The following is a 72,089-nucleotide window of genomic DNA, read 5'->3' on the forward strand; positions in this document are numbered from 1 at the left end:
TCCAAATCTTATAACCTTTTAAACGATCCTTATACCCAATAAAGATGCACTTTTCAGATTTACTATCCAACTTGGTTCGTTTCTCCTTTGGAACATGTACATATGCATCACATCCAAATACCCTCAGATGTGAAAGAGAGGGTTTCTTACCAGTCCATACTTCTTGTGGAGTCTTATCCTCCAACGCTGATGAAGGTGACCTGTTGATCAAGCAACATGCAGTATCCACCGCCTCTGCCCAGAATTCCTGTCCTAACCCGGCACCACTGAGCATGCTTCTTGCCCTTTCCATCAACGTCTTGTTCATTCTTTCTGCGACTCCATTTTGCTGAGGTGTATATGGAGTAGTCTTTTGTCGTGCTATACCACACTTCTTACAGAATTCTTCAAATTCCTTGCTACAAAACTCTCCACCATTATCTATCCTCAACACCTTTATCTTCTTCTCTGTCTGATTTTCCACCAGAGCCTTAAATTCTTTAAACCTGTCAAAGACTTCAGATTTCTTCTTAAGGAAATATATCCATGTATTCCTTGAGAAGTAATCTATAAATGATACATAGTACACAGACTTACCCAGTGATGGAACCTTCATAGGTCCAAACACATCACTGTGCACAAGCTCTAATATCTGTTTCGCCCTCTTAGCACCAGAGGGGAAACTCACTCGATTCTGCTTCCCATATACACAATTTTCACAGAAATCAAAATCCAGAGAGCTATTACTCATACCTTCTACCATACCTTTACCATGAAGTATTCGAAGGCCCTTCTCTCCAATATGTCCAAGCCTTTGATGCCACAGCATGGTCTTCTCTCCAGAGACCACTAGATTTTCAGCTCCACTTTCAGGAACCACAGAACTGTTGCACGCATCAACAACAGTGCTACCTTGCAGCTTGTACAGAGTTCCAGTCCGAACTCCCTGCATCAATACCAGTGCTCCCCGAACCATCTTGCAGGTATCCTTCTCGAACACTGTTTTTACACCTGCATCATCCAACTTGCTTACATAAATTAGATTTCTGGCCAATGCAGGAATATGCAGAACACCCGGAAGTGTTCTAACCCTTCCACCTTGCAACTTCAACTTTACTTTTCTGCGACCAATGATTCTAGCCTTCCTATCATCTCCTAAGAAGACATCACCACCATCATATTTCTCATACTCATAGAACCATTCTCTATGGGGAGTGAAGTGAAAGGATGCACTTGAGTCAATCAACCATGCCTCATGATCTACATGGGTACTTGAAGAAGCCAAGTACACATCCCCACCTTCATCTGAGGTGGTTTTTGCCTCTGCAGAAGGAGCATCATCAGATCCCTTTCCTTTATCAGGAGCTTTAGATTTACAGTCCCTTTTGAAGTGCCCTTCCTTTCCGCATTTCCAACACACCACCTTTACAGGTTTTCCTGGAGATTTAGATCTCCCTCTAGATTTAGATCTCCCACTCGATGACTTATTTTTGTTTCTATTCTGGGACCATCCCCGTACAGACAAGGAATCACCATTCTGGCTCTCCATATTTTTCCGTCTCATCTCCTCCGTCAGCAAGGCTGAGACTATTTCATCAAACTGCAAAGCAGTTGCATTGCTACCTATTGCAATAACCAGACTATCCCATGAATCTGGTAGAGAACACAACAAACTGATGCACTTATCTTCATCTGAAATTTTAATATCAACAGACGCTAACTGACTTACCACAGTATTAAATGCGTTCAGGTGCTCTGTCACCGAGTCTCCATCTTTCATCCTCAGGTTATACAGATTTTTCCGCAGGAACAGTTTATTCACCAGAGACTTAGATTGGTACAAAGTCCCTAACTTGTCCCACAAAGCCTTCGCTATAGCTTCCCCTTATACATTCAACAATACTGAATCTGAGACGCACAATCGTATTGTGCTCTTTGCCTTCCGATCCAACTTCTTCCATTTTTCATCGGTCACTCCCGTTGGTTTAGTACCTGGATCTACCGCGACCCACTGATCTTTATCCACCAACAGATCCTCCATCTTGAGTTTCCACAACTCAAAACTCTGACCATTGAACTTCTCGATCTCTATCTTTCCGCTGCTCGCTATCTTCTTTCACCACTAGAATCGATCTCACAGATCTCCCACTGAACAGGGTCTACCACAGGCCCGAGCAAAACCCCTCAACAACAAAGGCATCCCCTTGAAGCCAAAACAGCTCTGATACCAAATGTAGGTTTTAACCCCGTACAGAAATTACCTGCATACGAATTCTAAGTCACAGAAAAATAAACAATGCGAGAGCATAACACATATACACAGAGATTTTCCCCTAGATCCAAAAACTGGGACTACCAGCTTGATTTTTCATTATATTCCTTTCAATGTTACACTACATATTTATACATGCCGAAGCATCCAATACCATGGACCAAAAACCATTGTGTCCAAAACCATGGACCGAAAACCATAGGTAAGTTCGCCCAACCTAATATAGGGTCCAAAAAAAAAAATTTCCCGGGGCGCTGCCTTAGACCCCATAGAGGGGGGCTACCCGCCCCCCTCAAACCCCCCGGACATTGGTGAGATCGGAAATTGGTTCATCTTTGACCTCGATTCCAGAAGTAGAAATTGGTTCATATTTGACATTAGTTCGAGAAGTGAGAAGTAGAAATTGGTTCATCTTTGACATCAGTTCCAGAAGTGAGACGTGGCCACATTCAGAAAGGCTAATTGCACTGAGAGGTTCACGAGTTTTCCGCTGGTTTTAACTTTTTCTTCTAGGAAGTCAAACCATTATTTTATTTCCATCCAAATCTCTGGTAGGCTAGAAGGGTAGAAGTTTTGTAAGGGTTAGAGTCCTTTGGGCGTGTTTTCCAATTTTTGGACTCTTCCTAAATTATAAATTTATTGTGTTTTGATTTTTACTACTTTCATGGTTATAATAAGAATCAATTCATTCATTGGGATTATAGATTTCTTTCCTATATAAGTAATGTAATCTTAAATCCAGAAAATTCCCTCAGAAAGGCTAATTCTCACTAATAGAGTAATTGTAGTTTTTTTAATTGAATTATAAAATTTAGTTAACTGAATGATTTTAAATCAATTTATATTTATTAAGTACTGAGAAAGATCAAATGTTTTGAGCTAAAAGTGATTATCTATAAATGAGATTTTTTGAAAAGTTTTTTTTTATTGATTTTCTGATCTAATTTGTTCTACCAAGTACCTAGAGGGATCAAATGTTTTGAGCTAAAAGTGATTGTCTATATTGAAAAGTTTTCTGGTTGATTTTTTGATCTAATTTGTTTAGAATCTGGTAGGATTCATTGACATCACAAGTTTGACGGGTGAACTCTTCACAATCAAAGTGCCCTGATAGTTTTTGAGGGTGCCAAATCCATATATGTAGTCAAAAAACCAGTTTAAACAACACAAATCAAAATTTCACCACAATTTTTTTTCCAAAACTCCAAAAAAATCTCACATATAGACAACTCATACCTAAAAGAGATTTGATGTCTCTCAACCCTTAATAGATATTAAAGTAAGATGAATCTAACTTAATATAATAAAAATCTTATAATACATGTATCCTAAAATAAAACTAAAACAACAATAAAAATGGTAATACTATTATTACTTTTTAATATTTCTATAATTTTATATTAATATAAATATTAATACTATAAATATAAATATTATATTATATTTAATATTAATATTATATTATATACCATTATAGTTTATTAAATTGCTAATAAAATAATTAGTTGAGAAAAAATACACTAGATAGCAATATAAAGCTATATTATAATATTATAATTATTTAATATAAATATAAATATTATTAATATAACATATATTAATATCAATATTATATAATTTTAAAAATCTTAAAATATCAAAATCAAAATAGGCATACAGTATTGAAATTATAAATATATTTTTATATATTTTAGAAAAGTATTTTTAAGAAATAATTTAAAAATACCTCAAATATTTAATATTCTAAAATTTATGCATCAGTTTGAAATTATAAATATATCTTTTAAATATTTTTTAAAAAGTAATTAGTAATTATCAAAATCAAAACAATCGTACTTTACAAGTAATCAAGATCATAGTGTAAGATACCATATTGTACATCGAATTAAAAGCGGGAAAGATATGTTGAATTTAGTAATGTGGATGAGAAATGGAGCCATTTAATAGGTTGGACATCTCATAGGGAAGGTATCCTGAGAAATGGAGCCATTTAATAGGTTGGACATCTCATAGGAAAGGCATGAGAGGAGTAAATTAGTATATATTTAATATTCATATGTTATATAGAATTGTAAAATATTTTTATTGGTTTCACAGGTTATTTGACAGAATTTTTAATTGGAGTCGTTTATCCAGGTGGAGGAATTGCCTGAATAGTCAAAAGTGGATGGAATCTCGACAAAGAAAATTCAAAAAATCTTGCAGAGGCAGTGTTTGAATCATGTTTTTGATGATGGAAATAAAATCAGCACCATCAAAAACTTCTATGACACCTAAAATTATGAAATTTGACAGATTTTACTTGGATTTACAAAAATCCCTGTCGGGTTTTTTAAAAATATGACCTGAATTTCCATAACTTTCGAAACAAAAAAGCATAATCGTTAGACTACGACAGGTTTCTATTTATGATGAGAGACTTTTTAATTTAATAGGTTTCTATTTCTGGCATGGATGTCTTGTTTAATGAGAATTTTAGAAAAGTGCATCAATGTGGAGTTAGTGTAATTGAAGTTGAATATTGAAAATATTGCTATGTTTCTAGACATAATTCCATATAACCATACATGCATAATTCCATATAACTCATACATGTATATGTATTTATTAGTAAAGGTTATTTTCTTTTCTTAATTGTGTTTTTATATGTATTTAAAGTGGAAAAGAGTTTGATGTTAAGATTTATTAATTTAATTTATGCTTTACAAAATTCAATTATAAGTCTCTATATATAACAACAAACAAAAAATTAATTAGCAAAGTGTGTGGGGATGCATTATTGAGATTGAAATTAAATAATTAGGAGTGTGTGGGGGTGTAGGCTGCGAAGAAAATCCTCAACTTGGAGATTCTAGCAAATTCTAGGAGGGACATTCCAAAGATTAGAGCAATGAAATGGAAAACTAAGTAAAATTTTTAGATTTTGAAGAATCTAGCACCTAAGTGAAAATCTCAAAATTTTGATGGTGTGGGAAAATGATGGAAATCCTCCAAAGCATATGCTTCAAAATATAATAGCAAAAATAAATAAAGCTCAAATGTGATTCATACTAAAACAAACTAATAAAACATATTTATCCAAACGACATTGACTTTCAAAGGTTTGCACTTACCTCAATTTGTTTGTGTACATAATATTGAGGTCCTGCCACTGTTTTTTACCTACTTACACTTATTCATGTGCACAGATAAATTCAATGATTATGTGATTAAGAGATTGATTGCATATTTTATATTTATACATTTACTTTTGATGTTGAGGTCGACATTAAATTGGGCTTTTATTACTATTATTATTAGTTATAATATAGCTAACATTAAAAAATGTTGACATACAATCTTTCTTACATTACATCTAACACATACACATCTCCCCCATACTGGGTTGTAGAGCGCCCCTCGATTGCAATGATTAAAATCACACACACACATATATAATCTCAAGGGTTAGCTCAAGTGGTCTAGAGTCATACATGAAGTTATTTGATATTTTTGCTAGTTATTGTTGATCACAGGTTCGACTCTCTTTGATTCCCTTAGGGCGAGGCCTCATAATCAAGGTCGATAATTTACCTGGTTTACCATCCACGAAATGTGGGGAAGTACTCTGAGGTTTCTTGTGTTTTCATTCCAAGTAATATATATATATATATATACACACACATATACTTTGGATCAGATGAGGTGGGATGAGTTAGGGGTGTCATCATCTCGCAAAATCAATGTTATTGAGATGCCCCCTTCAATTCTTAATTGTTAAGCATGTAGTCAACTCCAAACATTTATGATATTAGGTGGAAGGTGTTAATACTCATGCTAGATGTTTTGATGTTGAGGTTACCTGTAAAAGGGCTTGTCTGAATCACGTTTGAATGGCGATGGTCATTACTCCTACTTCGTCATTTTCAAAGCAAGCTAGGCTCTATGCACACATTACCCTCTAGCTTTGATGCAATTTCTAGGTATTTTTGTTCTGGAAAATGAAGAACGTATGGTTTCCTCCTCCTTGCAAATATTTCACTATATCCTTTCTCTTATTCTCATTCTCTATCACAAGCTCTCTCCATAAGTGAAGGGGAGCATCCTCCAAGGCAGTTGTTTCCCTATGATTTCCTTATTTGAAAGACTTATCTTGTTGGATGCCTCAGCTCTAGTGCTTTGTATATTCTAGAATCGTGAGACAACTGGCTTTTGTTCGTCATGGAAATGATAGTTGAGAGGAGAAAAGGGGTTCTTGTGCTCATTTAAGGGTCAAAACCTCAATTCGGGCATTTGCGAAACAAATTCCTAAGATGGTGCATGAAGAGATTTAGGAGTTGGCCTTAACTATATTAGTGAATCATGCCTGCACGTTAGACTCTATAGATATCTCAAATTGGGTTCCATATTAGGCACACTTGAGGAATAAAAAATCCCTTCCTCCTTACCTTGAGCTATATTGGAAAGTAAATTTGTTGTTGGGGAAGGTCATGATGGACTCGAATGAATCTAAAGAGGAGATCTTGCTAATGCTAGATAAAGTAGTGTTGAACTAGAAGGAGATGAGGCTTCACCTTAGGCATATTAAAGACCAACTTCCTCATATCCCAAGTCCTAGTGGTTACAACAAGGAGCACCCTAGCCCAATTGAGGTGGATGTTTCAAATTCTCCTTAGTTTATATGGCTTTATTCTATCAATTTTCTTGGCTCATCATCCATACAAAATATCTTTATGGTGGAACAACCAATCCATGTCACAACTAGAGCGCACAACTATGAGAATCCTAAGAGTGTTACTTCCATATCAGAACTTGTTATCCCTACTCAACATGATGGTCTTCTTCATTTTGATAACCCATCGTTGAGCAATGTGTGACATCCTCCTAAAGGCGCACTTCATAAGGCTACGGATAATCCCAATGCAAGGGCCACTCATAACTACAACATTGTGGAGGATATGGCACAACCATTTTTTGTTATATCTACACTCGAAACTTTGCAAAGTTTCCCCACACAACACAAAGCACTTCTAACTTCCATTGGTGGAGTATATCCCTCATATTTAAATATGATCACCTTCGATCCATCCTCATCGAAACATCGCCTTCCACATCATATGGCCTTCCATATCATAGTCCACATCTTTGGACAACACATTCATTGGATAGCCTTGGAAGAAGGGGCATCTACTTGTATTTTGTCATCAAAGTGTTGGAAAGCTCTTGGATCACCGACTTTTTCACCACCTAAATTTGCATTAAAGGCCTTTAATGGGAATACCTTGCAACCTTAAGGGGTTTTTCCTACTTAGAATATAACCTCCTATCTATGGGTGAAGTTGTTTTTATGCCATGACTACTATTGTTCATCTGTATTTTGTCATGATGTTCCCCCACTAGGGAAAAATAGTCGCTATCGACCAACTAACCTTTTGCAAGTCTGATTTTTTTATCATGATAATCAGTTGATTCCATTTATAGGATATTCCCCTTCTACTATTAAAAGCATTGGAGAATGGATGTTCAAAGGCTCTTCGTTAATGGGAACTTTCCCCTTGCTTCCCCTTGAAATGTCACAGACATCCAATATTATTTACATGCTCACTTCTCTCACTTATGACTCCAATAGATTTGACGTTCCATGGATAATCCCTTCTCTTTCAAGCATTGACATGTATAATAGTCAAATTCGTTTGAGCCTCATCGAGTTGGTTTATCAAGATATCAAAATGGTGAATATTAACCTTAAGCCAAGTCTCTCGCATGTTGTGGAGCTTGATGCTTATTCCTCACCCGCATGGGTTGTCAATAATTTAAGTCCCCATGACTGCGTCGATACTATGATGCCATCTAATGAATCCATCTTGGAAGCCATGGAGATATTTGATACACCTTGGGAAGAATCTCACAATCAATAACATTTCATCCCTTGTTTGAAACACATGCAAAATGATGACTTACACCACATCGTTTCATCGTGAAGTGTCAATTGGGTGCAAGATCCTTTCATGACACATAATGTGTTCTCTGAAGGGAAATTAGAAAACATTTCTCCAATCATTCCCATCGATATTTTTGTGAAACCTGAAGTCGTGCAAAACATTATTATTAGAGTGGATTGCACTCTAGACAAGATCATTACCCATACGGCTCTTTTCAAAGAATTATGTGACGTTTTCACTTGGTCCTATGAAAAAAATTCTAGCATCAATCCTCAGATTGTAGAGCATCAAATCATCACTTATGAAGGATCTAAGACAGTTAAAAAAAGGCTTTGGTCATTCAATCATTGCAAAGCTTCTACCATCAATGTGAAAGTAAAAAAAATGCTCAAAGTTCAGTTCATCTATCTGGTTCCCTTGATGAAATGGGTTTCTAACACCGTTCTTATCACCAAAAAAAAAAAGGTACCATTAGTGTTTATGTCGACTATAACGATATTAATTAGGCATGTCCAATTGATAACTACCCAACCCCATTCATTGACTAGATCGTCCATGAATGCACCAATAGTGAGATTGTTTCCTTCATGGATTGTTTCTCTGCTATAACCAAATACATATTAAATTGGAAGATCAACACAAAATGGCTTTCATTTTTCCTTGGGGTATGTTCACTTATAGGAAACTACCTTTTGGTCTTAAAAATGTTGGGGCCACTTTCCAGCAGACCATGTCTTATGTTTTTAATGACATCAAGTGAATTGTGGTGGCATACTTGGATGACCTTGCTACTCACTCTCCTCGATAGGCTTATCATCCTATGCATCTATGATCCATCTTTATGCATTATATCTGCCATAATATTCATTTGAATCCCCGAAAATGCATCTTTTATGTCATTTTTTTACAATTGTTAGGCTTCATCGTGTCCATGTACAATATCATGGTTAATCCTATCAAGGTCGAGGTGATCATCAATCTGCCTCCTCCTTTCCCTATTAGTTAATCTCGTGGTTTGCATGGAAAACTATAACAACTTGTGGATGAATTTTCATGTAAATAAAATAAAAACCAAGGTCATGGGACACATATTCCAAGTTGAATGGTGCGTAAACATTGTAGTGGGCATAACTTGTGGCTTATTAATGGCTATGGAAATTGGCAAAGACATGGGCAAAGGAAAAGAGGAAATAATTGGAATTTAATTAAGGAAATACAGGAAAATATGAGAAAAGGAAGATGAAGAGACGCAAATATGCATGCAAGGGAAATTAGAGAGAAATTAGAGGAAAATGAAGAAAAAAGGGAAAAGGAAAGGAAGATACTAGACATCAATGATAAAAAATCATCAAAGAAACCATTCACGGTTTTTTTTTCATTTCTAACTTTTCATCACTTTTAGAAATAGAACTTTAGGAAAAGAGAGAGGAAGCACTTGGACAAGCAAGCAAGCATAGGAAAGAAAGGAAACAAAAGGGAAGGTTGGAAAAGAAGCTACAACTAGAGTTCATTGCAGGTAACAAGTTTCATGTGTGATTTCCTTGTTGAGATTTGGATGCATGGTACATACATGTGTTTCTTTGGTTATTTTGTTGTCATTGGCATGGGATTTTCCTGGATTGACAGTTGTTTCATCCTTGTCTTGCCATTTCCTAGATATCCATGATGTAGTGGGCTCTCTATTTTGATTAAGCTTTGGATGGTCGGTAGGATTGGATCCCGGTTGAGGTGGTCTCAGGAAAATTTCCAAGGGTCAAGGGTGGAGACGAGCTTTCTTCTATAACTATTGACGAATGGGTGGAGATAGGAAAATTGCTCTGGAGCTGGTGAAGGAAGTCGGAGGCATCCAAGCTTGTTTCGATGTTAGTGATTTCTGGACTGATTTAGGTGAAATCACTGTGGTTGAGGGTTAAGGTGGTTTGGCCTATGGAAGTGCTAGTTGGTTCTATTTTGGTTTAACCCATATTATCTCACAACCGTGCTAGGAATATGACACGTGGGTGATTGGTTGAAGAGAGATTTGGTTCAGCCCAATCTATGGTCTAGTGGTATGTGGAAGTCCCTGACTTGGTTAGAATTTTCATATGATTAATATGAATTAATTTCCTATTTTGATCTATGAGCACATGTAATGGTTATTATGTTGATATTACGACTGTTTTTTCTTGTATTTTATTCTTGTTATATGTTGCTCAAAGGCATGGTTGAATGAAGTACTATTGCCATGGATCTTGTTCATGATTTAGTTATGGAATGGTTAATGTATGCATGGGCTAACAAGTTTTGTTGCAGATATCTTGAGTGGGAATTGGGCCTTCTTGATGATTCTCTAACGAAGTTAAGAGGATCATGATCAGATATGCATTCATGACCTATAGCTACTATGTTCACTACACGCTTGAAGAAATGTTTATCATGTGACTGGTATGTTTGAGCAAGTTATAGCCTTAGTATTCATCATAAATACTTGTTGTCATTCTAGAATGAGTTCTAAAGAGTTTTGGGTGGTACTGGGAAGTAGCCTGTAGGTTAGCCTTGAAAAAGTGGCACATATATTGCAACTACACCCTCTGAACTAGAGAATTTTGGTTATAATTGCATGCAGGAAGGCTCATGAGTGCAGTGGGAGCCTTCCAAATGCATGCACAGTGTGTCAAGCATTCGTTTGGGGCGTAAAGTATAAGAAGTGAAAGTTCCAACTTAGGGATTGATCAGCACTGGTTTTTGTTAGTCACCTGTGTGATCTAATGTCTATGAGGGATGACAATATGTTTCTAGTTAGTAGACCCCACTTCCATGACTGGAACTTGGAGGTTGGGTCATATCATAGTAACACTTAGCTCATGTTTACCCTAAAGAACTAGTAAAAGTGGGTAAATGTGGGATGGGGTGGTTACAGAAAAGAAAACTTCTTACATTAATTCATTTCCAACTATGTTGAGATCACAAAGGGTTTCATGTGCCTTCTCAAAAATGATATACCATTTGTATGCGATGCCTAAGCACAATGATCTTTTGATGCCTTGAAAAAGGCCTTGATATCAGCTTCATTATTGAGCCCTCCTAATTATGGTTGGGACTTCATTTTATATCTCGCAACCTCTTATTCAACTCTCAGAATCATTCTTATCCAAGAGGAAAGGGACCACAATGGGCATGCCATCTACTACCTTAGAAAAGGATTAGTGGGGGAAACCGTTGTTATTTGTACATTGAAAAGTTGGCTCTAGTTTTCTTCTTCATTATTTAATGGCTTAAACACTATATCCTCTTGCGTAATATCATCTTCGTCACTAACTCCAACGTTGTGCACCATTTTCTTAGTAGACAAGTCAATGGAAGAAAGTATTCCAAATGGATTATTATCTTTCATGAGATTGATGTGGAGTTTATGGTCGTCAAATCTAAGAAATAATTAGTCTTCACAAATAAGTTATATGAACTCCCTCCTACTAGTGATGGAAAAATGGTTACTGATTCATTTCCTAATGAGCCTTTACTCTTTATTATCTCTTCTAATCCATGGTATGGGGATATATTTCTCTATCTCTAGACCCAATAGTTTCACCCCAAGTTGTCTTGTGATTCCGATTGGAACATACGCCACAACGCCAAAAAATACCTCATTGTAGATGGTACCCTTATCGCCATGGGGTTGACTTGGTGTTACATCGATGTTTAACACATGACAAGGATGAACTTGTGGGAGCATGTGGTGGTCATCTCTTTGGGTTAGCCACTACCTAAAAAGCCTTACACACTGGTACTTTTGGCCATTAATCTTCAATGAATGTATGGTTGTGGTTTAAAGGTGACATCCCTATCATATATCTGTAAAATATGCACCCATCATTCTCCCATTCATCTTGTAGTTGTTGTTGACACTTTTTCAAAATGGGGTATCAATTTCATGTTAGTGGGTCCAAAGCATGTTGAGTGCCTATGGTGAACATATTCCCGTTCCTTGAAAAGTTATGTGATATATCTGGTCCAACAACAATCTTTGTTAGAGGACTTACAATGTGCAAGTAAGATGCCTTCAAGGTATCACCCTTATCAACTCTGCAAAGCATGGGTCACTTTCAGTATGACACCATAAAACTTTCTATGCAATGCTTCATAAAAAAGTTTGCAATTTCCCCTATATTGTACCAAAAAACCCACTAAAATTCACTATTTCAATTTACAAGAATGGAAAGGACCAAGTCTTACAAGGTCAAAGAAGAAACAAAATAAAGCTTTGAAATACTCAAGGCTGCATCATATTTCAAGAAGTTTCCTGATGCAATGTAAAAAGAAACTTCACCCCCTATAGAAAGATTCTCATTTCCAATTACTCGTGAGAAATATGTTGATGGAGATGGTGTCATTCTAATGCTTGTATTGACCCCTGCATAATCATGCAGATATTGAAGCTCAACCTGTCAAATTTACAATATATAATGTAAGAAAAGTTAAAGTGTAATCTGTGTCACCAAAAATTTACAAAAGTACCTTTATCACTATAAAGCATGAAGAATGTGCATATAAGTGACCATTTTTCAGTCGGTGACCATTTTTCAATAAATTGGGATGAGATAGTGTACAAAAACTATAATAAATTGTGTTGCAAGGAAACAAGTGAATTCTAAAAGTTGAAATGAAAGACACCTTAGAGGTGTACAATATTAATTTCTTAGGCATCAATGTTTCATTTCATAACAAGATAAAATAATAATGAAATAGCTAATGCACATATATCCAATATTCAACAGATATGTTTTTAAGTTTTACAAAGTTGTTCCAGCATAATTTATGTCATAGTTTGACACTTTATCAGTTCTAAATATTGCCTTTTAGGCAAGGATCAAAGCCCCCAAAAACATTTCATTTTGGTTGGATTTATGAATATAGGATTAATCCTCTAATGCTACACTCCTTTCAGAATTTAAAACTAGTCTTGAGCAAGTTTTCCTTGAGACATCAAATAGAATATATTGATCCTGATGATAAACAACAGTGAGAAAGAGAGAGGATGGAAGACCTTAACTGAGAATCATAACACATATCAAGGGTCAAGTTGTCAACAATAAATATGTACTTAATTTTTTTTTTGCATTGCATCAACAAACTTACCAAAGATTATGCACAATGTTCCTTTAGAAGTTCAATCATGGCATGTTGATTAGCATCCTCTACATCTGCAAATTGCTGCAAAAGAAATTGTATCACTTAAGTCCTCAAACTAAAAAATGCACATAGTGAATTCAGTACCACTTAGGTTCCAAAATTGAAAACAAAAACAAATTAATAAATACTCCAAAAAAAGTAGTTATATCAACAAAATATTTTGAAGGCGAAAATTGCACTCCTTGCTCTTGATTTATAAAGCAAGCTTCAAATTCGCAATAAACAATGATACCAGACATGAGAACTACAAGAAGGCTCAAGTGGAACTGGCTAATGAGAAAGAAGAGGCATTCAATGCCAAGATGATAATTTGAAAGACTTCTATCTAGGAGTGGATGGAGGTAGGCATCAAAACTCTTATCTCACCTCTCTCAAAGGATCTTTGACCATGAATCAAGACCAACAGGAAAGTTTCCTATGGAAGAAAGGAGAATATTAATTAATGTGAAATGATACAAAGTGTGCTTTTGACTACCTTGCAAAGCATATTCCAAGCAGATTGTGGTATCATATCAAATTCTTAGTGAATCTATTCTTTCACCTCTATAGAAAAGTATATTGGAATTATCGACACAAAAAGAATGAACCCTATAGAAAAGACAATACAAATAGGTTAGGTAAAACAAGCTGAAGGAAGAGCCTATAATGGGTAGTTGTGGCTTTGAGCTCAGAAATGATATTCAAGCCCAAAATCCACAAAGGGATACAAACAGTGAAATTGTGGAATCCAAGAAAGAGCTATAGCCTATATTATGATACTGTTGGAGGAGCTTTGTACACATGTGTGTCAAACCCCCTCTATTAGGAAGTTGGCTACCTAGAGATAGAACCAAGATATAAACTACTTTTTTTCTCTAACAATTTTCTCATTAAGGAAATGGTTGGAGAAACAACAGGAGGAGCTACATCCATCACTAGCAACTTCAAGACACACTTGCAACATAAAACAACCAGAATATCTTTACTCTTCCTCAAAAAATTAATCTCCTCCTAAGCCATAATTCAACATACAAAAGTTACAAATTGAAATCAATACAATGGCAAAGAAGAAAAAGGAGAAAATGAATTTCAAAAAAGTCCAAGATGTTTTTTAATCGAGATAAATGATGCCCTAAGACACAGAGTTAAACATTGTATAACACAAATAGCTACCATAAAAGAACGGAAAAACTGAGAGAAACTTATTCCACCATTGAGCTTCATCTATACTGCCTCAGTCAATGTTGTCGAGGTTTTTGAAATCCACTGATAACCACTTCATAAAAATAAGAAATGGAAACCAACATTGTAAACATTGGCTTAGCCCGAAGGCAGGTTGCCCCCCTTCAAGGGGATTGACTTGAAAAATTTAAAAAGTGATTACTTGGTCTGACTTTAAATACTTTTCATTTATTTTTTTCAAGTTGTGCATATGCATCTTTCTTACCTGCTTGACTCAATGCCTTCTTCAACTTTGTCGTATTTTCAACAGGTAATTGCACTCCTCTAGCAATTGCCTCCATATAATACTTTACTGCTTCTAATGATCTTCTTGGGTCACAAAACCAATCAATTAATATAGCAACACAATCTGATTTTGGGAAAATGACCTTTCGTATAATGTGTTTCCACATCATTACAACCATCTATGGATCATCTGCTTCAAGGTACATTTTTATTGCCATAACATAATTATCATAGAGGGGACAAAATTCATTCTTAATTATTTCTCAAAAAATGCTTGATCCTTCCTCCACCTTTTTTCGATCCCTCCTCCACCTTGTGAGCAATCATAAAGGCCTTCAAAATTGGTATTTTAAGACTTAAAATCAGGACATACACCATTAAAAACCATCTCATCCAACAAAAGGTCAACAAAATCTACTTGGATCGGGATTGCACTGCAAGAATAAGTGGGAAAATCAGGGACAATACCATTTTCCCTCATAAACTCCTGAAGTCCATAAGCATCCTTCATGTTATTAACCTGGTAAAGGATTTGTTGTGTTTTTCGGAAGAAGGCTAGATTGAGAAAACACTTCCTATTACTCATCGTGGCCAGATACCTCGATGCCTCATCAAATCAAGAGCCATTGACCAGAATGCTCAAGAAGGCATTATAAGTTGATATGTTGTTCGACAACCATCCGATATCGCTAACCATTTCTCCAAAGGTAATTATAGCATTAGTCACATCGCCTATGATCTCCCATCCCTCCTGTAGCAACGCATATGTGTTAGTATCTGGGGTTATCCTCACCTTCATTCTATCGAGCAATTCCACTGCTACTTTCACCTGCTTGTGCCTAAACAATGCAGTGTGAAGACAATTTAGTTTGTAGTCTTTTTTTTTTTTTTGGGAAACGATTAGTCATCCCAGGAAGGAAAAATGGAGGCATTTGGTCGTTTTAATCTCAAATAAGCATGCAGGCAGTCTCAGCGTCACACATTTTGGAATCCATGATCATACATTATTCCTTCCCTTTAGAAATGGGGTGTTAAGTGCAGTGTGAAGAGCATGGTGTTTTGTTTTCCATGAATTATTGAATTAATGCATGCATGCAGCCTTGTCTTGTACTGATCATCCCATAAGTGCACTCACATCCCTCCACCACACCAAACACTGTGATGGTCAGTCAATACTCTCCCTCTTCAATACCAAATTCATGATCCTCTCACTTTTTATGGCAATCGAAGTGACACATTAAGCGTTTCTTTTGGTATTGTCACTCCCAAACAACAAATTCATGGTTCTCATACTTTTTATTGTCTGAATGGAATCAATATATTTGTGGTTCTCATACTTTCTATTATCTAAATGGAATCGATATATTAAGCGTTTGATTTGGGTATTCTAAATGTTTCATTTTTCAGTGACCTCTGTTGGATTTATAACTGGTTTGGCCCTTTACCAATTTATAGATCTTAATTATCAGACTTCAAATCCACTTCCCAAACCAAGTGTTGTGCCAATTCAATCCATCCGAAAGAGAGGGAAGCTCCCGAACTCCCCAAAGCTAGATCGAACAAACCTAGGGCAAGGGTTAAAAAAAGAACAATTCAAAGGAAGTACAATTCTATTTTTTACAATCCATCCATAGTGAGAGCGAATAAACCCCCAGCTAAGGTGAAACAATTAGAATGAAAAAATGATAGCAATATGCAGACAAAGCAAAGTTAGCAATGATTTTTTTGTTATTTACGAGCATCCACTGAGAGGGGTCCAAACTGGGCTCTTTGGGGGCTTGAGGCAGCAGTGACGAGTGAAACAAGGGCTTCATAGAAGGGGGCACCATGGAATTCCACAAGGAAGAATAAAATGATAATGGATCAAGGGTATTGTGTAATGGAGCTTCCATTTTAGATGAATGATGAAGCTTCCTTTTTAGATGAATGATGAAGCTTCCATTTTAGATGACAAATTAGGGTTATTGTGTAATGAAACATCCATTTAGATGAAGGATTAGGATTACTGTGCAATGGCAGCTGCTGCTCATGAGAGATAAACTTCAATGAAAATAGAGTATTGGGGTTACAAGAGTTTCCATACCTGCTTCAGACGAAATCCCGCATTCTGGGTTTCAAAACCCATATGCCCATGCTCAGAGTTCGTGAGGCTTGGCTAGTGCTTCAATAATCCATACAATCAAGATATTCAATGCACTATGTCTTTGTGCAGGTCTTTGAGTCAATAACTAAAGCGCATAGGCTTCCCCTGGCTGGGCAGGTCTATGGTAAAGCAACACCGTGAACCCCCAGGCCCTATTGGAGCTACTACTATTGGATCAACTTAATCAACTAAATGTTTAATTTCTACCTTTCGCACCTTTCCCTCTACCTATGATGTTGTGATTGTGGGTGGGATATAATAGATCTATGTCTCTTTCACTGATTGATTCCTTTACGATAGATAGGGTGTAAGAATTGAGAATGCATATACATGAGGCTAGATTCCATGCCATCAATCTTATTTTGAAATAGAATTCCTGGTCCAAGTTGAGTTGAACTTCATTTACAAAACGTTCTCATTTAACGGTTTTCCTCTCCCTTATGGTCAAGGCAGGAGATAGTTGCACTTGCCTCTTCCTATTATGAGTGTTTAAAGATCGTTCCCATGTTCGAGTCCAGTCGAATTGCTCTCTACGTAAAAAAAAAACTTGGGGATCAATAAGAAGTGGGGCAACTAGGCTGGATAATGAAAAGTTGGGATAAATATGGGAAGGAAAAGGCACAAGATGAAAGAACTTCCTATACAGTCCATAAGGAATTTCAAGGCCACCCCTATCTTCGTTGTTAAAGTAGGCATAACAAGTGGAAATTATTTTGGTATTGACGAGGAGGGTTCAGACCTAGGGGTAAAGTATGACGTGTTAAAGTGACTCGACATCAAAATGATCTCAAAAGGATATTGTTAGTGTTCTCTTTTCAAAAAAAAAAATTAACTATAAATAATCAATAATATTTTCTAGATCCCTTTTAACTTCCTATCTACCAAGCTTTAAGAGGGATCACATCTCTTTTCACTCTAAATGAGGTTTGCAAATCAATAGATTTGATCCCTCTCCCCTTGGTATTAAGATGGATCTAGATTGGTTTAATTCCCCCCCTTTAAATAAGATATATTCCATATGAATACCATACCATGGGTTAATACCATGGATTAATACCATAGGCCATTTTTTTTATTATTATTTTAATTTTATGGGGTTATTTTTATTTTTATGTAATTTGACTTAGTCAAAATGTTAAACATTACATTACAACATCTCTATCATACCGGGTTGGAGAGCGTCTCTCGATGCAATAACTCATTGTTTACATAGTCCATAAGTCAATATGTCACCATATAAGTATCAATATATGTCTTAGAGAATAGTTACATTTCAAAAATCTACAAAAATCGTCAAAACATATTATCTAAGATCAGAGAGTTATAAAGATAGTATCTGAGGCCAACAAATTAGATATGCTAAGATATTATGAGTTGCAAACCTAACATAAAAACATGTACATTATCCAAAAGATAAATATATCCATCAAAACTAGAAGCCCCAAAGCATAAAATTGATCCAAAAGAGATCATCAACATCCCTATGTGAATATCCTTGAAAGACCATCTTGCCAAATGTAAAGAAGTGTAGAAAATGAGATCATAAACCATGTCAACAAAAACCACCTCTAGACTGAAATCATCGAATGTGAAGCACCGAATGAATCATATATATGAGAATTAACCTCTTCATTGTATATTGTTGTTTATAAAGTATGTATAGTATATCTTGCCAAATGGCAGCTTGAGACCATGTTTTGACAGCTTGTCAGCAGCTTGAGACCATGTTTTGACAGCTTGTCAACAACAATGTTGAATTCTCTATGTGTATGAGAAAAATTTAGCTCCTTGAATTGTTTAATAATCACTCGGATCCTCCTCATCCAGTTGTATAAAAGAGGTCTATTGAAAGATGTATTTTTTGTTTCCCCATCTACCCCCATCTAGGAGTCACAGAATACCTCCAACATCTCAATATCAAACCTTTGAGCACAATATAATAATCCCAAGAGAGAAGAAACTTTTGTGTGGGTATTAGACCCCTTGTCGCCATTCCAAATAAAATGATACATTGTACCCAGTAAAAAGGATATGTATGCACCGTAGCTGCACATCACCTCCTTTGTGGCTCCATAGAAAAACCCACATAAAATATTATATGAGCGACATGTCTCACGGATGATAATTTTCCTCCAAACCTTGCATCTATGTAAAATGCTACAATCCTAATGCACCAACTCCAAATATTAGGATTAATGTTCACAAATATTAAAGAATTGTGACTCCTCCAAATAATACACATTATATATAATGGAGGAGTACCAAGATGTTGTATATAATCCAATCTCGAAGGTAGTCTTCCACTAAAGAGAAATTCCAATCTGCTTACATATTCAGCAAATTTAAAACTCTAATCCAAATCGATTTCGTAAATGAACAACTTAAAAAGAGCGACCTTACCTAATGGGAAGACACTTTAAGGTAAAAAAGGATGAAAATAGTCTTAAATACTTTTTGGAAAAAAGATTATCTTTAGAAGAGCAACAAAAATGGGTCACAAATATGTTGGGTGATGACTTTGAAATCATCTACAAAAAGGGGAAGCAAAATGTTGTTACAAATGCACTCTTAAGAAAGGATGAGGATGTGGAAGAATTGTTCTATGTGATTTATATTATCCAACTTGATTGAATAATTGAAGCAAGGGATGAATGGAAGAATGACGAAGAGGTATGGACACTCATTTAAAAGTTGCAACAAGATCCCAATACATTTGATACATTTATCTGGAAAATTGATTCATTGTGTTACAAAGATCATTTATATCTCTGTAAGAATTCCCAACTAAAACAAAAGATTTTTTGGAATTGCACACCTCCCCCTTAGGAAGGCACTCAGGATATTGTGACCAAAAATACCGCATACCCTACACCTGTATTTCCTTCAAGGATGATAAACATTTTCCATTGATATCCATAATTTCCCATATGGTGTTCTCGCCTTCTCTTAGAGGCATAATTATGAATGAATTTCGTATTCTTGTCTCCCCCAATGATCCAAATGGACCGAATCTCCAACTTCCATTCCTCCTCCTAGAAATTAATAATTTCCCTTTTATGCCCTTACAGAGAAGTATCCTATAAGTGTTGAGCTACTGCAAAATAATATTTATGGGATGGATATGCCATAACACTGAGTTTCAAATCGATCTCTTCAATTTATTTTATACGCCTCTTTTTCTGAATCTAAACCTAGTTACAAACAGTCTCCTTGAGTGTTTGGAGCTTGTGCCCAATAAGTTCGAGGGGAGAGGTGATCAAAGGATCAAAGCCTCATGCCCAAATTGTGTGAACCATTGTATCAAATCCAAGTATTTTTAACCAATGGTGATTAAACTTAAAGGGAATACCTTGCCATTCGTTGTAAGCCCACCAATGTAAGATGATAGGGTTATGATCTTGTAACCCCAATAACCCATGAATGAATAATGTCAAGGAATTCAATAATGTTTTCAAAGTTTACAAATGCTTTCCTATCACCTTGGCTTAGGTTGTCTGGCTAGAAAGAAATGAAAATAAAAATAAAAATTGAGAACAAGGACACTATACCCTTCAAGTGCACTTTCCAAAGTCTGAATATCTTAAGCACTTTTCCCCAATTATCCTCCACCCCTCATCATGCTCAGACCTATGATATGAACATAAACACTCAAATTCCATGGGTATTTTTTTATGGAGCCTCCAAAAAATATTCACCTGGAAGAAGAGCATGGAGCTTAATCTACCTCACACAAAATCACTTCCTCAGCTTCAAATCCAGTACTAGCGATCCTTCAAACAACCGTAGTGAACTCATTTCCCCTACATTGGTTCTAATACTTGCCCTTGAAAAGTAATTTCTCAAATACAAGTCCTAGGGGATTCCCTCCTCGTGATCCAATGGATGAAAGGTGATGCTGAGCGAAGAAAATTCTTGTTACAACCCTTGTTTCAGACTTACAAGACATCAAGAAATTGAAATATTTTTTTATTCACCTCATTTTCATTTGTGAATACAAGGAAAATAACAGGGAAGTTGATAAGCTATCCAAGGGTGGCTTGGAGCTGCAAGAAGACACTTGGGGGATAAAAGAATCCCAACAGAAACAAACTTTTTATTTTCATCAATCATGGTTTTAGGATTATGGTCGTGTCTAAGCCAAGCTACCGTGAAGACATTAAATAATTTTTTTGAATGCTACAAAGAGAAAATGTATGGTTTATGTTGCACTGTAGTATTGATGTTTCTTGGTTATAGTGGCTGATAGAGAGACATTGTAGCCCCTAGAATAACAATAGCTTCATGTAATTTTTTATGTTTTGGCTCCACATTGATTTCACAATCAACCAACCTTTTTTCAAAAATGTAAAAAAATATTATTTGAATATAATAAACATTTTGATTTTTTTTTAAGTTATCAAAGGTTATAAATGTTTTAATATTTTTCAAAAAGAAAGGTAGTTGAACTTGCAAGCTTTTTTTTTTTCATTTTTTTATTTTTTCAATGTATATGTCCGGTCTAGATCCATTTTAACTCTTTACCGAGAGGGGTCAAATCTCTTTTCGCTCTAAAAGAGTTTTCATCTTAAGAAATATATTTCATTCTTCCAACTTGGTGCTTCGTAGATCTAGAGTTAAGATGGATCTAGATTGGTTTAATTATTAATTATAGTTATAGTTATAATTTATTTTATTGTTATTTTAACGAAGTCAAAATGTTAAAGAGGATATCACAACATCTCTACCATGGGAGAGGAATTCAATAATTATGGAGAAACCCTATAGGCCCATGGAAAAATTGTAGGCAAAGAAAGGGTTGTGGAGTTTCTGACTAGAGTGAGGTGTAGTTTTGACGAAGAGTGAATGGGCTTTGGACAATGTCAGGCTTTGATATCCTTGTAAAAATGAAAAATAATATTAAATGATAACCATGAGATTTTTATTCACATGATGTATATTTTTTAAGTACAGAGATTGTCGCCATGATAAACCCTTTGAACACAACTCCCCATCAAATATGTTTTTTTAGATGAGATGTTGGTTTCTTAGTATCAGACCCACATGAAGGAGGAGTTGGTGGATTATGGATTGGAGGAGGGGGTTTTCAACAAATTTTTGCTAGCACAAGTATTTTGTCCATTCAAATTTGGAAGTTAGATCAAAAGGTAACCATGCCTCTGTTTTTAGGCCTACCAGGTCTTTAGAAAGAAAAGTTAATAATTTGATAAGGTTGTCATCTAGCGATTTAGAGGCCCTAACCGTTGCTCCAATTGTGCATTGTTTGGGTCCTCTAGTTTTGGACAGCCCAGGGCTCGATGCCATTTGTGAGGGGTTGCAAAACTCTTCTTGGGGTTCTCTAGATTTGAGTTTGGTTTCCCTTTCATCCTATAGATAGGAGAAAGATATGCAATGTGTTATGACTTTCTTATGCTTTTAAGAAGTTTCAGAAGTTACAACTTTCTCTGATTTGTTTTTTTATTTTCCTTCATCTCAAGTGCCATTGGCCTTACCCTCCTTGGATGATTTGGTGAAGGCCAAGAGCCTTGCCCTGACGATGAAGGAAGGTCAAACTAATGTTGAGAATATCTGAATCCATATGTAGTGTTAAAATTTAGAGATAAAATGGTATTCATAATTTTAACATTATAGATGGATTCAGAGACCCCCTTGTCTCTTAATTTTAACACTGTAGATGGATTCAGAAACCCCTGTAGTGAAATGAAACACTTTAGTATCAAAATTGCAATTTTCCATTTCCGAAGTGACACAATTAAAAATTACTAACATAAATGACTAATTCATATACTTGTTGTACTTGTTATTTGGTCTTATTTTTATTCTTGGACTATAGTCATTTACATTAATCGTTATTAATTTTTTCACTTAATATCTAGTCATATATTTTAGTCCTGGACTAAATTAGTCATTTTAGTTAGTCGGTTTTAGTTTGGTCACTTATTATCTAGTCGTATATTTTATCCCTAAACTAAACTAGTCATTTAAGTTAGTCATTTTTACTTTGGTCACTTAAAATTGCTCAAATTTAGTAGTAATTCACTTGAAATAATTGTGGTGACGAACCTTTTTAGTCACCTAGTCACCAATTTCATCATTTTCTACTAGTGTAGTGGATAGTGAGGCCACCGACAACTTTATTAATGCTCAGATGGTGGAGCGTAGGGGCATCCAAAAAAAGACATTTGAGGGGTTCTCTGTGCTAGTGCCAGGAGACCGGACCATGCAGTGCACGAAGTATGTTCTCGGGTTGACTGTGAGGATGGGGAACTACTCACTCACTGATCACTTTTTTATAGTTGATGTCCCAAACACCAATGTGGTGTTGGGTGTCCAGTGGTTGTATTCATTGGGGAGGGTCACCACTAACTGGTAGAAGTTGGAGATGAAGTTTATGGGGCCAGATGGGAAGCTAGTGTTATTGAGGGGAATGCACTCTTATCCACCACAGACAGTTTCAGCTCACCGGATGGAGGAAGATCTATGACATGGAGACATTGAGTGGGCAGTTGAGTTAAGGATTTCAGAGATAGGGGTTCCAAAACAACATGTGCATATAAACATGTTTGCCTTGTTGGAGAGGCACCAAGGAGTTTCTGGGGAGATCCCACCAGGTAGACCACCCAATCGGGGTTTGAGCACACTATTAAGTTTGAGGATGGATTGAACGTAGTCATCACCACCCCATATAGGCACCCAAAGGCATATAAGGATGAGATAGAGCGAACCATCCAAGATCTGTTGGGTCACATCAGGCTTAGCTCGAGTCCCTTCGCTTCTTCCATGGTGTTGGTGAAGAAGAAGGATGGGACACTACGCATGTGTATTGACTACAGGGCCCTCAATAAGAAGACATTGAAGAACAGATATCCCATCCCATGCATTGATGAGTTGATGGATGAACTTAGAGGGGGGAAATACTTCTCTAAGACAAATCTGCACTCGGGATATCATCAGATCCAGGTAAGGGAGCAAGACATCCCTAAGACTACCTTTCATTGCCACTATGGACATTTTGAGCTTTTGGTGATGCCCTTTGGGATAACCAATGCTCTGGCTACATTCCAGTCATGCATGAACCGTGTGTTTTGTAGGTAGTTGAGGCATTTTGTCCTTTTTTTCTTTGACGACATACTTATTTATAGTCAGAATTGGGAGGAGCACCTTCAACACTTGAAGGTAGTGCTTCACATACTTGAGGAGCAACAATTGTATGCGAAGATAGCCAAATGTAAATTTGGATTAACAGAGATGTTGTACCTTTGGCATGTGATTTGGGAGGACGGAGTGAAGGTACACCAGGAGAAGATCAGAGCCATATTGGATTGGCCCACACCCAAGAACGTGATAGAGTTGAGGGGGTTCCTGGGAATTTGCACATACTATAGGAGATTCATGAGGGGATTATCACATCTTGCAGCGCCCCTCAATGATCTGATTAAAAGGGGAGCTTTTGAGTGGACACAGGTGGCACATGAGGCCTTTGAGCACCTCAAGAAGGTTATGAGCAGTTGTCATTTCTTAGCTTTACCAGATTTCATGTGGTCCTTTGTGTTGGAGTGTTATTCTTCAGGTGAGGGATTTGGGGCCGTGTTGAGATACGGAGGCCATCCTATTGCATTCGAGAGTAGGAAGATGGTACCCCATGAGTGGTTGTACTTGGTGTATGACAAGGAGATGTTGGTTGTGATTCATGCACTGGCCAAATTTAGGTAATATTTGGTGGGCAACCGGTTCAAGGTGAAGACTGCTCACAACAGTCTTTGATTTTTCATGGAGCAGTAGTCATTAGAGGAGAGACATCAGAAATGTGTGAGTAAGCTCTAGTCTTACGATTTTGAGATCAAGTATGTGAAGGGAAATCATAACATGGGGGAAGATGCCCTCTCTAGGAGGCTTGCAGTACTATCTCTGATGGTCCTTACGCATGACTGGAAGGCTCAACTCTTGGTTGAGTACTCCAAATATAGGAAGGCTTGCGATATTTTGGATGGCATCCATAGGGATAACAGATTTCGGGTGATGGATGACTGATCTACTACAAAAATAGGATATATTTGGTGCCAGGATATCAACATAAAGAGAGGATTATGCAAGTATCTCACGATTCCACCCTAGCAGGACACTCGGGCTTCCTTAAGAAATATCGTGCTATTAGAGAGAGATTTTCATGGCGGGGGCTCAAGGGAGATTTGTTGAGGCACATGCGGGAGTGCGTAGACTGCCAAAGGAATAAGGTGGAACTATGACATCCATCCAGTTTATTATAGTCGCTTCCCATTTTGGAGAGGAAATGGGAGAGTGTGTCCATGGACTTTATCACAGGGCTCCTAGTTGCACATGGGCGAGATTGCATTTATGTGGTGGTCAATAGATTGACCAAGTTTGCCCATTTCTTCTCCATCTCATCAAGATCTTCAGCCTCTCAGATGGATGAGTTATTCATTTGGGAGATCTTCTTATTACATGGTCTGGATGGGGGGAATAGAGCTTACACCCAGCACTAGCTATCACCCCCAGATCAATGGGTAGACTGAGATCATGAAAAAGTGGTTGGAGGGGTACCTGCGCAACTATGTGATGGGCCAAAAGAGAGAGTGGGTCAAGTGGCTTCATCTAGGAGAGTTTTGCTGCAATACCACTTATCATATGTCGATCGATATGTCTCCTTTCCGAGCAATTTATGGATATGATACACTCTCTTTTTCTAACCTGATGTTTGGAGATAGCAGGGCCCCAGGGGCAAAGGATTGGGTTCAAGAGAGCCAGGAGATTCTCCGATCTCTCAAGAACAACTTGCAGATGGCTCAAAATCAACAAAAGATGTATGTTGATATGCACAGAGTGGAGAGGCAGTTTGAGGTAGGGGACATGGTCTACATACACGTGCAACCATATAGATAGGAGTCACTTAAGAAGAAGGGGGAAAAAACTTAGACCTCAGTTTTATGGGCCATATAAGGTAGTCAAGAGGGCTGGAGAGGTCGCTTATGAGTTGTAGCTATCTTCAAAGTGCAGGATCCACAACATGTTCCATGTCTCATGCCTGAAAAAGGTTTTGGGACATCAGGTTACAACAATGACTGAGTTCCGTACCTTTTATGATGAGGGGCACTTGGTTTTGACACCTGAGTTCATATTGGAGACTTGAGAGAGGAGGTTGAGGAATACGGTGATCAGGGAGCACTTGGTCAAATGGAAGGATTTGCCAGAGGAGAATGCTATATGGGTGAGTGAAAAAATTTTGCAGCATTTGACTTTGTAGTTGCTTGGGGACAAACAACATTTGGGAGGGGAGGACTATAATGTCCCTTCCTAATTATTTTCCTAAGGTGAGAGAATTTTTTTTTCAATTTTGTCATGTTTTGCCTAATGCAAATTTTGGTGAAGAAACTTGGGAAAAGTGGGTTGATGTGCATCTTAGTGGAATGTGGGTGCCACATACCCACAAATAATACACACCCCATGGTAGGAAATTCAATTTTAGTAAGTAAGGTCGAAATTAGATATGGGGCCCACATGAGACTCAAGGCCAACAAGCATAAACAAGAGAAGAGGAGCAACATCTAGGGCCTTTTAACGATTTGAAAACTCATTTTTTCTTTGGTTGTTCAACTGAGCTACATCATGTTTCTTAGTAAAAAAGGTTCCCAAGGAGTGAAGCTCACCCTTTCCTTGGTGGACATCGAGTGCCACCCTAGGAAGGTATTCCTTTTCATTTAGAGACAAAGAGAGACATATCCTACAAGGAATCACATTGTCTTGGTTCAATAGGGACGCAATAGAGGAAGCCACACAATCTTGGAGGAGCAAGGATGTTGGGAATTGGGTGTGAAGTGTTGTCGGAGTATTCCTTGATCGATTACCATCCTAGAGGAGTGAATCTTGAACAGGAGAGGGAGCATAATGATCAGAATGATTTATGAACTTAAAGGACTACGTCATCCTCTACATGACTATACAATCATAAGTGTGGGTTGTCCAGAGGGAGTTTTGCCCTGAGGGCTGAGGAGTTGGGTTGTTGGTATTTTGGTTGGAGGCTTATTTGCAGGGGATTTCTAGCATTTTGGAAGCAAGAAATAATAGAATCAGCTACAGGTGTAGATTTCTAGTTTTCGAGGAGGGCCAAGCAGTGTGAGGATGAATTTGGAGGATCAAAAATAGAGAAAACCCTTTTCGGGTTTTTCTGGGCTTTTGGCAAGGAGTCTGCCCCTAATTTTATAGAATTTTTTGGGCAATTTTGAGGGGGAAAATCAAGGTCTGAAGTCAGCCAACATTGGAGAAACATAGGGCCAATGTAGTTTTCTGGAGAGAAACACTTCTACAGTCATTGAACACTTTTGTACTAATCACCTAAGGCTTGTAGCTTGCCTTTTGCATTCCTTCCATATTTTGTTGTATTCCAACAATATACTTAATAAAAATTGTCCAATTTGGTGTTCCAGGCGTAATTTCTGTTATGTGTGCATTTACTGAGTAAATTTATGTTTTGAAATTATTGCATGTCTTTGTTATCATTGCATATTTTCCATTAGGAATATTACAATGGGGCTAGCATACGTTTTGCATGTGACACTCTCGTCCCACGTCTACCCAAGCAACCGACCAACCAGGGTAAACATGCGACAAGAGGCCACTATGATATGATTAAACCTACTAAGTTACATTAAAGAAGTGGAACCGATGGAAACACACCATACAAACATTCAATATCAGCCTTAAGACCCCCAGGAACCAATCCAACCTTGTTTCCAACCAACCCTTGGGTCCCACTGAGATTTTGGACCACTTGACCTCTGGACGCTCCCATGCTATGGGCATGCCAACGTCAAGAGAGCTCTCGATGTTCCCACAAGCCTGCATGCCTGCTTCCAGGGACTATTTCCAGTAGATATATGCCAGAGTCCGAGGATTTTAAGGCAATTTTCAAGCCTAGAATTCCAGCCACTGCCCAAAACTTGTTGTAACTTCTAGAATCCATTAAACACATGATGAAAAGACTAATAAACCAAAAAATAACTCTAGGACTAGGCCCGACCATCCCCAACCAGGACTGAAATTCTATCAAACACTTGGCATATATGTAATCTACAGGTGTAAATAACAGATCTAAGCATAGGGGTCTCATACTTATCTGAGATTCACTATGACACATTATTTCCTTATCACTTTAGTTGCAGTTTCATTCATTAGACCATAGATACATTGTTCATTAATATACAAGTAAAAACATGATGGGAGCCATACATAACCACTGTCATAAAACATATACATAACCAACATAATAACAATATAGATACCAAGGAAATAATAGTCATATAATCCACATATAAACCAGTATAATACTCATAAAAATACAAGGAGAAGTAACCTCATATTGATGATGCAAAATCCAAACCCAGGATGGGACTACCACATTCCACCCGACCATAGAATGACTGAGCCAAATCTCTCTTTAGCGATTCACGTCCGTGCCATATTCCAAGCATGAATGTGGGATCTCATAGAACACATCAATCCAAAAACCATCCAGGGCTTCCAGAGGCCATCCACCTCAACCCATCACACAGTGATTCCACCTCAGGGTCAGATGTCACAAAAACATCATTAGATTGATCTTTATCCAAGCCTTCCAGGGCTCTAGAGTGTTTGTTCCAACTAGGTTTCTAGGACTAGTAACTCAACCCATGGATGTTCTCGGGTTGTAGAGCATTTTTCCAACCAAGGCTCCAGGACTAGTAACTCAACCCACAACTACTACCAGGCTCCAGAGCATTTGTCCAAAAAAGGCTCAAGGACTAGTAACTCAACCCACCAAGGGCTCTAGAGCGTTTGTCCAACCAAGGCTCTAGGACTAGTAACTCAACCCAAGCTGTTATAGGGCTTCCAAAGCGTTTGTCCAACCAAGGCTTTAGGAGTAATAACTCAACCAAAGCCGTTACAAGGCTCCAGATCATTTGTCCAACCAAAGCTCCAGGAACTAGTAACTCAACTCAAGCTAAGGAAACATGAGAACCAACCAAAACAAAATAAGGAAATAAACCCATAATATCCATCGTTATCTAGGAAATGGCAAGGCTAAGCAAATCCACTGTCAATCCAAGAAATCCTCCATGCCAGTGACAGATCATGACCAATAAACCACATGCATATACCATGCATGCCAAAACTAGTGAGGAAAATATACATGCAACTTGGTACCTACAAGAAAAACCCATTGTAGTTGTTGATCCCGATGTCCTCTTACACTTTCCTGCTCTTCCTTTGCCTTCTTTCTCCGAAAATCCAAGTATTCCACACTCCTCCAAGAGTGCTCCAAGAAAAATCTAAGTATCCAAGAGTACGAGAGAGATAGAGAGAATAGACAGAGAGTTCTAAAACTGAATTGACCAAGCTTACATTGACCAAGCCTACCCACTAATCCTCATAAGCCTTTTTATTAATGAGGCCTCTATTTTCTTCAATTTCCATTATTTTCCTTCAATTTCCTCCTCACATGAAACCTATGACCTTTCACCTTCCTTTTCTCCTAATTTCCTTTATTTTCATAAATGATATGCTAATTAATGCCTCATGCCTTTCCAAATAGTTTTGTAAGGGCTACTCCTCCCAATTGATTCCTCGTAAGACTAGGAACCTATTCATGCCATTCACCTGCATATGCAACCATTCCTTCACAAGAATGATTCCTAATGACCCTGTCAAATAACAACATACATACCTACATATATATACGTATAATTATTAGCATTAAACAATCATGATCCTGACAGGCAACGTCATACACACATACATATATACATATAAACATTAGCATAAAAACAATCGTGATCCATGATGACCCTATCAGACATGACATACATACATATGGTCATGTATACATATATAGACACCAACATAATCATGATCACAATGTAATTACTAGATATCATAAGGTCAAGGTTAAGATACCTCCCTTTATGCATGCAACACATGCGCAACATTGAGAACAACAGTTCCCAAAATAGCCAAGGAATCGGATGCCTCACATCATTCACTTCAAATTTCCTTTTATATTTCTCATGACTGTACTTCCCCAGCCCATTTACACCAATTGACCGTGCCACTCCAACCGATTATCATATTCTTACCTTCAACTGCCTTTACTCATGTACCGAGCTTCATCTAGGTCTTATATTACTTGCTAGGTTTCATTCAACTCTCCCCGAGCTCCATTAAATTTCTTCTTTCCCAACCAATTCCCAAGACTCTCAAAACAATAAAGGCAAGACTGAGAAGTAAACAAGAAGAAAACCATGGAAAACCAACAACAATACGACACCACAAACAAGGTGGCATGATCATACACTAGACATAACAAAACTGCAAATCAAGCACAAGAAAATCACAAAATACCAAAAGCACAAGACTGGAAACAAACACCATGACTCAATCCCCATGGTTCCCAGTGCTTTCAAAGGAAATCTCAACCTGAGCCTTCTCTAAGATTTCAAGGCAGTCTCTTTGCCATGCAATCCCCTCCATCATATTGCCATAAACACATAATTGTCAGTGTCTAAATAAACATAACAATACACCAATTACCTTACATTGTTGTGCCAAGCAAGTTGCTTACAACTGAACACATCCATGCCATCTGTCAAGAGACTCCAATTCCCCTGAAAGATCCATCTGTAACTATAGACTAGCGAATATACCTGTCAAATACATGTTCACGAATCTAGCACATATCCACATAATGTCAGACAATATTAAGGTTAAGAAGACTTATTGTATGCAAAGAACTCATTCGTTTGGTATTAGGGTTTCCAAACATAACCAAAGGAATTCTTGCCTAATTCCTTTTTTCTACCTTTTTACTTTGTTGGAATCGACGCTTACTATGTGTTGTCACATCACCCAACAGTTAGTTATATAAATACATCAATTATTACCTTGTCATGCTAATACCAAGCATGTTTCCTGTAACTCTTCACACATGTCAACCACATGTTCCAAATATCAAGGCAATCATATCTATCAATTTGAAATCAACCTTTAACAAGACTAGCAATCATGTCATAATCCATAGTCAACTCATAGTCATTAGACATAATGCTACAACTATCACCTACAACACTCGAGTACATATCAACTGTCTCAACACATATGTATTAGTACAATCATATTAAAACAAGATCATTGAAACACATACTCATATTATGCAATTCATCAAACATTCAACCAACTTGCAAACATACCATGTTAAATAAATCAACTAGACGACATAATAGACACCAAACACTCAAACACCAAATAGACGTCATAATCAAACATTCAAGCACAAAGTATACGACATAAGAAAATTCATACCTTAATGTATCTTAGGGGAGGCGATATTGTCTGCACAATCAATCCAGATTAGCATGATATAACTTCACAACATATCAACTCAACCCCAAATAAGGTCATGATATCCATAATAGTCACTAGCTAACATGTCCACATCATAAGCTCATAAAAATTTATCATTCATACATAATAATCACATCTGCATAGTCAGTCTAGATTAGCACAACACAATGTCACAAATAAGTCGACTCATACCTAAATGTCATAACCCTAACCATCTACATATGTCAATCCAATTTAGCATGATACATATAACATCAAGATCTTAATGTAATAACCCTAATCATCAAGTTACTAGCATATAACAACAACAAGTTATACATCATGCTCATCAACAACATATAACCTAATCATCAAGCTAACTATCATATAACAACAACAAGTTATATATCATGTTCATCAACAACATATAACCTAATCAGAAAGTTATCTAAAACAACAATAGCAATGCATACATCCACATGTTACTATCATTCATGACTATCTGACACATGTGCATATGACTACACTAATTAACTAGCATCTATCATGTATGTAACTATAACATCAATAGAATGAAAGGCATACGCATAACCATAATGCATATAACAATCCTTAACCTACATACATGCATGCCCAACATACAAATCTGTATGACATCATGCTCTTGCCCCCAAAGTCCATTGTTGCAACTTCACTTTAATGGTATATGTCTCCTACTCTATCTCATCCAACACATTAGCATCATAACGTACCAATATCATCATGATGACCTAATTGCATATAATGAATTCACAATGCATATTTGACCTACCATACATGCATAACCATAACCATGAAACTGCATGCATATAGACATCGACATGCATAACAATGCACATACACCCATACACTCATGATGACACATGCCACAACAACACCATCAACCTTTAGATGGATACATCACTACAACCATGATCAACACCATGCAAATGGAACAAGCAGATCGACTACAAGAATAAGGAACACATATGCAACCAATATGAATGCATGGCCAACACACAACCCATCTAGTCTGAGGGGTGAACCATGCTCTGATAACACTCTGTAACACCCTCCTCCCACATCTACCCAAGAAATCGGAAAACCAATGTAAACATGCGACTAGAGGCCACTATGATATGATTCAACCTCCTAAGCTACGTTAAGGAAGTGGAATCTACGGAAACACACCATACATACATTCAACATTAGCCTTAGGACCCTTAAGAACCAATCCAACCTTGTTGCCAACCAACCCTTGGGTCCCACTAATATTTTGGACCACTTGACCTCTAGACGCTCCCATGCTATGGGCATGCCCACATCCAAAGAGCTCTGGACGCTCCCACAATCCTGCATGCCTGCATCCAGGAACTATTTCCAACAAACCTATGCTAGAGTCTGAAGATTTTAAGGCACTTTTCAAGCCTAGAATTTCGACCACTTGCTAGAACTTGTTGTAACTTCTAGAATCCATTAAACACATGATGACAAGACTAATAAGCCAAAAACTAACTCTAGGACTAGGCCTAACCATCCCCAACCAGGACTGACATTATGTCAAATACTTGGCATATATGTAATATATAGTGTAAATAACAAATCTATGCACTAGGGGTCTCATACTTATCTGAGATTTTCTATGAGGCATTGTTTCCTTATCATTTTAGTTGCAGTTTCATCCATTAGGCCATAGATACATTGTTCATTCATATAGAAGTAAAAACATGATGAGAGCCATACATAGCCACTATCATAAAACATATAAATAACCAACATAATAGAAACATAAATACCAAGGAAATCACAACCATATAATCCACATATAAACTAGTATAATACTCATAGAAATACAAGGAGAAATAACCTCATATTGATGATGCAAAACCCAAACCCGGGATGAGACTACCACGTTCCACCCAACCGTAGAATGGTTGAGCCAAATCTCTCTTCAACCATTCACCCGCGTGCCATATTTCAAGCACGAATGTCAAATCTCATAGAACACAACAATCCAAAAACCATCAAAGGCTTCTAGAGGCCATCCACCTCAACCCATCAAACAATGATTCCACCTCACGATCCGACATCACAAAACCATCATCATATTGGTATCTATCCAAGCCTTATATGGCTCCAGAGTGTTTGTTCCAACCCAACTTCAAGGACTAGTAATTCAACCCATGACTATTGTCGGGCTCCAAAGCGTTTTTCCAATCAAGGATCCAAGACTAGTAAATCAACCCACTGTTGTTGTCGGGCTCTAGAGTGTTTGTCCAACCAAGGCTCTATGACTAGTAACTCAACCCATCAAGAGCTCCAAAGTGTTTGTCCAACCAAGGCTCCACAACTAGAAACTGAACCCAAGTTGTTACATGGCTTCCAAAGCGTTTGTCCAAGCAATGCTCCAAGACTAATAACTCAACCCAAGCCATTACAGGGCTCCAAAGTGTTTTTCCAACCAAGGCTCCAAGAACTAGTAACTCAACCCAAGCTAAGGAAACATGAGAACCAACCAAAACAAAACAAGGAAATAAACCCACAATCTCCATGGTTATCCAGGAAATGGCAAAGCTAAGCAAAGCCATTTTCAATCCAAGCAATCCTCCATGCCAGTGAAAAATCATGACCAATAAACCACATGCATATACCATGCATGCCAAAACTAGTGACAAAAACATACATGCAACTCGGTACCTGCAAGCAAAACCCATTGTTGTTGTTGATCCCCATGTCCTCTTGCACTTTCCTACTCTTCCTTTGCCTTCTTGCTCCAAAAATCCAAGTAGCCACACTCCTCCAAGAGTGCTCCAAGAAAAATCTAAGTATCCAAGAGTATGAGAGAGAGAGAATAGAGAGAGAGCTCCAAAACTGAACTGACCAACCTTACACTGACCAAGCCTAGCCAATGATCCTCATAAGCCTTTTTATTAATGAGGCCTCTATTTTCTTCAATTTCCATTATTTTCCTTCAATTTCCTCCTCACATCCAACTTGTGACCTTTCACCTTCCTTTTCTCCTAATTTCCTTTATTTTCATAAATAATATACCAACTAATGCCTCATGCCTTTCCAAAGCCTTAGCCATTTCCTTTTCCAATTTCCTTAGACATAATAAACCAAATGAACATCCACTAGGATGTTTTTCCCACCATTTAGCTTGGAATATGCATCCCATCAACCGTGGTCTTATATATTTTACATGGATTTTTAACCAGGGTTGTTACATGGTGCTTCATCTGCTAGGGTTAATGTTTTGGATGTTTAGGTTTTTCCATTATTTCTAAAAAATAAATAAGCCCTTGATCCTCATTCTAACAATATTTAGAAGGCATATAAACGCCACATCTCTTCTCAGAGATAAGCTACCATGGCCTGAGCTAGTTTATTTCCATTTTGCATGTAAAAAAAATTCAATAAATTGTTTTTAATGAAATGAAGCTTTGTTTTCATTGTATCTCTATGTTTTATATTTATATTTGTATTTAATTTCATTCCTTCATAAATTTGGATCACTCTTACTTCTCTCTAGTGAAAGTCTCTTACACATTACAAATGATGTTTCATAGTGTCATCTTATTTGTTGATTTCAAAGGTTGTGTGCATACCCACTTATGTTATCCATTGCAACTAAGGAAAACCTTAAGTTATGGTGATCGGGACGATACTCCAGATGGAGCTCCTACTCCAAATGGTGTGAGGTCTAATGGGGACTTCACATTGGGTACACCCACATGGTTGACGTATTTCTAGCACCGTCAATGAGTCCCCACATTTTGAATCCTTGTCAAGAAATATTATAATTATATTTTCAATATGGCTCAATTCAATCCCTTGTTTACAAGGAGTTAACCAAACTCATATATATTTATAATATAGTACAAATATATATATTTGTGACCATTTTAGACATATGTTATGTGATGTGAGATCATGATGTTTCTTATGTATATACTTCTATATGTATTAACATTAAAGTTATATATTCCAAATATAGGTATACAAGTTTGTGTTAATAATATGTATTTTAGAGTATATGATTTAGCATTCATATATGATTTTGTGAACCGATATGTATATAATCCCTATAGGGATGTGGTTATTATGTTCATACTTATGTACACATATTAATGATCTAACCTATAGTTTATGACTTTGTGGGAGCCTAGTGACAATATTAATTAGGGTATAAAACTTTTATCGTGTGATATGGTCCTTTTATGTTACTTAGTGAGTGTATCATGCAAGATACATGGGGATATCCTAAGCAAGTTAATGATATGGACTTAAGGAAAGGGTGTTCTAGTGTGTGCGGGGGATAAGAAACCCAATTCCTATGATGTGAGTATGCTAGGATATTATAGTTTGTTGAACCATAAAAACCCCTAGGATTGGTGGAGTTTGTTATTAAGTATCTTCCAATGGTTGTGGGATAAAAAAATGGAGTATTAAGGTCCTATTTTTCCCTAGAAAAATGAGATCAATAACTAATATCCTTACTACAAGATAAGAATAAATGGGCCTTTTCTAGTTATTTTTCCATTTGAATAGAGGATCCATGCCATGGCAAGCATAAATGGGACAACATAATTGAAAATAGTTGTTTAGCTCAAAAATTTTAGAATCTCAGACTAATGGTACATGTGTCTTAGCTTTGTGGTTATACAAATAGACACAGACATTGTGTGAGAAGTATAAATGCAAGATATTAATTAGATAACCTAGCAATAAATACCAAGTCCTTTCTTCTTACAAAGTAGATTTTAGATAGAGATATGGGAGAGTACTAAGAAATGTCTACCCTTGTAGCCTAGGTAGGAAGGGAAAGTGCAAGAATGAAAAGTTTCTATTAGGTACTAGACTCTTTTATGTGTAAACTAAGATACTTTCTTGAAAAGGCAAAAGAGGGAGTTGGACTATAAGAGAAAAAGGTTCTACATACCATACAAATAAGCATAAAAATTTAAAAAACCCATAGGATTGCAAATTGATATATATCGATTTTGACCCTATTGGTTTTGTAATTCATATTCGTATTTCTCAATTAGGTCTAACCTAGGGGATTGATACGAATGTTATCCTCCTAGTCTAGGACCATTTCCCACAAGCATGTTGAATCAATTTCTACATTAAAACCAAAGTCATAGAGTTCATCACATTTTACCCTCTAACTTTGAAATTTGTTGAAGCTCAACCAAAAAGTAAAATTGCTTAAGTTCGGTTCATGAAATTCATTGATTTTAACATGAGTTATCAAATTCTAGAAAGTTTCTCTAGTTCTTGGTACCAATTTGTCAATCATATGGAATATCTCTCTCGAATCCTATAATTAATGACACAATGTTTGACTTTATTCATATGCAAATAGACACCACCAAGCTCTTTCCCTCTAAACAACCTACTAACTCTGGCCTATGCATTTATTTACTTGCTAACTCTAGCATTTCATTCCATGTATTAATTTTCCTTCTATGTCAGTTGGTCTATCTAATTGTAGTATGTAACTGTTCCATTTGGGTTATACATTTCCCTTTGTGGTGTGTATTCATTAGTATAATGCACTAGTAGTAACTTAGTAATGAATTTCCTCTTTTCATAAAACTTTATTTTCATTTATATGGAAATTGGAAGTTTCATTTTTAAAATTTTTACAATTTGTAATTTTTTGTGTACAACTCCATCACGATCCATTTCACATATTCATTGATCTAGCCAAGGCTAGCTAATTTTAGAATGCAACTATTTCATGAATCCATTGCTTATGCACAAATAATTGAAATCTAGGTTTTAGAATAGTTTTGCAAGCAAATATTTGTTTGTCGCACCATCATGCATGCTCTTTGATTTGTTATGGCCATTTCATGAGATTTTTGACAAGTGATTCTTCTTCTAGAGTTTTGAATCATCTGCTTTGATTCATTGGTATTGTATGTAGATATCCTTATGTATCTCTAATTAGCATGGTCACAAGTTTTCCCTTTGTGAAATGTCAAGGTTTTATGGTCACAAGTTTTCCCTTTTGTTCTTCTTCTTATTTTTATGTAGCTCTCTTTACACTATATGAAATTGGGAGTCCAAATTTTCTAAACTCTTGTACACTATAAAATATTTTAACCTTGTAGCTCATAATTTCATATAATTCACAAACATTTCACCTCGCTACTCATTTGTAGGTTTCAAATTAATTTTTCTAAGAAATATTTCTTGTTCCACCAAATCTTGCAATCTTAGGTATGAGTCTAATATAACCACAATTGATTTAAAATGATTTATTGTGGCTTTGTTTGTATAGAGAAAAGATTATTATTTAAACTTGGATGCATGATTCTTGAAAAGGTTTAAAAAATATTTTTTTAAATTGAAGTTTCTTACTTATCATATCATATGTGTGTATGTTATCATATATTTAAAATCATTTTTGCATTGTTCCATAGGGATGTGCCCCCTACACTTCCCACACCCTCAAAATGAGGGAGAGTGTTCAGAAACACATTTTACCACCCTGCATTTTGTGAAACTAAGTGAAATACACAAGAAAATGTTTCGCCAATGTACGGGACATGTTTCACAAAATTGGGTACTTGTAGGAAACGTGCACCCATATGGCTCCCAACCTCCCCTTCCCTATTCCAGCGTCCCCCAAACTTGCCCACCTAAAAAAAAAATATAAATATAAATATATAAAAATAAAAATAAAAAAATCCATTACATAATGATTATTTTCTTAGTGGGTCCTGACCTAGGTTCAGAGTTAGTTTCGCCAAACAAACCCCTACACTACTGGCCCTTTCGGCATCAAACCGTGAAGTGCGGACTTAAGTCTCACCCGAAGCATTATGAGGGGATGCGGGAACCAAGTTTCCACACCCCAAAGATCAGTGTAATGTCGTTTTATGCCATAAATCTGTCTTCACGTAGATCGATAAGCCTTTAAGGCTTATCAATGTAACTCCATTTTATCAGCCTCTAGACCTCCGCGAAGGTCTACAACTGTCTTTCGTGGACCTTGAATAGGAGAATCCACTACTTACATGCATCAAATATTACTTATAACCCAGTAATTACTCAGATCATCTTAAGTGTTCGATAACTTCAACATACAACAAGATAATCTTCACGTAAATAGTTAACAATAATTATGTTCATATAACACTATAAATTGTGTAAAATCGTGCATCAATACATCATAATTTCATAAGTCCAACATTCATCATAACATAAAGCGCATTCATTCATGACAAAAGTAAATAGGCAAAACACAAGAATTTCTGCAATAATCTTCTTTATTAATATTCGGTTCAGCTTACAGACTCAAGACTTCCCTGCACACTCAGCTACAGGGGTCCGCGCACTCAGCTGCGGACTCTACTCTAGGCCTCTGCGTATACAGCTGCAGAGCCTTTCTTCCTACTCTTCTTCGCTACATCTTTAGACTTCTCCCATAGATCAAACTTTATTACTTGCCTTGGACATCCTAAGACACACCTATTTATACAATCCCATGGTCCGTATATCCTCAAAAAGCTGACTCAACTTACATAAAGAAGGGTAAAACCCTTTATCACTCTTTAATTATCTACGCACTCCGCGACCACAACTTGCGGAAACTTTACATCTTTATACCATAAAACTTGGGCTTTTGCCCCAAAATTGACCCTAGGGGACCCCATCCTAACAGGCCCCCAACACAAAGATCGTGGCTCGCCCTCGAGTCACTTGGCTGGCATGGATATATTACTACGAAGATCCCCAACTCCACTCATGCCACTGCTACCTCAGTCGCGCTCTGCGTGGCTGTTTGCTTGATCTGTTCCACCAGCTTCTCTGTGGTTGGTCCTGCGCCATCCTACTTGATTTTCTGCTGCGTACTCTGCAAGTTTTCCAATTTCTCCTGAATATTGGCGGAGACAATGTATGCCTCATCCAACTAAGGCCCCAATATGGCCTTTAGAATTGCTTCTTTCTTCAGTGTTGCTCCCACCTGTCTAAGCAACTGCTTCACCTCCTATAGCTTAGCAAGGCATTGTGTTGTAGCAACAGTGCGTGTCGTTTCCCTTACTTCGTTATATTTCTGTTGGAGCTCACGAACTGTGGTATTCAAGACTTGTAGGGTGGGATCTTCCTGCAGATCCATGACTACCTCCATAGCTTGCTCAAATAGCATAGTGCAATGCACCACCCTGGCATCCACCGTCGCAACTCCATCTTTCACAGTGGCTTCACGTTGTTCTCTTACCTCTGGCAAGGTTGAAAGCTGTGACTTCAACTCCAATTCTGTGATCTTCAGGTTCAGCTCAAATTGAACTCTATCCACCTCTGCTTTGGCCTTGTGCACGCCCATGGCAAGCTTTCTGATCTTTCCTCCAACGGTGCATCCTCTGGGATATGCAATTTCAGCACCGTTCTACATGCTTCTGCCATTGTGGCCACCAGCTGAGCACTCTGCATCTGAATTTTCTTCTGTGCCTCCAATTCCTCTGACTTCTCATTGAACATTTGTTTGTTTTTTACTTGATACTCACTTATGAGGCTGAGCGCATGCTATTCCCGCGCTCGGAACTCTGCTGTCACACCTGCCTGCAGCATATGAAGATATTCACTGGGGAGCGTGACCATTGTAAGGCCGATGTTCTTCAAAGAACTCACGATGGCCTTGTCATTAGTCGCCTCTATGCTCAAGGAGCCATATGGGAACACAATTTCCTAGAGATCCAGTGATCGAACCATCTCTGCTACCCGAGTGGTCCTCGGTGCCAAAATTGGTGCAACGCTGATCTGCCTTACTCCTACCTAGATCCTATTTGTCTAAATCTGCAGCTCGCGCAGATCCTTTTGAATGGTGCTTAGAGCCTATGGTTGCTACTGCTCAAACTGTAGCAATAGTTCTGTCGTGGTATCCCGCACCTTGTCACCTATCTCGTCCAGGTTGTCGTCTGTCAGAGTAATTGGGTCCAGCGATGGATTTGTCACCTTTGATTTCTTTTGCGGCCCTTCCTTCCCTTGTTCTTTGTACCTTTTGACCCAAAAAGGAGTACTCTCCTATTCCTCCTGACCATTGCCGCCCTGCTCTAATTGCTCCTCCTCCTCTGTTTGGGCGACAGAGACTTTTCACTGTGCTTGGAGTCATGCTCCTCCTGTTCGGCCTGCTACTTCGCAGCGCGCTCCGCTTCCACCCAGGCCTTCTCCTCAGCCTAATTTTTTCACTTCTCAACCAAATTTCGGGCCTTCTACTTAGTTGCTTCCTTCTTCTTCTTCTCCGCGGACTTGCTAGTCCCTGTGGCCAGATCGGATGGAGAGTGCCACTCTATCGACCAGCGCTTGATGACTTCCTCAATAGCGTCATCTGTAGCGAAGTAAGGTAAGTCAAACCATTTTTGCTGTGAATCATTTTGCACCTAGATGTATACGTGGTGGAAGGCAACTTTAAACTCCGCATACCCTGACAACTGCTCAAACATAGTTGGAGACAACTGTGGCTTCTGGTTGATGTCCATGTGAATGCTCACCTCCATTAGCACCTAAAACAATTTGGTCTCTGTGACGCGCACATCGTCCTTTGTTGCCCAGAGGCATGCAAACTGTGCAGCCTCTGGAAAATCCTTATCCACGGGAGGAAACTGACTATCCTCTGGCAGATCCCACATGAAGAGCACAATGGAGAGCAACAACCACAAATAGTGTAATGTTTTACTCTCATCCTGCGCCTCTCGACAGTTCGCGAGGAACTCACTACAAAGGTAGCGCGCCCAGTTGAACTACACACCCTCCGCGCACTGTGAAGCCAAAGAGATTACTGGCGCTGAAACCTCGTCCGCCTGAAGTTTTCTCATAATTTTACTCGCAAGGATCTGTGTGGCAATATTCATTACAGGGTCGGTGATCGAGGTAATAGAGTACTCGGGCGGCTTCTTCTCAAGCTTGAATTTATCCTTCATTTTTCTTGCAAGGTGGCACTTGCTCACCTTTTCACCAAACTCCTTGGCCAGATTCAACCCTAAGTTTAGCAATAGCGTGATCTAATGGATCAGCATATCAGTAATGGGGATTGGCGCGCTCAGCCACAAACAACCTGTTGGGTTGTGTTATTCTTTCCACAACTAGCCCACGTAGTGAACCGGGGGGTTAGAGGGGGGGCAGAGCCCCCCCTTTGTTGCACCGATTGCGTAGCGAGGGGGTCACGGGGGGGCAGTAGCCCCCCATGTCCGAGGGGTTTGAAGGGGGCGGGTAGCCTGCCTCTATGAGGTTCGAGGCAGTGCCCCGCAATTTTTTTTTTTGGACCCTATATTAGGTTGGGTGGACCTACCTATGGTTTTGTGCATGATATTCGCACATGGTTTTGGACGCGATGGTTTTCGGTCCATGGTTTTGGATGTGATGGTTTTCGGTCCATGGTATTGGATGCTTCGGCATGTATAAATATGTATTGTAACATTGAAAGGAAAATAATAAAAAATCAAGCTGGTAGTCCTGGTTTTGGGATCCAGAGGAAAATCTCTATGTATATGTGTTTTATGTGTTATGCTCTCGCATTGTTTATTTTCTGTGTTTTAGAATTTGTATGCAGGTAATTTCTATATGGGGTTAAAACCTACACAATCATCATGCACCAGGGTCAACAACTGCTTGATCAAAATTAAGTTTATGTTGGAGTAGTGGTAGTGGGGCACCCATAACATGTTCAGCAACCCCAACTAATTCACTATGCGAATCCACTCCACCGACTTCAGCACGTTGACACCTAATTCTTTGTAGAACACCCTCTTCATGTATTTTTTTGTTGCCAAGTGGGGGAACCCCTTGTGGTCCACCAGATGCCAGTCTTCCAGCTTGAGATGGGGAATCTGCGCCAAGTGCGGACCTTTGAAAGTGATGTTCTCTAGCAGCAAGGGTGTGTTGAGAAGGAATTTTCCTGCATCTGGGTCCTTAGGGACCTTCACTTTTCCCTTGTACGGAGGGATATAATCCAACAACTTGGATATTGGATCCACCCCCTCGGTGTCTCTATCCTCCACGCCCTCTTTAGCCTCCAAATCTACCACTTTCCCCTTCTCTTTTGCACTTGGTTTATCTTTCTTCTGGGCCTGGGTAGTTGCATGCTTCCTTGGTGACTCGTGCACCAGCATGGGCTTCTTCTACTTGTCCTTGTTAGATTTGGGGACTTCCCTCATCGGCGTGGGCTTCGGCCTTGGTGACCGCGACATCGTAGCCACTACAATTAGAGTCTCCATGCTCATCACCTCTGGAGCAACACCCTCAAAGGCGACAAATGCTCTAGTACTAGCAGTCTCTCTTGATCCAGACATTGTGCTGAGAATGAACCGTTAGGTATCCTATGGTAACTTATCAAAGACAGAACTAGCGACCAAATCGGCGTAAACTTGAGGATTCATAAACAACCAATAACTGAAAACTAAAATTCTAAGAATGCAACGTGTTTTTCACTGGACAACCACACGTAATTTATAGGTGAATTCAAATTCAAATTCGACCATTCCCCCCAAAATCCATCCATAAATGTTGAATTAGTGACAGATTTCCAAAGATTTCACTCTTAAATTCAGCCTTAAATGTCTCCCCCCACTCCTCTTAACCGCCTTCTGGCAGTCAAATCATGAACAGTGACTGTAAGGGTTATTTTCTGGCTGCACTGCATGGTCTCTCCCTTATAGCACATCTCCCTTCATGCTTCTTCTGGTGCTATGACATCATTCATTTTTGCGTAGCCCCCCTGTCGCGCAGCTCTTCAAACTGGGAAATTTAGTTTATAGTCCCGCACCTCCTTGCAGTTTCCTAGAGCACTAAGACTATGCTACCATCATGTAGTCATTGGGCTATGTCCCCGGTGTATTGCTTCAATCGACTTCCATTTACCCTTCCTGGAAATGGATCTCCATTCAACTTCGCAAGCTGAACTACTCCACCATCTGTAATCTTTTTGATAACATATGGCCCCAACCAGTGCATCTAAAATTTTCCTGGAAACTTATCAAACTTACTGTCATATAATAAAACTAAATCATTTACCTTGAAGGTGCATAGTTTGATGTGCTGATCGTGCCAAGATTTTTCACATTCCTTTTGAACCTGCTGATGGAATCCAGCCAAAAACGGATCTTCTTCGAGCTCCATTAGCTGCGCGAGCCTCTTTTCTAAGGCTCTGCAGTTTGTCATTCCTTTGAAAGTCGCTATACATAGACTAGGCACAATATATTCCATAGGCATGACAACTTCCATGCCATAGACCAACCTAAAAGGTGTCTGACCGGTAAGATTTTTACAAGTAGTTATGTAGGCCCATAACATTGCTAGTATGCGCACGTCCCAATCATTTTGCTGCGCATTGCAAACCTTCATTAGCGCATTCTCCAATATCTTATTAAAAGCCTCAAGAGTTCCGTTGGCCTGAGGATGGTATGGCATACTCTTCTGATGGTAAACCTGGAACTCTTCTGTTAGTGCACCGATCGTTTCATTGAGAAAATGCATACCATGATCGCTCATCAATACCTTCGGGCAACCAAACTTAGTCAACACATATTCGAACAAGAATTTCATAGTTGTTTCCCCTGTACAGTCCTTCACAGGCTGCGCCTCTGCCCATCTGGTCAAATATTCGATTGCGGTGATGATATACCACGCACCCGTCTTCTTGCCTAGAGGCTGAATTGGTCCCACAAAATCAATTGCCCGTTTCTCAAATGGCTGCAACGACACCTGCGGATTCAAAGGCATCTCATCCCTCTATGTTGACCTGCCCATTCTCTGAAATGCATCGCATGCCCTATAATATGCTTTAGAATTCTTATGCAGCGTCGGCCACCACAACCCAGCGCGCAAAATATTTTGTGTTGTTGCTTTTCCTGCATAATGCCCTCTTGCAACTCCTCCATGAGCTTCAGGGAGAATATTTTTTTGTTCAAAATCCGGCACATATCATCGCAGTATTTCCTTTGATCCCATCTTATACAAATGGCTTGCAATAACTAAAAATTATGTCGCGTGCACCACCAATTATTTCTTCTGCTGACTGGTGTATCCTTCTAGAGTCGTCCCTGTAGTCAGAAAGTGGATAATATCGGCAAAGTGATTAACCGCTACACGCACCGTGAAGCATTACGTGTCCGACAACCCTTCCTCCAAATTGGTAGGCTCCTCCCCTATTTCAATGAGCGACGTATGGTCTGGACCTGCATTCAACCTTCCTAGCTTCACAATCACCTCGAAATCATACTCCTGAAACAACAAGAGCCATCTGCATATTCCACCCCCAACACAGGCTTGTTGACTAGATATTTCAATGTAGAATGGTCTATGTACATCTTGGAATGCCCGCCTAGTTGGTAATGTATGAACTTCTAGAGCGCGTACACCATAGCCAAACCTTTGCACTTTGTTGTCAAATAATTCTTTTCAGCCTTAGACAACTTCCTGCTGGCAAACGCTATAGGATGATCTAGTTCTCCTTCGCCAGCCTATGTTAGCACTACTCGTAGCGCAATACATGAGGCATCTACATGCACATGGAACTCCTTCTTCCAGTCCAGGAAGACTAGAATCGGCGCGGTGACCATTTCTCCTTCAATACATCCACGTTGCACTGACATTCTTCATCCTAGCAAATTGTAGCATCCTTCTTCAGTAATTTTTGCATAGGCACGGTAATATGAGCATAGCTTTTGATGAACTTATGATAGTATCCAGTATGGCCCATGTTGGAATTTCTAATTCTATCTGTTAGAAATTCTTCTTGTACTTTATGATTTATTTCTTCCTACTTGTTCTGTTAATTAACAAGTTATTTACCATGTAAATACTAAAAATAAATACAAGTACAGTCTCAACACATACAGATCATCAACTGAAGGAAAACAAGCACACAAGTGACACAATTATTTTTGGACTAATGTCCCTGGAAAAACCCAATGCAGGAAAACCAATGCAGCTATCTGAGGGTTTTATTATTAAGCATTTTCAAAATACAATCTGGGTGCCAGAAATGTCTCACCCAACAAAGAATGCCCTCGGTAGTAGTACCTGTCAGTCAAAGACAAATATTTGCTCCAATCTGCCCCACGAAATCTCCTAGCGTCAACCTCTAGGGTCTGCGTCAGCCTCTCTGGCCCAGCATTTGCCCAATGTCGGCCTCTCTGGCCCAGAGTTAGCCTCTCTAGGCTCTACGTCAGCCTCTGGAGCCTCTGCGTCTAACACGTTGGCCCTCCTTAGGCTCTGCGTAACTTCTGACTGCCTTTGCGTGGCCTTTGGATGGCTCTGCATCAACCCTCTCCCCGCTTCTACACTGATGCTTCAAGTACTATCTCTGCCTCTCTGCTACTACATTCACTACCCCTCAGCTGCAACTCTATTCACTCCTTCGATTTCCTTAGCAAGCCCTACCCCAGAAAATCGAATTCTTGATCAACTCGGTGTGTTCTCCAAGTGACCCTCAAACCTCCTCTTATACTTTTCTCGTTGACAATTCAACGACCGAGATTAAGTCCCTAATCAATGACTAAGATTAGATCTGGCTTGATCCATGAACTTTGGACCATTCTAACTAAGTTTTATATTAATTCACATTAAGTCCCTAGGTTTAGACTTAGGGACTCCATTAAAAATATTAATTATTTTAATATCTCCCAAACTGGTTAGATTCTGCCCAAACCATTTCTAGGTATTGGAGATCTTATGTGCTTTAGCCTCTCCACAAATTTTCGTGGATATATCACATCCGATGCTACCTGAAATCAACGTCCTAGCATAGCGCACAACTGTTTAACACTCCTTGGGGCTTCCAAAAATATTATGACCGCAATCTTAGCAGGGTCCACCATAAGTCCTTTCTTGCATACCACATGACCCGACAAGATCCCAAAAGGGGCACAAAACAAAAATTTCTTCAAGTTTAGCGTGATCTGATACCTTCAGCATGTATCCAACATTAAGTGCAGACTATCTACATGGTGCTTGACTAGCCCGAACATTGTCCAGTCATCAAAATAGACCTCCAAGAATTTGTGAATAAACTCTTTGAACACCGCGATGACCACACACGAGAAGATCGTCGGCGCATTATTAAGTCCAAAAGGCATCACTGTATACTGGAAACATCCCCACTTTGTCGCGAAGGTGGTCTTACTCCTGTCTTTTGGCGCGATATTTATATGATGGTATCCAGAGAACCCATCAGTGAATGAATAGGCCTCTTACCCACCAACATTATCCAGTACTTCATCTGTGAATGGAGTTGGAAAAAGATCATGAACACAAGCATCGTTAAGCTTCCTGAGATCTACGCAAATCCTTATTTCATCCTTCTGCTTCTTTTCCTGAATGACCATTGGACTCACCCAATCAGATTCCTCCACTGGTTCAATAATACCCGCTGCAAGCATCTTGTCCAACTCCAGGCGGACCTTTTCCTTGTATTTTGGATTAAGACGATATGGCCTCTACTTAACAGGCTTCGTGTCTGGTTTCAAATTTATTTTCATCACTCCTAAATCGCCTATGATGCCTTTCAAGTCCAAAAATTTTGTAGGGAATAAATCCTGATATTCGTGGAGCAACTCAGCGACTTTATCTACTATAGCATCATCCCAGTAATCCCCTATCTTCACAAACTTTCGTTCTGCTTCTATACCAACGTTTACTTGCTTAGTTTTTAGTGGCGTGGTGACGTTGGGGTTCTTTATCTGCGGTCCCTCTACTTCGCAGTGGCCTTCTGCTTCAGGGATGTTAATATTCCTTGGATCTTCATCTTCTCCTTCAATAGTCATATTATAGCATTCTTGCGCATGGTGTAGTTACGTGCTCCAATCCGGTTGAATCAATTCGAAGGGATCCTGCGGAATTCTGAAGATCGTTGCCTTAATCTCTTGCAGCGCTTCATTAATACTTTCGAATCCATCTTCAAAGCTGAATGTCCTCACAAATCCTTCTCTTAAAATATCCCATTCCGCGATGCCATGGCAGATCTCCATTTCTAAATACCAGTTCAGAGGGATTATATCCAGAGTGTGACATAATAAATGCACCCACTCTAGCTGCAGTTCCGTTCCATAAACCTTATTCCACTTCACCAAATGATTGCGCAGATCATTTCTCCCATCATACTTCTGAGCCAACCGTACCTTGGGGCGACCAAATCACATCCTCATCATCCTCCTATAGTCGCGCCATGCTTCAAAACTATCTCTATGCGTACCCCACCACTGTGTAGGAGTAGCACGCAGCGCCAAATCCAGTTCTTGGAAGTAATGATTCTCAGGAAATTCCCTTTCAAATGCATCCATAAATTTATCTACATCAGTTAGACCATCATAATAAGGCAAACTTCTTACCTCGGATGATACACAGCGCAATGATTTAGTCATCATATTACAACGCATCGTAGATACTTCGTGCAACCTATTCTGCCAGTGCTCCAATTCTTTGTCTGAATCTGATGTAGAAGAGCTTTCGCGGTCCCATGCGATTCATCCATCGGTTGTCAGATTAACCCAATCTTGGTCTTGTGCTATTATCTTATAGATTTGGTCCAAATCGTCGTCACTTTCCTCATAGTCATGGACCCATTTAGTATAGCGCGATCCTTATGCAAGGTCCAATGGTACTACCACGTGGAGTGTTTTCCTTTCAAACGAAATTGTCCGTTTGTTCAAATTGATGACCCCATTCATGTCAATAGCCTAATCAATTCCAAGGAGCGTGGGATATGGATTATTTTCATCAACAATTTATATTAATTCAAATTCAACCAACGCACTTGCACCTTCTATATCTACGGTCACCCCATGCAATCTCCCCATAGGGATAATCCTCTGTTGATTTTTCATTCTTAATTGAATCAGAGACCACTACAGTGCAGGCCTCCCCATTCTTTCCCAAGTTTATTTAGGCAAAACATTCACATCCAACCCTAGATCCAAAATAACTTGATCCATCTCATAATCTCCTATTTGTGCGGTGAGCCTCATCTCACACCCTGTTCTCATCTTATGTTTTCTAATATTTTTGACACGCGGTGCCCATCAGAAGCATATCCCTACCAGCACACTTGTTTATCAACTCATGTAATCCTTTCACAGCCCTGCTATCGCGCAACAATTTCATGCAAGTCTTTAAGAAAGTAGTAAGCATGGAGGGGTAAACTTTTTCAAATAGCCTATCCTGACTTCCTGAGGTAGAGGCTTCAACAAAGCTTTTCTTTACTTCCATGAACATTTCCTTTGCGCACTCTAGATCAAACCCAACTTATTTTTCTGGAGCCTTACAGACCCATCCACCTTCTTCAAGTTGTTTTCCCTTATCGTCACTAGTCGTCATACCACTTTGCAGCATGATATTCACATTGGGATCCTCTTCGCGAGGCTCGGCCCTCATCATTTGCAGGTTCTAGGTAGGTTGTTGAGGTTGCGTCTTCTTCTCCTGCATTTTAGCTATCAATATAGGGCATTCTTCTATCGTGTGGTCAAATTGAGTACAATACCGGCATGACGGGCATGTCTGGCTCATACACTCCCGCGCGTAGTGTCGTGACACTTCACAATTATAGCAAATAACTTGCCCTTGACCTCTCCCAGGTCCTCCTCCTCCTTGCCCTCATCCGCGTCCCTGATATCCTCTGCGCGCTCCCCCGACACCTTGATCCAAAGGCTGAGTTTCTGTTTGCATTCGATACATGGGCGTTCTTTCCATCATCAATTTATAGCTACGACAGTTACGTTCATTGTGGCCCACTGATTTACAAAAATTGCAGAGTAGTTGTTTTCGTGTCTTCACAAACTTTTGCAGCAAATGGCAATGTTTTCCTGCTACTTGACAGATAGTGCACCATAGGGCGGGCCCTGTACTTGGCCCAGCTTGAGGTTCCGGCCTCAGGGGCATTGGCCCTCCTCCTGCCATATAATCTGCGAAGACAGGGCAGTGATACTTATCATGCCCCTGGCTTTTACAATTGAGGCACCAAACTTCTTCGCGCACCTCTGGCCGAGCCGCTTTCTCCTTTTTCAAGCTCTGAAACTCCAAGCAAAGGTTCTGCAACTCTGCATGAATCTATTGAACTCCCAACATCGCGTCCTAGATAGGTGTCTCATGTAATCTCATTGTGATCTCCAGCGCTTCCGCCTGAGTCCCTATCTTTTGTTGTGACAAAGCAATCCTTAAGTGAGGTAAGAGTGTGGCTATAAACCAATCGCGGTGCTGACTGTCTGTGAGATTCATATTGGCTTCACGGATTCTGCACTTCAGTCTCTGATCCAGCTCCCAGGGTGTTTCGCCAATCCTCATCGTGATTTCTTTGAACCCCACTACTGATTTTGTTTTGGACTTAGGCCTACTGAATTCCTTATTCAAAGCAGTCTAAGTGTCCACTAATGATTCCAATGGATTATTAGTGCAGTACTTAATGTACCACGTCAACACGCGATCATGTAGAGCACTAACCAACTATGCTTTCTTCATATGATCATCTATAATATTCTGTGTTGTACACACAACCTTTGCAACAAATCAAAACTAGTCTGGGTCCTCATTTCCCAAGCCCTTGAAAACGAGTTCATCGTATTCGACATGTTGAACTGTGACGAAGATGGTGGTGGTGTGGACGAAGGTGTATGTTGTGGGGGTGAAGGTGGAGGTGGTGTGGGCAGATGAGGCATTCGTGGAAAGCCATGCTTTATCAACTGTACAACGCTTCGCGGTGAGGTTTGTACTGCTCCCTCATCGTCGATCGAAGGAGGTTTTATCAATGGACTGTATTAAGGACTTGCTCTCTCTGTATTAAGGTTCGTGTAGATCCAAACATCAAGGCAGTGGCATAACTAGCTTTTCACACAAGAGAATTTTAATCCAAGTATTCAAAGATCTCAAATACTTCCTCGTGGTCCCTTGAAAAAGCGTCACTCTGCTTTGTTGTAATTGACTGAGGTATCGACCGCAAATTTTGTCACGAATCCTCCTATGACTCGATCAATCTAGTGATCGATAGCATGCACGAGCCTATCTTTAGAAGTTTCCAACCTCCGCACTAGCTTCGGGGTCCACACTATTGGTCCGTCAATCCTCCACCTTCCTTCGTCGTCTGCCAATTTAGTGATCCACTCATATAGCTCGATCGGGAAGGTGCAGAAGAAGATCTCATGTATTTCTGTGTACAGATAGTTGTCCAACCACTGTTCTTTCTTAAGGTGTGGATTTCTGTTTTCTTATGTCGCAAATTCATGGATCTTTCTATCCAACCACTCCTCAATTTCTTTCTTGGTTGGATTCCGGTGATGCTGTTAGCCTCCTATTGCAATAGGTTTCATATTTCATGATTGACTGTTTTACATGCCAAATATGTCATCTTTTCATGCTACAAGGTTCCATATTTCCAAGAAGTTCCATTTTGAAGAATCATACCATTTTTGAAGAGTTTTACAGATAAGGGAAAGCCAAACAGCTTAATCTTGGCTTCCCTAAGTTTAAATTGCTTGTTTTAGAAGATAGAGAATGAATATCTGTCCAAACAGCTTAAGCTTGGCAGATCAGTAGCCAAGTAGAGAAATGAAGGAGCCCAACTGCTTAATCTGGGCCCTTGGAAGAGATAAGGGTTGATTTTAGATAGGAAGGCAGTCAAAAGAAAAGAGGATAATCAGGGTCTGCAAGTCCAAATGCACCCTTGCAAAAAGAAGAAAAAATGCTAGGTAAATAGGCTGGGTAAGTAGTTTTGTGGTTGCAGAATCAAGCTATGTGATCCATTTCATGTTTTCAAGTGTTATATCTATTCAGATCACAATTATGAGGCAGTTTTTCATTTGGAGGAGCTCAAGCGAGGCATGTCTAACTCCCCCTTATTCTTATTCCCCAAATCACTCACTAACATCCCCTTGAGGACCTTGGGATCTGCCCAACCAGTCCTGTTATCACTTCATTTTTGTAAAATACTGAGTCAAGCTTTGGCTTTCTTCAGTGAAAAGAAGTCACATTTCTTGTGTAAAAATCATTTCTCCGCAGTCCATTCATTTCCTATGTCTAAGTTCAATTCACAAACTTAGCCTCTCCTCTACACTTCACCTCACAAATTCATATTAACTCCTAACTCTATTATCTAGCTCCCTAGATCATTTCCTTATCCTCTATTATACAAAAACTATATTAAATTCCAAAAATAATACATACCCCACCTTATAGCATTATAGCTATGTATATATGGTTTTGGGAAATGATAGTCCACCTGGGCCTACTATTAACCCATCCGCGTCTTAACCAGGAGTTAGCTTAACCTTTGGTTAAACTAACAACCATTCCATTCCCCTCTCTTACACATAAACCTTGATGTTTTACCCTGCGCGCTCACATTTTCGGGTTTGGTTTAAATATTTTGATTAAACTGTACCCCCGACGCACAAACCATGTAAAACCCACATTACCCACAAACCCAAAGTTCGAAAGCCCCGTTGCGCAATATTAATTTAATATTTGGGCGGGCCCCCACACATAAACCTGCCGCCAGCTCCGCACTCCGTTAGCCCTCCGATCTGCCCTCCTAGATCCGACGGCCCTCGGTGATTTCAGAGCCGCCCCATCACTCGACAGTTAGCGTCCGATAGCACGGCAGTTTTGCCGTCGTATAGAAGACAAGTGTCCGCCCTTGATTGCATCGAAGCTCTTCTGACATTTACCACTCTCGTACAGAAGGCGGTCTGATGAAACCACAAACCGCCTTCTGTCTCTCCGCCCCTGACGTCAGCGCCACGTCAACGCTACGTCACCTCTGCGTCGACCCCCCACTGCTACGTGTCATTGCCACCGCATCTGCCTCCGTCCCTACCCCGCCACCGTGTCTTGTGCCACGTCACCCTGCCGTACTTCCACGTCACCTTGCCATGTCACCCTGCCACGTCATTGTCATACCGAGACGTCATGCTGACGTCATCACCGAAAAAGGCGCGAAGGGCGAAAAATCGCAGCGAAGGATGCTCGGAATGAAAAACTGAGGCAGTTTTTGATGCGTGATTAGCACTTAGCGGTAATCGCGCATCGCTAAGAAAAAATGATCAAAATGGAAGGCTGCCTATTGCTCAGTTACCTGCAAAACCCAAAAAATCGCAATTTGGCAGGATTTATTCATAAAGGTTCATATTTAATCGGTCAACGCCGATAGCATTCTAGAGGCCATGAAAAACATTTGCAGCAGCTATTTTTGCCTTGAAAGTGCAGAAAGGGGGCGATTTGACAGTTTCAAACGTATCAGAGGAAAGATGAAGCCCGGATTAATTGAAGAGTATTAGTGAAGTGGCAAAGAGTATCAGATCGGCAATACCAAAGTAGGTGAACATTAAAGGCCCCCAAGCAAAGTCAAAGAAAGCGGTGAAGCCATTTAAGGCTCTTAGATCACAATTAATGCACATCAAAGCCACTCAAGAGTAGGGGATCAAAGCCCAAAGCACAGTTATGGCTAAATGAATAGCACAGAGCCATAAGGACAAATATTAACTCATTTTGATGCAGCTGCCTCCAGCGCAGCTCAAAAGATATTTTCTTGCATTAATTTCAGGACAATATTAGGTTAAAGAACTCATTTCCCTCAGACCTGTTTAAGGTCTACTGTAATAGATATTTTTGGATATTTTCTCTATATAAACCACCCTAATTCATTGTTTAAAGGGTTGGTTGGTTGATAATCCTCATTCGAGACTTGCGCTGTATATTTTTGAGAGCTCTATAATCAAAGACTGCTGGAATGCTTTGGATGAAGAACTGACTGTTGTGTTATTTAATGGCCAAAGAGTGACTGTGGAATTCCTGTGCTACTACATGGCTCAATAAGTGTTTTCCTACCTCTGTTTACAGTTTTCATATGTTTATGCCACAATTGTGTTACCATCTAAATAGCAAGAAAGAAGAATAGCTTAGGTTTTGCTTGACTGCACCCTATGCTCAGTTCTTGTTATTTCTATATGTTTTCTTCAGAAATGGTTATGAATATGCATACTTAAATGATCATGTTTACCTTGTTTCTTTCACATATGACTGTTATTTAGGAATTCTTGACTGCTCTTAGACAAACTTTCATTCTCCTTCCCTCTCTGTTAACTAATGAAATATTCTTAGTTGCCTTTCATCTCTGACCTTCATTCCATCTTTATTCCAGCCTGATATTGTTCTATGTGTAGCTATCCTGCTCTATATTCCTCTTGTGACTAAGAAAACACAACAGCAAGCCCTAATCCATGACTCCATGCCCAATGGTTTGAACTTCTCACACTATGCATCCCAACTCTACTTGAAAACATCATCCTTCCCACCAAAATCAAAACAAAACCCATGTACACCATAACTAGCCTAAAATCAACCCATAACAAAGTTAAATTTTAAAGAGAGAGCCCTCTCTGACTGCAGGTAGGCTAGGACCTATAGCCCAAAGATTGGTTTGTGGTTACCTCGGCCGTATCCCTTAAGGAGCCAAGGGACAACCTGAGTGTTAACATCATTGGCGACTCCACTGGGGACCTTATTTAGAAAATTCCAAAAAAAAAGTTAGAAGCTGGCTCCCAAGAAGAAAACACATAATACTAGGTCAAATCCAAACCAAAATCCACTGGCTATTTTTGAAAATCCAAATTTAATCTCTAGAAACCTTAGCAAACAAAAACAAGAAGTGTTTGCTAATTCTAGTCCTGAAACAGTTCAGCCAAGCTGTTTTCCAACCCCTATTAAAGTTTTGTTTCGTTCAACCCCTACTTCCCCTTGTTCATCATCAACCTCTCCAAGCACCTTTTCCACACCTCCATTCACTGCACATACTACCACTGCCACCACTGTTATTACAGCGGTTCCAGTTGTTCCACTTATCCCTGTAAATATGACTAACAGATATGCACCCTTACAGTTACCTGCAAATCCAGGGGCTATGCCTCAGGATTATCAAACCAAAACCACATACTTTGATGCTACTGGTTCTGGCACAGCCCTGCAACATACCAAGAAAATGTAGGACTTTTTTGAGAGTTATGAAATAGATGATGATAGTGTAAGAATGAAGAATTTTGTCCAAAGTTTAATAGGAGATGTAAGGCCCTGGTTTAGAGCACTTGTTGCAAATTCCATAGCTGACCCAGAGGCCCTTTACCAAGCATTTCTCAACAGATGGGAGAAGATGAAAGACCCTCTGCACATATTATCCGAGTATGACACTATCAAAAGAGGCCCTCAAGAAGTTGTTTTAGACTATTGTGCCAGGTTTAACAATGTTTACAACACTATTCCATAAAACCTGAGACCTCCACCTGATCTTGCGTTATACAAATTCCGTGATGGATTTGATTCAGACATAGCCTATCAGTTAAGGGAAAGAGCCCCTCAAACCTTAGCAGGCATGCAGAATGTAGCTGTTAGTGTGGAGGCAAATTTGATTGCCAAGCGAAATAGAGCAAGAGCTGAGAGAAGAACCATTTTCAAAGATGAACCTTCAGCCTTTGAGCAAAAATTGGACACAATCATCAAAGGTATGGACAACTTTGAAAATAGAATGGGAACTATTGAAAGAAAAGCCTCATGGGAAGGACAGCAAAATAATCCTATCAGAAATCAAAACTTTAGAAAAAATCAGAACCCAAACATTGGAAGGGCAAGTCCTGACCATGATATAAGACCTCCTTTTCATGAAAACTATGTTGAAGCATCCACATCTAGTGAGCAGATAGAGGACACACACATAAACTTGATGGGTTTGAAGAGTGAACAACAAGTATTCCTGACCCAAGAAGACCAAGATGACCATGATATAAATCAATTTCAGACCAAGTCTGGAGAGTCATTTGACTTCAAACAAGGCTATGATTCAGCTATCTATGAAGTCCATAAACAATACAAATTGAGAACAAGAACCATTGATGTGTCTGATCCCATCAAGCCAAAGGATGCCAAGCTAGCTAAGCAAGTAAAAGACAAGGCCGCTATCACAGAACCTGCTGATAAAATAGACCCAAAATTAAAAGAAGTGACCATAGAGGATGTATCTGACATGCAACCCTCTAATAACCAGCCTTTTGTATCCTTTCCCTCAAAAGACAATGTAAATAGCACTCCTCAAAGCCTTCCCAAAACAGAACAATCTCAAGAAATCACTGATAACGAAGAGAAGATCACTAAAGATACAATTGAGAAGGGAAAATATGCTAGTCACAATACTAAAACACAGTCAGAAAAACCTTTTGATTTAGAAGCAGAAATTGGTAAATTAAAAATATCTATTCCTCTCTCTGAGCTTGCCAAACATGATGTGTACAGACAGCAAATCAAAAGATCACTGCAAATGCCAGAGAACAAGGATGATGTTAATGTCTTAGATAATCAACCTGAATTACTGTTTGGTCCTGAAGTCAATGGTAAATCAGGACATGGAGTTGTTCTACCCTTTTATGTTAGTTTGCACATTCATGATAAAGTGTTGCACAATGCTATGTTTGATTCAGGTGCTTCACACAATCTAATGCCCAAAGCTGTAATGGAGAAGCTAAACCTTGATGTCACTAGACCCTACAAAGACTTATTCTCATTTGATTCTAGTCAGGTCAAGTGTTTAGGCTTAATCAAAGACCTTTGTGTGTCTTTAGTCCAATTTCCCAACAAAATGATCCTAATGGACATGGTGGTTGCTGACATTCCACCAAAGTATGGCATGCTATTATCAAGATCTTGGGGAGCAAAACTACAAGGATCTCTCCAACTAGACCTCTCCTATGCCACTATTTCAGTCTTTGGGCAACCAAAGAGACTGTATAGAGAAACACTGATGAAGTATGTGGTAAGTAGTGAGGAAAAACCCCAAAACTTTCCCATTTACTCAATCCATTCTGATATGGATTCCTTTATATTGTTCAATAATGATAGCTGCCCTCCCACTGATGAGAAGCCTTTGCCTTTAGAACAAGAAACATGTATCAATCAAGAGTCAGTTGCCCATACCCATGAAACTGTTAAAACAATTAGTGCAACTAGCATACAAGAAGAACCACATGAAGCACAAAACCAAGGTCCACCTAATCCTAAAATGACTGAAACTCTTAATACTAACCACAAGCAAGAAATCACATGGTATTTAGAGTTTGATGGTTCTGTTAATAAGCTAGGAACAGGGGCAGGAATATGGATTCACAATACACATAATAGCCATGCAGAGGGTCATTCTTACATACTAAACTTCAAATGCACCAATAACATGGCAGAGTATGAGGATCTCTTTTTAGGCCTTAAACTGCTCAAAGCTCTAGGAGCTGCAAAAGTGTCCATTCTAGGTGACTCCGATTTGATCATTCAACAGATGAAAGGTAACTTTGTTACTAATGACAATAGGCTAAGAGCTTATAGGTCTGCTGCCACAGAAATACTCAATTCCTTCACCGAATCCAAGCTTGCTAAGATTTCTAGAAACCATAACATGCATGCTCATAGTCTAGCTACTTTTGCTAGCACTTGCAAGCTGCCATTTGAGCCCAATTACCACTTTACTGCTGAGATAAAGCACAGGCCTGCTGTCCCTAACAATATCAAAGATTGGCAAGTATTTGAGGATGATGCTCAAATCAACAATTTTCTTACCTTACAGCAAGAATTCTCAAGCTTAAACATTGATGAAGATGCCATGGATGACCCACAACAGCAAATGAGCCAAAACGAGCAAACTATAACAGCTGAAGCAGCAAATCAAATGTTGCACCCAACCATTTTTGATGAGAAAAACATGCAAGAGCTGAAGAAAATGCATTTAGATGAAATAGCTGAAGCAAAGGCTGAAGTCATTGATTTAAAAGACAACTTTCTACCTGCTGGCCTCACTCCACTAGAAGACATATTTGATTCAAACGATGTCCCCAAAAAGCTAAAGATGCAGCCCTTAAACGCTGCTATGGAAGACTGTAATATTGGGACAGCAGAGAAGCCCAAAATGATTAAACTGTCCAAGTCTTTACCTCCGGATCAAAAACCAAAATATGTTGATTTATTTAAAGAGTTTCAAGATGTATTTGCCTGGAGTTATGAGGACCTTAAGTCCTATGACACCTCCGTTATTCAACATACCATTCCCTTAAAGCCAAATCAAAAGCCCTTCAAATAGAAACTAAGGAGAATCAATCCTGTGCTTCTCCCTTTGATTGAGAAAGAAGTGAAAAGAATGTTTGAGGCTGGTATCGTAGCACCCATTAGATTTTTAGAATGGGTGTCCAATCTTGTTCCCACAAGGAAGAAAACAGGGGAGATCAGACTATGTGTGGACTTAAGAAATCTGAACCAAGTCTCCCTTAAAGATCACTACCCACTGCCAAAAATGGACCACATTCTACAAAGAGTAGTGGGGTCTTCAATAATTTCTTTGCTAGATGGCTTTTCAGGTTTTAATCAAATATTTGTTCACCTGGATGACCAAGACAAGATAGCCTTTACAACACCGTGGGGGAACATTTAAGTATGTGAAGATGCCTTTCAGACTAAAGAATGCAGGTGCTACCTTTCAAAGGGCCATGGACATTGCATTTTCCAAGGAAATCCATGATTTCCTAGTGGTTTACCTTGATGACCTTACTCCTTTCTCAAAATCTGATCAAGAGCACCTAAAACATTTGAGACAAGTGTTCCCAACCTGTAGGAAATATGGCATCTCCTTGAAACCCAAGAAGTCTTTATTTGGCCTTGAAGAAGGCAAATTATTAGGCCATATCATTTCAAAAGATTGGATTAGAATAGATCCAGAAAGAATCCAAGCCATTTTGGAAATCCCTTATCCGAGAAACATCAAAGAACATCAAGCATTCCTAGGAAAGATCAATTTCCTAAGGAGATTTATCCCAAATTTGGCTGAGCTGATAAGAATGCTAAATAAAATGTTAAAGAAGGATTCCAAGGTAAAATGGACTTTAGAGGCCAAGCAAGCCTTTGAGGGCATAAAATCTGCCTTAACACAAGCCCCAGTCCTCACAAGTCCTCAATTTGATAAGGATTTCATCATTTTTTCATTTGCATCTGAACACACCATTACTGCTGTCCTTTTACAGAAAGATGATTAGGGAAATGAAAAGCCAATTGCATTTTTCAGCCGAGCCCTTAGAGATGCACCCTTGAAGTACCAAATCATGGAGAAGCAAGCATATGCCCTTGTTAAAGCAATCAAAGATTTCAGAATTTACATTCTATATTCACATGTGATTCCTTATGTGCCAAATGCGGTTGTAAAAGACATATTAACTCAAGAGGGCATAGAAGGCAAAAGAGGCAAATGGATTGCCAATATCCTTGAGTATGACATTGAGATAAAATCCACCAAGCTGATAAACGGACAAGGTTTAGCCAAACTGATGTCCGAAACCAATTTTCAAGCCTTAGATATTAATCAACTGGACAATGAACAGGAGCTAACGACTCCACAGATCAATCAAGCTTTTTTGCAATCCCCATGGTATGCTGATATATGTCTTATATTGTTAAACTTGTGTGCTCCTCCAGGGCTGTCTAGAACCAAAAAGAGATTTCTAAAGATGAAAGCATCAAAGTTTTGTGTCTTAGATAGTGCCTTGTTTTGGAAAATCATGAAGGAATATTGCTAAATTGTCTAACTATGAATGAAACTGACAGTGTCATGAAGGAATTCCATGCAGGGGACTGTGGAGGGCACTTATATTGGAAGTCCACTGTTGATAAGATACTAAGGGCTGGTTTCTACTGGCCCTCTTTGTTTGCTGATGTGAGAAAGTTTGTTGTTTCATGCCACAAATGCCAAATCTTTGAAGGCAAAAGAAAGCTTCTGCCCTTGCCCCTTAAACCCATTTCAACCGAGAAGCCTTTTCAACAATGGGGTCTTGACTTCATCGGAGAAATCCATCCATCCTCTTCTGGCCAGCATAAATGGATTCTAACAGCCACAGATTACTTTACCAAGTGGATTGAAGCCATCCCATGTAGGTAAGCCAATGACTCCACTATCATCCAATTCCTTGAAACCAATATTTTGTCCAAATTTGGCTGTCCTGAGAAGATCATTACGGATAACGATGTTTCCTTCAAATCCAAGAAAATGATCAGTTTTTGCCACAAATTCCACATTACCTTAGGTCACTCCACAGCCTATTACCCTCAAGGTAATGGCTTGGCCGAATCATCCAACAAGAGTCTGATTAACATCATTAAGAAAGTCTTGGAGGAGAACAAGAAGAACTGGCACAAAAAACTTGTAAATGCCCTATGGGCAAACAGATTGTCAACCAAGAGATCCATAGGGATGAGCCCATATGAGTTAGTTTATGGCATGGAGGCCAAGTTCCCCTCTTCTTTGGGAATCCCTGTTATCAAATTGCTGCAAGAGATTTAGGCAGAGCCAAATGATGTCCAAAGAAGAATAAACCAAACCATCCATTTATAGCAAATAAGAGAGCAAGTGTACGACAGAGCTCAGATCTTACAAGAGAAGCTCAAGAAAATGTTTGACAAAAGAACCAAGGCTGAAGATTTCTACATAGGCAACAAAGTCTTAAGATGGGATTCAAGAAGAGAGGACAAAGGAAAGCATGGAAAGTTTGATTTCCTATGGAAAGGCCCCTTTATTATTTCTGCTATTCAAGGTAACAACACATATTTTCTGAAGAGTTTGGATGGCAGCACAGCTGAAGAAGGCCCTATCAATGGATGAATGCTAAAGCACTATCATGATCCCTTTTGTTGAACGCAACACAGCTCTATATACTATCTGTACATTAATATTTGAATTTTTAGCACTTTTTCTTATAGCAGGCCAATAAGAGGGAACAACACAGCAAATTTTGAAGGAAAGATCAAAGAAAGTTCTATTTCAGATCTCTGTTTTTGAAATAATTCCAAAGAAGTTCTCAAGCAGATTTCAATATGTTTACAAGCACCCAAAGGGAAAGAAGTAGAGCTGTAATGTTTCAGCAATTCAGCTCAAAAGGATACTGCATATCAACTTAATTCAGTCAAAGGCATTGACAAGGAGAATTTCAGTTTACAGCAACAATTGAAGATCAAGGCATTCTGACCTGCTATTCTTGGCTTTTCATCTTGAAAAGCCATCCCCAAGTGGAGCCGCTGTTAGCCTCCTATTGCAATAGGTTTCATATTTCATGATTGACTATTTTACATGCCAAATATGTCATATTTTCATGCTACAAGGTTCCATATTTCCAAGAAGTTCCATTTTGAAGAATCATACCATTTTTGAAGAGTTTTACAGATAAGGGAAAGCCAAACAGCTTAATCTTGGCTTCCCTAGGTTTAAATTGCTTGTTTTAGAAGATAGAGAATGAATATCTGTCCAAACAGCTTAAGCTTGGCATATCAGTAGCCAGGTAGAGAAATGAAGGAGCCCAACTGCTTAATCTGGGCCCTTGGAAGAGATAAGTATTGATTTTAGATAGGAAGGCAGTCAAAAGAAAAGAGGATAATCAGGGTCTCCAAGTCCAAATGCACCCTTGCAAAAAGAAGAAAAAATGCTAGGTAAATAGGCTCAGTAAGTAGTTTTGTGGTTGCAGAATCAAGCAATGTGATCCATTTCATGTTTTCAAGTGTTATATCTATTCAGATCACAATTATGAGGCAGTTTTTCATTTGGAGGAGCTCAAGCGAGGCATGTCTAACTCCCCCTTCTTCTTATTCCCCAAATCACTCACTAACATCCCCTTGAGGACCTTGGGATCTGCCCAACCAGTCCTGTTATCACTTCATTTTTGTAAAATACTGAGTCAAGCTTTGACTTTCTTCAGTGAAAAGAAGCCACATTTCTTGTGTAAAAATCATTTCTCCGCAGTCCATTCATTTCCTATGTCTAAGTTTCAGTTCACAAACTTAGCCTCTCCCCTACACTTCACCTCACAAATTCATATTAACTCCTAACTCTATTATCTAGCTCCCTAGATCATTTCCTTATCCCCTATTATACAAAAACTATATAAAATTCCAAAAATAATACATACCCCACCTTATAGCATTATAGCTATGTATATATGGTTTTGGGAAATGATAGTCCACCTGGGGCTACTATTAACCCATCCGCGTCTTAACCAGGAGTTAGCTTAACCTCTGGTTAAACTAATAACCATTCCCTTCCCCTCTCTTACCCATAAACCTTGATGTTTTACCCTGCGCGCTCACATTTTCGGGTTTGGTTTAAATATTTTGATTAAACTGTACCCCCGGCGCACAAACCATGTAAAACCCACATTACCCACAAACCCAAAGTTCGAAAGCCCCGTCGCGCAATATTAATTTAATATTCGGGTGGGCCCCCGCACATAAACCTGCCGCCAGCTCCACACTCCATTAGCCCTCCGATCTGCCCTCCCAGATCCGACGACCCTCGGTGATTTCGGAGCCGCCCCGTCACTCGACAGTTAGCGTCCGATAGCACGGCGATTTTTTCGTCGTACAGAAGACAGGTGTCCGCCCTTGATTGCATCGGAGCTCCTCTGACATTTACCACCCTCGTACAGAAGGTGGTCCGATGAAACCACAAACCGCCTTCTGTCTCTCTACCCCTGACGTCAGCGCCACGTCACCTCTGCGTCGACCCCCCACTACTACGTGTCACTGCCACTGTATCTGCCTTCGTCCCTACCCCGCCACCATGTCCTGTGCCACTTCACCCTACCGTACTGCCACATCACTGCCATATCGGGATGTCATGCTGACGTCATCACCAAAAAAGGCGCGAAGGGCGAAAAATCGCAGCGAAGGATGCCCGGAATGAAAAACTGAGGCAATTTTTGATGCGCGCATCACTAAGAAAAAATGATCAAAATGGAAGGCTGCCTATTGCTCAGCTACCTACAAAACCCAAAAAATAGCAATTTGACAGGATTTCTTCATAAAGGTTCATATTTAATCGACCAGCGCCGATAGCATTCTAGAGGCCACGAAAAACATTTGCAACAGCTATTTTTGCCTTGAAAGTGCAGAAAGGGGGCGATTTGACAGTTTCAAACGTATCAGAGGAAAGATGAAGCCCAGATTAAATTGAAGAGTATCAATGAAGTGGCAAAGAGTATCAGATCGGCAATACCAAAGCAGGTGAACATTAAAGGCCCCCAAGCAAAGTCAAAGAAAGCGGTGAAGCCATTTAAGGCTCTCAGATCACAGTTAATGCACATCAAAGCCACTCAAGAGTAGGGGATCAAAGCCCAAAGCACAGTTATGGCTAAATGAATAGCACAGAGCCATAAGGACAAATATTAACTCATTTTGATGCAGCTGCCTCCAGCGCAGCTCAAAAGATATTTTCTTGCATTAATTTAAGGACAAGATTAGGTTAAAGAACTCATTTCCCTCAGACATGTTTAAGGTCTACTGTAATAAATATTTTTGGATATTTTCTCTATATAAACCACCCTAATTCATTGTTTAAAGGGTTGGTTGGTTGATAATCCTCATTCGAGACTTGCGCTGTATATTTTTGAGAGCTCTATAATCAAAGACTGCTGAAATGCTTTGGATGAAGAACTTACGGTTGTGTTATTTAATGGCCAAAGAGTGACTGTGGAATTCCTGTGCTACTACATGGCTCAATAAGTGTTTTCCTACCTCTGTTTACAGTTTTCATATGTTTATGCCACAATTGTGTTACCATCTAAATAGCAAGAAAGAAGAATAGCTTAGGTTTTGCTTGACTGCACCCTATGCTCAGTTCTTGTTATTTCTATATGTTTTCTTCAGAAATGGTTATGAATATGCATACTTAAATGATCATGTTTACCCTGTTTCTTTCACATATGACTGTTTTTTAGGAATTCTTGACTGCTCCTAGACAAACTTTCATTCACCTTCCCTCTCTGTTAGCTAATGAAAGATTCTTAGTTGCCTTTCATCTTTGACCTTCATTCCATCTTTATTCCAGCCTGATATTTTTCTATGTGTAGCTATCCTGCTCTATATTCCTCTTGTGACCAAGAAAACGTAACAGCAAGCCCTAATCCATGACTCCATGCCCAATGGTTTGAACTTCTCACACTATGCATCCCAACTTTACTTGAAAACATCATCCTTCCCACCAAAATCAAAACAAAACCCATGTACACCATAACTAGTCTAAAATCAACCCATAACAAAGTTAAATTTTAAAGAGAGAGCCCTCTCTAACTGCAGGTAGGCTAGGACCTGCAGCCCAAAGATTGGCTTGTGGTTACCTCAGCCGTATCCCTTAAGGAGCCAAGGGACAACCTGAGTGTTAACAGATGCGACATCATACATCTCTTTATGCAGATCTCAGTCCCGACAACGGAACCATTTGTTGGCTTAGTGAATCCTGACCCAGGTTCAGAGTTAGTTTCACCAAACAAATCCCTACACCATTGGCCCTTTCAGCATCAATCCGCGGAGTGCAGGCTGAAGTCTCACCCGAATTAGTATGCAGGGATGCTGGAACCAAGTTTCTGCACCCAGAGATCAGTGTAATGTCGTTTTATGCCCTAAATCTATCTTTGCGCAGATCGATAAGCCTTTAAGGCTTATCGATGTAACTCCTTTTATCAGCCTCTAGACCTATGCGAAGGTCTACGACTATCTTTCATGGACCCTGAATAGGCGAATCTACTACTTACGTGCATTAAAGATTATTTATAACCCAGTAATTACTCAGATCAACTTAAGTGTTTGATAACTTCAACATACAACAAGATAATCTTCATGTAAACAATTAACAGTAATTGCATTCATATAATAGTATAAATCGTGTAAAATCGCACATCAATACATCATTATTTCATAAGTCCAACATTCATCATAACATAAAATGCATTCATTCATAACAAAAATAAATAGGCAAAACACAAGAATTTCTGCAATAATCTTTTTTATTAATACTCGGTTTAGCTTACAGACTCAAGACTTCCCTGCGCACTCAGCTACAAGTGTCTACGCACTCAGCTGCAGACTCTACTCTAGGCCTCTGTGCACATAGTTGTAGAGTATTTCTTCTTACTATTATTCGCTAACTCTTTAGACTTCTCTCATATACCAAACTTCATTACTTGCTTTAGACATCCTAAGACACACCTATTTATACAATCCCATTGTCTGTGGACCATGGATAGATCCTCAAAAAGCCGACTCAACTTACATAAAGAAGGGTAAAACCTTTTATGACTCTTTAATTATCTACATGCTCCGCGACCACAACTTGCGGAGACTTTACATATTTATACCACAAAACTTGGGCTTTTGCCCCAAAATTGACCCTAGGGGACCCCATCCCAACAATGATGAATGTTATGTTGGGATTTTTTTCTTAATGATTTTAGATATAGGGTTCCTTACACTATCCCCTCATCCCCATGAATTTACCTAAAATTTTAGGGGTTTCTCTAAACATCCTTGTGTTGTTTCCTCTCTCCCACACTTATACATCTTAGGAACTTGGTGGAAAACTAAGTCTTTGCATTTCTTTTATACAATATGAAGAAATATATGAAATTTCAGTGTTTTATATAATAATAATAAATGTTATATTCAAATTAAAAAAAAATTACGACTATTGTTTTGACATACAACATTAAGATTTAAGCATAAAATTAAATCAATGTTTAAAGTAGAACATCATATAAAAATTTCTAGACTTGAAAGGTAGGACATCAAATTCCAACCATGCATAGAATGACATTGTTTAATAACAATATATCATTTTATTTTTATAAACCATTAATATACTAAAATTTTCTACATTTGAAAAGTAGGACATCAAATTTCAACCATGCATAAAATGAATTGTTAAAGAACAAGATATCATTTTAGTTTTGTATTCTAGGAATATACTAAAGCTTTAGGAAGCTTGATAAAATAGTTGTATATACTAAAGGATTATTGAAGAATTTGAAAAGGATGACTAAAGAATTTGAGAAGGAACAATTGCGTACATTAAGAGATCAACTAAAGAATTAAAATTTGAACATTAAATGAAATGAGTATTTAAATTAGAACTTCTCATAAAAAATTCTTAATTTGTGAGGTAGGATATCAAATTTCAACCCTACATAGAATGAACTTGTTTAGTAATAGAATACCATTTTAGTTTTCCAACCTAGGAACATATTAAGATTCTTAGGAAGCTTATAAAACAATTGTGTACTTTAAGAGATCCTTGAAGAATTTGAGAAGGACAACAAGAGCAAGTTGTTCCACATAAATGTCAGTTAACTTTGGTAATTCCAACATGATAGGAAACATGTATGTATAGGGTTTCTCTTTTGTGGTTTCTCCAATTATTTTAAGGATTAGCTCTCAAAATGACTAAACAATTGTAACAAATTTACTTCAAAAGAATTGAAGAAGAAACACAATAATTCACAAAAATACAATCATAACACACATAAACACATTGAATTGTTTATTCCATCTAGTTCAATGTGAATTTAGACATGGAGGTTTTCGACTAAAGATAAATATACTATTACATTGAGACTTCAAGCCAACAACAACTGAACTCCACATTCTGTTCTAGGAAAAAATCTTGTTGGAGAGAATTTCTCATATCCAACTAAGATTCAACAACCTCCACAATAATAGACAAGGCATATATGTGTAGATAATGAGGAATACTCATTAGGCACACCAACAATGACTATTGAAAAAATAATAAACCAGCTAGCAAGCACTAGAGTCATATTTTCTAAGAAAACCAAGATTGCCATTCAATATTTCATAATTTAAGCTGCCGTGATTTTGCTTGTGGCAAACATGAAGCACAAAAGCTCATATTTTGAAGTATACGACTCATAAAATTTGTTTCATATATCATTTTAAGACTAGGATGCCTCTCAAATAAAGAAAATATAATATTGAACAATTTGTAAGTTTCCAAAGAATAATTTGGAGAGAACTAGTGAAAATTTTAGAAAATTCTAATATGGCGATGATGATGAAGATAATGAAAAAAAGAATGTCCATTAACACTTATATGATCTATACTAACTTAAAAAAATAAAAAATTAATTGAAAATTTTTAATACATTGTTTCTTGCCATAAACATCATATATTAAATGCTATAAAAGATTTTTGGAAGTGAATATAAATATAAATATCAAATTTGTATAAGAAAATCATGCCTAAAATATACCGCATTGTTTTCATAAAATTGAGTTTCAATTCTTGGTTCTATGAGACGTTCATAAGAGGGTAGGTGTTGAGTAGAATTTGAGATTCAAGCATTGATTCCCTACTTTCCCACCTCTGCAGAAAACTATTGTACCGATGAGCAGATAGTTTGGGATAACGCTTCAAATTGTCATTGAAATCCACATAATGAAGACCAAAACGCCAAGTGTAACCACTCAAAACTTCAAAGTCATCTAGGAAAGTCCATATAAAGTATCCACGGATGTCTCACCCATTCCTGCCACAATAAATAAATGTTTTATGTCTGAGAGATATTCATCATTTCAAAAATTCCTGCCACAATGAATAAACGTTTTAGGTTTCAGAAATGGTATACCTTATTGCTGCAAGCACATACTGAAGGACATCTTGATGGAGATCCATCCTGAATTGGTCATTCAAAGCCTCAGAAAGGGGAATAGAAGAATTATTAGGCTCTGAAAATCCTGTCCAGACATGAAAGTTGATATTGTAAGTCCAGAACAGATAATTAGATGGTCAATGATCAAAAAGTGTAGCACCAATCTGTGTATATTTTCTTGAACCTGCATAAATCTTAAGTGTACAGAGAGCTCTCATTGAAGACCTGAAAACCTAACTTGTGGTAGAGGAATAACATAAGAAGAGTGCCCACCATTTTCATGCACAATAATAGGAATATTATGGGAACGGTCCTAAATATATTCAAGCACTGCCTGCATGCTTTGTGGTACAACTGGTGTACCCAAAAATGATCTCTGCCACAAATTTCAGCATGAGGTAAATATTTTTTTGTCAAGATATAAACATACTTAGAACATACTGTTAAAAATTTATAAAAAGTTTAGTCGAATTTTTGGATTCTATTTGTCTCTCAGTTTAGAATTATGTTTCTAAACTAAGGCATAGTTTAAATTCAAAATTTCTATCGAACTGTAAAAATCTACAGACTCATATTTATAAAAAGCTCCTGCGAAAAAGAAAAAGAAAAAATGTGATTATAATAGGACATGTGATCCTTCAAAATCTTCTTACATCGACGCTGATGGGAATTCCATCTTGTTCCACTGCATTCATCAAGCAGTACAGAACAGCCATAGAATCTTCTTAATACCAATGTTCTTGCAATGTATCACTTTTGAATTTAAAATAACATAAAACTTCAACGGATCAAAACCATTTTCCTTTATGATTTGAAGACAGTAATGTTATTCTTCATAGATTTAAGGAGGCCAAGTTGAAAGGCCGTTAGAAGATGAGATTTATTGAGTTAAATCTATTTGTGAGAATGACTCTCGTACCTGTCATTCCAATGGACATATCTTGAGCATAGTCTCTTGACATAAGTTGACCTTTTCTTGGAATATCAAAATAATACATGGTAACATAGTGATTGACACCAATGAAGTCCAATGATCCTTGTAACTTTTGAGCCTGTTCCTTTGTAAATGAAGGTAACCGAGAACCCGCTATATTCCTCATGCTCCCTGGATAGTCTCCAGAAACAAATGGATCTAAAAGCCTGGATTTTGGAAAAAGAAATTAATTCAGGTTGGTTGTATGCCCTCAACCAAACAAAAGTACACCTATTTGCATCCACTTCAACAATATAGCTGTTAATTATTTGAATCACGACGAAAACCCCAACTGAAAAAGAGGAGAAATAACAATTGGTGAGTCTGCTCAATGGCACTGAAGCTTCTGGTTGAAGCATAAGTTAACTTGAAATACACTGTTAAAGAAGTCACACACCAGCCCACCATAAAATCATTTTCTCTTTGAGTAGCAGCCACATCTGTGGATTTATTAGTAAGAGGTATCATCCAATTTACTAAAATTACTAATCCAATCCAGCCCTTCTGCTTTGCCTGCAATCATCAAGAAATTTAGAAAATCTCATAGAATGAATGGAGATGAACATAGATCAGAGAGGAAAACAACCTGATAGGTTTTCCTGTACAGCTCCACAGCAACTATATGTGATAACAAAACATGGTGACCAACAATATAAGGCTCAACAGTTGAGTTTCCAGCAGTACAATTTCCAAATGGTTGGGAGCATCGTTGAGGTGGGAAAAAGCCTTGATCATATCCTGCAGTGAGAAATATATTGGGCTCGTTGAAAGTGGACCAATATTTCACTCGATCACCAAACTCTCTGAAACACACATCTGCATAACCTTTAAAATCCTCCTTGTATAAGATCGAAGTAGATTAGAGAACTCTGCTTCTCTAACCATAAGATTATTGATTCACCAATAAATGGATGCTTTGACTTGTGTGTCAACCTACATGGGAAGAAAATCAAGAACAAGAAATGTTTACACAATCTGTGGATTTAAGAAACCTCCATAGGAATCTTCCAGAGCTTGGGGCAGATTAAAGTGGTACAATGTAACATGTGGTTGAATGCCTGAGACATGCATTATGTCACAAATAACAGTTTTGAGGATGATAGTCACAAGAATAAAAACAAAGTAAAGAGACAAGTTTGTCAAGAAATAAAACAAGAGCCCTACCATGGGACAAAAGCTCATTTATGAGGTTATTATAGTACTCGACGCCTTTGGGGTTGATGGTTCCTTCACCATCTGCATCAATACATGTGAAATAGTTATTTCCTACCATTGTCCATTCAGTGTTTACTAAATTCTCATGATTAAGCATGTGGTCAGAGCTCAAACAGAAATATACCAGGAATAAGCCTGGGCCATGAGATTGAAAATCTATAGGCATCTACTCCCATTGTAGACATTAGATCAATATCCTGCTTCAAAACCCACATGAAATTTTGCATCAAGTTGATACCCAAATCATCTAGGAGTTTAACTATTGATACATTAGTATGAAAACAACAACAATGGGGTTGGACATGCACAAAAAGTTTGAGGATGGCTTACAAGTAGCCACTGTATATAGGTTTGTGCTAGTCACATCTATTGTTCTTAGATATGCAGATAATAATACCTTGTAACGATGGTATTGATCAACAGCTACATCTCCATTACTTCCATCCGGAGTAGTCCCTGACAATACAATTGAAAAACAAACAACAGCTCACTTCCAGTCTTGGCCTTGAAATTCCCAAAGTAAAGTATGGAACTGGGTAGAATGCAAATGAAGGGATGAATGAAGATATGTGATGAAACAGACCTTCCCTATGAGTGAAAGTGTCAAAGATGCTTGGCTTCCGACCATCTTCTGCTGCAGTTCCTTCATACTGCGGAAAACCAATTTTGGATTTTTCACATTAACATCCCATCTATGAATTGGGAGATGGGCATGTCTTCCCCATAATCATTGAATGAATGAATGTATACATAAATATATGAATGATGAAGCAGAAAGAGACCTGGTAAGTGTAACGAATAAAATATATAAATAATATAAATATAATGTAAAAGATAATAATCATAAATAATAGTTAAGTTAAGCTAATAATTAGGTTGAAGAGGCATGTCTAATAGGACATGACTCTTCATGAAGAGACGCTTGCGTGATATATAAGCAAGCCTCTCGTTCTCATTGTAAATCATCATTCTTATTCTTATTCACATATTTAATATAATATTTATATCCTTAATGGATAATTTGATATTCCAAGTTTTCTGGAATAATTAATTAGTAGAAGGAACTTTGTTCGCTTCATTTGGTATCAGAGCCACGTTTGGCTGATCACCAGGCCTTTGGCTATCAACCTATCATCAACCTTGTTGCTGTCATAATTGAAGCGTTTCGCTATATATTGGGAGATTCTCCATTTTTTAGGCGTTTGGCCATTAAAAAAAAAAAAAATTAACCAAAAAAAATATAAGTAAATAAATTAAAAAAAGAAGAAGAAAATAAAAAGTAGAAAAACAAAAAACAAAACAGATACAAAATCTCATACCAAGTATATTTAAAGCTTTTTACGTGGAGAAGCCCGTGGTTTTAAAAACAACCCATGGTAATTGCCCATGGTATTTTAAAAAGTTAAAGGAAAAAAAAGAAAAGGAATACATTTTACTTTTTACGTGGAGAACATTTTAACGGAGGTTTTAAAAACAACCCATGGTAATAGCCCATGGTATTTTAAAAGTTAAAGAAACAAGAATACAAAAGCTCTTACATGAAAGGTAAATATTACTTTTTACAGGAGGTTTTAAAAACAACCCATGGTAATAGCCCATGGTATTTTAAAAGTAAAAGATATTTTGATAACATTGGAGAAAAAAAAGTGTGATCTAAATAATTTTAATCGTTTGTGACCATACCAAGAGTCACGTCTCATCCAAATTTTTCGAGAAAAAAATATTATTATAATTATAAAAAAGGATACTATATAAGCCTTATATAGTTACATATAAAAGGAAAAGTGGGTCTCAAAAAAGTATATATAAATTTTATATAATTATAAAGTATATATAAATTTTATATAATTATAATTTTATAATATATATAAATTATTATTATATAATTTTTTTATTAAAAGAGCGAACCAAAAAAAGAAGAAGAAGAGGAGAATATTTGAAAAATATATATAGGAGAAATAAGTGATATTTTATAATAAAAATAGCTCCAGTTGACATATTGTTTACGTAAAAACATCAAGGAAAAAATGGAGACTAGTAATGAAAGGTTTCCTGAAACCCGTAGTACATGTGTTCGCACACTATTTAACATCAAAGGATCACTCGCAGGAAGAGACATCGTAATCTCTATCAGTCCTACTGAAAGAAGTAATTATGTTAGTCCTAAATGTGCTAATCAATTGGTGATTCCTGAATCAAATATAGTTGAAACAAAATTTTTTGGCAAACAATACGATATAAACAATTTACACCTAAATATTGGAGATTATACTTTTACCTCACAATTCACCATGCAAACCCTATCTTTTAACAATAGTGACGTTGTTTTGGGATCACCATGGATGAAAACTCTAGGTTCCTTTATTTTAAATACTAAGAAAAAGTTTTTAACATTTTCTTACAAGAAGAAGAAAATAACGCTCCAAGATTTTACACTGAAACCTAATTCAGTAACGCCATAAGATATATCGGATATTTCAAAAGTAATTTCTCAAGAAGGTAAAAAAGTATTACAAAATATGCAAAATGAAATTGACAAAATCACTATTGACAAAAATGAAGAAGTTTCTCGACTTAAAACCATAGTGAAAAATTGCTGACGCAAATTAAGATACTAAAGAAGGATAAGAAGTCATTAGAAAACCAGGTACAACAACTTATCAAGAAGGAAGCATCAAATGTAGGAATTCAAGTTGATGACAAAACAACTCATAACGATTCAGTGAATGTCACAACTCAGGAAGAAGACAAGCAAGTTGAAGAAAAGACGCGCGTGGATGTTGCAATTCAAACGATGAACATCCCCAATGAATGTTTCATAACAAACTCAACATCTTCGCCAGAAGAAAATATAAAAATTGTTGCATGCCCAGTAAGGAAAAATCAAACGAAAAAGGCTCCATATCGGCATCCGAATCATGAGAACAGATGAATCAACCATGCTACATATTTGAACAAGTCAGAACCAAAACAACAAACTGATGTTCCGGATAATAGTGATGTAATCTCAATCCAGTCTTATGCTAACAAGTCGTCACAAAATTCCAGTGATCAGAATGCTATACAGAAGATTAATCTGGGATGGTCTGATCCCTTC

General features: G+C 38.3%; 2 pseudogenes; both read right to left on the minus strand.

The window, feature by feature from the left end:
* Positions 1 to 14,726: 14,726 nt before the first annotated feature.
* LOC149189852 (putative pentatricopeptide repeat-containing protein At1g26500) lies at positions 14,727 to 39,656 on the minus strand (annotated as a pseudogene).
* A 27,786-nt stretch (positions 39,657 to 67,442) lies between these two features.
* Positions 67,443 to 72,089, minus strand: part of LOC149189853 (putative inactive beta-glucosidase 33) — a 5,219-nt pseudogene continuing 572 nt past the window's right edge.

The sequence above is a fragment of the Pinus tabuliformis genome, chromosome 3_1, assembly GCF_031772625.1.
Source record: "Pinus tabuliformis cultivar Carrire ecotype Pingquan chromosome 3_1, CPIR1, whole genome shotgun sequence".
NCBI lineage: Eukaryota > Viridiplantae > Streptophyta > Pinopsida > Pinales > Pinaceae > Pinus > Pinus tabuliformis.